Here is a 72089-nt window from a genome sequence, read left to right on the forward strand (position 1 = left end):
TGAAAGAGAAAGAAAGCATTCAATCAGTGTGGAACAAAATAAAGTGAACAAAAACACTATTCTTATTGATTTTAAGCAATTTGAGTAAGAGATTTCAATTGGGTATTGTAATAGAAAGGATATTATTCATCTTAGAACTTCAATTTTCGATACCCAGCTATGGATCATGTAGTAGGTATTGAATTTCTTTATTTTATGATGATTAGCTAAAACCCAAGTCTTGGGGGTTTGACAATGTGATTAATTGCTGAATTTGGCTTGATGTGTGTTAGTTATTATCAATTTTAGTGCTAATTCAAAGTGGGTCTTACTTATCGTTGTGGTTTAACTACTCTATTTCACATTTATTTCAATATAATTTAGTATTTTATGCTTGCTTGAGAAAGAAGTGTAAACCTAAAGTGATAAGGTGGCATTCATAGTTAGTGGGTCTTACTTATCATTATGGTTTAACTACTCTATTTCACATTTATTTCAATATAATTTAGTTTTTTATGCTTGCTTGAGAAAGAAGTGTAAACCTAAAGTGATAAAGTGGCACTCATAGTTAGTGGGTTACGATGGATTCAGCTCGAGAGAGTGAACCTGTCACGACCCGGGATCACCCCCTAGTCGTAACCGGCGTACTCGACCTCGAAGAGGTCTAATACAAGTCTCTTAGCATTCATTCATCGCATAGACACTAAAACCATAAGGAATTAAAAACTTTATTTACCAAGAAAACATTTCATTAAAAAAAAAATAGCAAGCGGAAGACTTTCTAGACTTTATACATGATGTCTCAAAACCATCTAATACTTTAGAGTACAAAATTCGGGACCAATCCCATACACAACTTAAACAATACTAAAAAGACATAAAAGAACATATGGGGTATTGTCCTCGAATAAATGAGGACTCACCAAGTCTTCATCTTCAACACTTAGAAACCTATCAAATAGCCATGACATGTCACCATCTCCAAATCCCTACACTTTAGTAAAAAAGGGAAAGAAAGGGGTTAGCACAATTAAGTACTAAGTATGGAAGCCATGCAAAAACATGCTAAAAGGGACGTTTATTGGAGAAACATGCTTTTATGCCATTTGGTAAAACTTCATGAAAAAAAATACAAGTATAAGAGTCACAATATCCAACCATAACCAACATACAAGTCATTAACCACTTTAGCACATACTCCACACATAACCCATTCATTCACCTTAAACCATCCACCTCAAGTAACCCTTGGACAACACTTTGTGCAATGTATGGATAGCGTCCCATACCACCATCCACACTAAAGCATCATCCTAAGGCCACCAAATGTGAATTTACCACTTATCATGCTTCATATCACAAGCCATCATGCACAACTAGTACCAATGTACAACACATGAACATAATTGACAAGTAAGCCTTTTCATCATTTCTTGACCTCTATCTCAAGTTACCCAAAGTCACACTTAAGTGAAACATGAAGTGACCGCCCATACAATCTCTTCATATACACCTAAGTGTTCCTAAGAGTTACCATAGATAAGGAAATTTACCATTACAACATAACATCAATAGACCAACATTCTTTAAGAAACCATTTTTGGAGACATTCAAGCACATAAGGGGACTTTCACATAATAGTCGTTAGACTTAGGGAACTCACTTTAGTATCTTCAAAGCCTACCCGTGCCATGTGTAGATAGCATCCCATACTACTACCTACACATTGTAGAACCTATCCAATAACTAGAGTGCGCATCCCACATGATGGGAATAGGCATAACCGACATAGACCATACTAGCTAGGTATGGAATCCGGAGTCCATCCTACTCCGTGGAGGTTGTTCTACTTGCCAAAGGTAGAACTAGTAAGCAACCCATGTAGGCACATGGTTTAGGGGATGTCCAAGGAAGTTCATTGTGCCTAATCTCATACTCAACTAGGCCACCTTCCTAACCACATCCACTCGGTGCTAGCCTTGTTTCCCATAGAGTATTCAATCACATATGTACTTAGAGAAGGTTCCTTTTCTAGTTCAACCAACTCATAGTACCTCTTCCCAAGAAAGGCCCCATTTCTTAGTCATGGCTAATCAAGGTTCATAAGGATAGCTCATTAAATCCCCTTGGAAGGGTGCCTTAGGCCTACCGATTTTTCATTAAGGGTGCCTTAAGCCTGCCGGTCCAAGGTTCATCATTTCACACATGAGAAGGGCTACCACCATTAGGTCTACCGATTTCATGGTTTTACATTTACTTAGGAAAGCTAGACTTATGAAAGGGCACCATTTCTTAGTTTTGCCGATTCAAGTCTTGGCCTAGAATTCCTCTTTTAGCATTTATAGAAAGGGCACCATTTCTTAGTTCTGCCCATTTCACACATTCATGCATTCAAGACTTTAAGTAACAAGGAGGGACACTTTAGTCTACCAACCAAGTCACAACATTTTCATTTAAGGATACTTCATAATCTAACATCATTTCATATATACATCATGAGAAATCATACTTTAACTCACAATGCTATCCACTTTACATAGGATCATCACAAGATCACATAAAACTCATTCACATCATACCTTCACATATAACTTCATATAAAACTCATTCACATGATACCTTCACATATAGCTTCACATAAAACTTTACATATAGCTTCATATAGGACTTTACATATAGCCTCATTCATATATAATAATATAACAATACAATAACACTCATATAATGCCCTTCATGGCCTCAATTCACAATAATACAATATTCCAACATTATGAAACAACTTCCCCAATGCCTTCATGGCTACAATTCACAATAATACCACACAAGAACAAGATATAACACTTCCACCAAAGATGGATTCAACCTACTAACAACAATTAATTCAATAAAGAGAGTTCAAGTTTTCTTACCATAATTCAAAGCCATAGCCAAAATCACCAAAAATCCAAGCAATCACCAATACTTCACTCATAAGTCTTACCACCCTTAATTCACCCATTATCAACAATTAATCATGAATAAACATTAAACAACACAAGAGATATCAATACAATTCACTTTACACATAATTCCATCAACTTTGAATTTATAGAAATAGACTCACTTCATAAACACATTTTGGGGTTTTGTAGAATACAAGGATTCATGGAGTTTTTCATCTTAAAACATCAAATAAACATCAATAATATCATAACTTATCATTTGAAATCGTTTCATGCAAGAACCCATGAGTTTAAGTAGAAATTAGGCTTTTTCACAAACTTTGGAAAAGTTGAAAACCATTTGAAATTGGCTCTAGGGTGATAGCTTGCCCTAGATAAAGAACTCCCATACCTTTACTAAGATTCCCCAAGAAATTTGATGAAGAAAACGTGTTGCATCCACAACCCTAGCTCCCACTTCTTCTTGTTCTCTTCTTTCTCTCTTCTTCTCTTCTTCACTCAAGAACCCTAACTCTTACTCTTTTAAAATGGAACAAAAATTATACACAATCAGCCTAACACAACAATATAACCTCAAAAGAAATGATTTGTGAAAAGACCAAAATGCCCTTAAATTTCCGGACGGACTCCCTGCCAACTGCCCAACTTTCAAAGGGCATAACTCGCTCATACAAACTCGGAATCGAGCAAAATCAATGGCGTTGGAAAGATCGTTCCAAGGGCTTTCCAAACCTAACTGGAACTACTCCTGGATCATCCTGAGCTAGGATTTATGACTACTCAAAGTTGGCCAAAAACTCACTGATTTCCACACTTGGCCGAATTTCCAGATTCTGAATTTTTTTCCAAAAATGACTACTTTCAATTTCAAGCTTCTTCATATTCATTTTAAATTGTCGGATGTTACAAAACCCTAAGACTCATGCTATGTATTCATCTCAAGAGAGTGGATGTTGTGAGGTTATGGACTGGCTTTATGTTTAAATCATTGAGGTTTGAGAGAACTCAATTGAAGCGAGGTAGTTGTTCGAGAGAAAAGTGCCTCACCTAAAGTTCATCTTACCCATGAAGAGTTAAAACTTTTGGTTAGCAATTTGCACCCATTGAGTTGAATTTAGCAATTGGTTGGTCAATCCCCCAAGTATTTTTCTCCTATGTGGTTGTTCCCAGTTACTTGTTGAGGTTGTTTTCTGATCTAAAAAACCCTTCACCTTGACATTGTTGTCACCCTTCAGATTTCATTAATAGTTTCCGAAAATCACTAGTCCTTTAGCTTCAAAAATCACTATTGTAACTTCATATTTGAATTCAAAATATAACTACTCTCTGTGGGATCAACCCCAACTCTTCTGTTGGGTTTATACTGCTTAACGATCGTCTACACCTAGTATCGGATAAGGTGTAGTTGATACGTTAATCAAAATGGCACCGCTGCGGGGGAGTGGTGTTGTTTAGAATTCTCTTATCGAAGATTGATTTGTGATTTTGTTGGCTGAAGCAGAACGATTTTATTTGTTTTGTGTTTGTGTAGGTTGTGTTGAACAGAAGAGGAAATGAGTGAGGTAGAGATTAACGGTAGCCAAGTGGGCCACTAAGGTGATATTGACGATCTCAATAGTGTGCAAAACCGAATCCAATTGAGTGGAATTGGTGCAATCTGTCTTCCATCAACCAACGAGAATGTTATATTCCATGTCACTAGCACAACTCTCCAACTCCTGCAAATGAAGGGACTCGACGGAGGGTTGACTCACGAAGACTCACATGAGCATATGTAGAATTTTATAGAGGTTTGTGGTCCGTTCTCATTCAGGAATGTATCACAAGAATTAGTTTGTCTCAGATTATTCCCATTATCTCTGATGGGGTAAGCTAGCATATGGCTGGCTGAGTTACCAAAGAATTCCATCACATATTAGGATGAGCTTACCACGGTATTCAGTGTGAGGCTCTTTCCCCCATCGAGGATGATGAAACTCAGAGACAACATTCAAGGTTTCAGGCGATTGGAAGGTGAACCTATCCATGAAATGTGGTTGAGGTTCAAGAAGCTACTACTTCAAATCCCAACTCACGAACTTCCAAACAATGTGTTGCTCCAATACTTCTACCAAAGTCTTAATTCGATAAATAAAAGAGTAGCTGATTAATTGGTTCGAGGTGGAATAATGTTGTCAAGCATGGTACACTCAAGAAGATCAAGTTTCGCCTTTTTTCTTTAGAATGACTCAAGAGCAACTTGATAAAGAAAGAAAAAGGGATGAGAACATCAACAAGATGTTATCCCAAATGGAGCGGCTACAAGCACAAGTGTTAGAAAATGTGGAAAAGCCCAAAGGAGCAAGGGGAGTGTTCAGAGTTGAGGAGGGTTCTTCTTCGGGCTGTTTAAAGTCGGGGAAGAACCAAGGTTAGAACTCTCACATATATGAGGAGGGTTTCCACCCACGCTACTTGCACCGGGGTGGGAATCAAAGTTGGAACTCTCACAGAGAAGAAGAGCGGAGAAGATACTATCAAGAATGGGCTAAGCAAAGTGATCCTTGGAAAAGAGAGGATGATCATGAAGAGGATCACACTCAATCGAGTGATAGCCCAAAGTCAAAGGGGAGTGCAACTAGTCTCCGAGTGGACGATTTCTTTTCTCGCATCCTTGACAAAGTTGAGGGCTCGGATGACTTACTAAAAGGGATGAAAACCATTTTCTCGTTATTAAACAATAAAGTGAACTCTCACGTTGATGCAATCAAGCTACTTGAAGATCATTTGAGTCAACTTTCGGCACAATTGGAACCAAAAATAATGGGGGACAGCGAGACCATACACACAACAACTTTGGTGGAGGATGGTGATAGAGATCTATCTGTGGTTACTCATAGTGGAAAGGTAGCGATAAGTGATATGAAGAGTGATGATGAAGCACAAGCTCATGAAGAAGACAAAGGTATTGAGGAAGAAGAGATACCCATCCAACAAAGTGTTGCCAAAGAATTACAAAAAATGCAGGAAAAAACACTTCAATCTCAAAATTGGTGCAACCTCTTCCTAAAATACCTCATCCGTTTCCCCAATGTCTGAAGAAGAAAAATGAGGATGAAAAGGTCAAGAATTTCTTATCAGTGTTCAAGACATTATCGATTAATCTCCTTCTAGTGGAGGCATTATTGGAGATGTCGGGTTATGCCAAGTTTATGAAGGAGTTAGTCACAAAGAAAAGAAGCTTGGACTTCAAAACAATTGAAGTCTCTCATAGTTGTAGTGCAATTATGACTAATGAGATGGTTAAAAAGAAAAAAGATCTCAGAGCCTTCACCATTCCTTGCACTATCGGTATGCTCCAATTTGCCAAGGCCCTATGTGATTTAGGAGCAAGTATAAATCTAATACCATACGCAATCTATAAACAACTTGGGTTGGGTGAGCCGAAATCCACAACAATAGGCTTTTGATGGTAGACCGATCGATCAAGCACCCCGTGGGGATACTCTATGATATATTGGTAAAGGTTGACTGTTTCATCTTTTCGGCTGATTTTGTCATTCTTGATTGCGAGATTGATGCTGAAATCCCCATTATCTTGGCAAGACCATTCTTAGCAACCAGGAGAGCGTTGGTGGATGTTGAAAGTGGAGTATTAAAGTTCTGGGTGAACGAAGATAAAGTCACATTTAATGTATGTAAGTCAATGAAGCACCCAAGCGATATTCATGTGGTTTCGACTATTGATGTAATTTATGAAGCAGTGACCAGTGTGAACCATTTGATGTGCATGAGTGAACCCCTTGAGGTTGTGCTTGCAAACTATGATGAGTACGAAATCCAAAGTTATGATGAGGTAGTAGCTGCCCTTTCGGGTTTGGGAAAATATTCAAAGACTCCATTAAAGCTGGATATTGATCTAAACAATCGAGAAAATCCTCCCGCAAAGCCATCAATGAAGGAGCCACCAAAGCTTGAGTTGAAAGTGCTCCCCTCCCATCTTCGATATATATTCTTGGGAGAAAATAACACCTTACCCATAATCATTGTAGCTGACTTGATTGAATGGAAAGTAAAGTTTCTCCTTGAAGTGTTGAGAAGATACATCAAAGCTATTGGATGGACTATCGTTGACATTGTGGGAATTCCACCCGGCATTTGCACTCACAAAATTCAGCTTGATAGCGAGTGTAAACCGAGTGTTGAGCATCGAAGGAGATTGAACCCACCGATGCAAGAGGTGGTGAAAAAGGAGATAATAAAGTGGTTGGATGCAGGGATGATCTACCCTATTGCAGATAGCAAATGACTTAGTCCGGCACAATGTGTACCAAAAAAAAAGAGGTATCATGGTAGTCCCAAATGAAAAAGGAGAGCTTGTTTATATGAGACTGGTAACCGGATAGCAAGTATCCATGGATTACCGGAAGTTAAACTCGTGGATCGAAAAAAATCACTTTCCCATGCCTTTTATGGATCAAATGCCTGATCGGCTTTCAGAAAGAGGACGGTATTTCTTTTTGGATGGGTACTCCGAATATAATAAAATCTCTATAGCTCCGGAAGATCAACAGAAAACCACTTTCACTTGTCCATATGGGACGTTTGCTTTCAAAAGAATGTCGATTGGGTTCTGTAATGCTCCAGCAACATTTCAACGTTGCATGCTATCTATTTTTGCTGATATGGTAGAAGATTCGATGGAAGTCTTCATGGATGAATTCTCAATTGTGGGTGATACTTTTGAAGCATGTGTTGGCACACTTGGGATAGGTTCTTCAAAGATGTGTGGTGACAAAATTGGTCCTAAATTGGAAGAAATGCCACTTCATGGTTAGCGAAGGTATAGTTCTTGGTCACAAAGTGTCACAAAAAGGGCTGGAAGTTGATAAAGCAAAGATCGAAGTAATTGAGAAGCTACCACCACCAATCTCGGTAAAAGGTATTCGTAGTTTTTTGGGGCGTGCCAGCTTTAACCGGAGGTTCATCAAAAACTTTTCAAAAATTGCACACCTTTTGTGCAAGCTCTTGGAAAAGGAAGTAAAATTCAACTTTGATGACGCATGTATGGCAGCCTTTAAGTGTTTGAAAGAGAAATTAATTTTCACCCCAGTTATGATTAGTCTCGATTGGTCAGCACCCTTCGAAGTGATGTGTGATATAAGTGGTACGGCATTAGGTGTCGTGTTGGGGAAAAATGCAAAAAGCTATTCCATCTCATTTACTATGCAAGCAAAACTCTGAATGGTGTCGAGCGTAACTATACAGTTACGGAGAAAGAATTAATTGCGGTGATATATGTATTTGAGAAATTTTGGGCATACTTGCTAGGCATCAAAGTGGTTGTACACACCGATCATGCTGCTCTACATTTTTTTATGGCAAAGAAAGATGCCAAGCCAAAATTGATAAGGTGGGTGCTATTGTTGCAAGAATTTGACTTTGAAGTCAAAGACAGAAGAGGTTGTGAAAATCAGATAGCTGACCACCTATCAAGATTAGAAGGAAAGGAAAATGATGAGATGGAGGTGAACAAAAATGATGCCTTTCCCGATTAATAGGTATTCACGGTAATTGTACAACAAACTCCTTGGTATGTTGATTTTGCTAACTATGTAGTATGTGGATTGATACCGGAAGAACTGAATTTCTATCAACAAAAGAGGTTATTATTCGATGTCAAGAAATACTTTTGGGATGAACCATACTTATTCAGAGAGTGCGCTGACCATATCATTAGGAGATGTGTGCCGGAAGAGGAATTCAATGAAATTATCCATGCCTGTCATGCTTCACCGATCGGTGGTCAACATGGTAAAGTGCGTACAACTTCTAAAATCCTTCAAAGTGGTTACTACTAGCCATCTCTTTACAAAGATTCTCATGAATTTGTTAAGAAATGTGCACAATGTCAAAAACAAGGTGGAGTGTCCATAAGACATGAGCTGCATCTCAAACCTATTCTGGAAGTTGAGTTATTTGATATTTGGGGAATAGAATTCATGGGTCTATTTGTGAGTTCGTTTGGTAATAAGTACATTTTGGTGGCAGTTGATTATGTTTCTAAATGGGTAGAAGATGTAGCACTACCAAACAATGAAGGGAAAAGTGTTGTTCAGTTCCTAAAACACTACATCTTTGCTAGGTTCGGCACTCCTCGGGCTATTATTAGTGATGGTGGATCCCATTTTTGCAATAGGCTTTTTCCATCTGCATTGAGCAAATACGGGGTGAGAAATAAAGTAGCAACGCCGTATCATCCTCAAACAAGTGGCCAAGTGGAAGTTTCGAATCGGGAAATCAAAAGTATCTTGGCTAAGACTGTAATTGCAAACATGAATGATTGGTCTCAAAAGCTAGATGATGATATATGGGTATATCGCACTTCCTACAAGACACGAATTGGTATGTCTCCATATTAACTAGTTTTTGGGAAATCGTATCATTTACCGGTTGAACTGGAACATAAAACATTATGGGCATTAAAGGCTCTAAATCTAGACTGAGCCAAGACTTCAAAAGAAAGAGTAGATCAACTAAATGAATTGGATGAATTCAGGTTTAGGGCATATGAAATTTCAACCCTCTACAAGAAAAAAATGAATAAGTGGCATGATTCTAAAATACTTTGGAGAGAGTTCTGAATTGAAGATTGGGTGTTGCTATATAATTCTCGACTGAGACTCTTTTCAGGAAAGCTCAAATCCAAATGGTCAGGCCCATTTAGAGTAATGCGGGTGTTCACAAATGGAGTCATTGAAGTAGAAGGTAAAGAAGGCCCTGACTTCAAAGTAAATGGGAAACGCTTGAAGTTATATTTTGGAGAATGCCAAGAAATTTCTGTGATTGAATTGTTGTACTCGGAAAATGCTTGAAAGCATTTCCACGTCGTGCCACGACGTTAAATAATGTGTGTTGAATGTGCAGGTTTAGGTGATTTTGCGAGACTAAGATTCCTTCGGCGGTTCGCTGAGTAAGTTCGGCGATCACGAAGTTGATTTCCCTCATAGCGTCAACAGTTGACTGAGATTTTGGAACATTCGATTGAATACATGCACCACTCGGTGATTCGCTGAGGTGATTGGGAGACCCAACTTTCACCATCTTTTTGCACTAGCCCTGATAGCCTAGAGTCTTGGATCTTTCAGTGAAGTTTCACATTCATTAGGTGATGCACTGATGTTATTCAGCGAACTCACTTTTGTCCGTCTTCCTGCCCCAAAATGGAATGGTTGCATACTGGAAAATTTTGCGAACTCCATCCAATTTGGTGAATCAATGAATGGTTCGGCGATTGCAGCAAGCTTTCGCCAAATGGGGGCCTAGTGAAGATTCCTTGTCTCCCTACTTTGTTTGTTTGAGTGCCAGTATTTTATCTTTATTTTTGTTAATGTTTGTTCTCTACTCACATTGGGGATAATGTTGGATGCTTTTGGTGGGGGTGGTAGGAGTCTGGTTGTTAAGTCTTCTATTCACTCAAAAGTTATTCGAGTATCAGTTATGATCAATACCGATGACTTGAATAGTTCTCTTAATTGAACGAAACGAATGTGCGGCTACGATGAGGCCAAAAGAATTTGCATAGACAATGTATGGACTTTTTGCATCTCGTTGTGATTAGCCGATTATCGAATGAGACTCTTGTGATGAACATTGCACACTAGCTAGAAAGTGTGAAGTCTTGTTTGATTTTGGTGTCAATGTCGTGTGTGATGAGACTACTTTGAACATTGCGTGTGAGGACATATAGAATTTGTTCCGTTGGTCCGGTTGACTAAGTGATGCAAGCTCTTGAAATGATCTTAGGCAACAATTTTGGAGAGTGCAACAAATTGACATTATACATCCTTTGTGGCCAACCTTGTGAGATATGTGAACCTTGCTTGAACCCCCTTGAGCCTTACCCTTTTATTGGAAGAAACTTGAACCATTATGACCCCTTTTTATCCTTTCACCCCTAACTCTCATGAAGGGTGGTTGGTTTGAATAGCCAACTTAGGCCAAAATCCTAAGTTGGGGTGTGGTGATAAGAGAAGGAAAATCAAGAAGTGTGAGAAATTCCCCTTTGAGCAATGATTTTTATAAAAGATGGAACCCCTCCATGTAGAAAAAAATAGAGAAAAGATGAAAAGAAAAAGAAAAAGAATGAAAACGTTGTGAAATAAGGTAGTTGAAGTTGCAAAAGAAATGGGGTATCCGGTAGTCCATTTGAAAGTAAATAATGGGGTGAATTATAAGCATGATCAAAATGATGAAGAAAGTGATCTTCAAACCACACTTCATGAGGGTAGCAACCACTAAAGCTAAATGACCATACCCTTACACTCAACCCCATTACAAGCCTTGAAAAAATCTTTGTGATCTTGAGTAAGCTGAAGAGAATGTTGATTGAAAAATAAGGGCAAACATATGAGTGAAGTCATGCATGTGTTCATCCTTGTGAGGGTGAGAGTCGTATGTGATTCCGAAACTATAAATTGTTGAAGAACTTGGTGTGAATAGGGAATCATCTTTGTTGTGAGGACATTTAAGTACCTTTGTTGAGCTTGAACTTGCATTTGAAGCAAGTATTGTGAACTTAAGCATTTTTTATAATTGTGAGTCACAAGTTGAATCTTTGAGTGCACAATTGATCATTGCATGAGTAAGTTGAATCTTATTGTGTTCATTCATGTCGAGTCTTATGCAGCACTGTTTGAGACATCCTTTTTGAACTGCTGAACTTGAGTTTTACTTGAGGACAAGCAAAAGATTAAGTTGGGGGTGTTGATGAGTCCGAGATTTGAACTCATTTGGGGATTTGTTTATATAGATTTAATGTCCTCAAATGCCTAATTGGTTCCACAAACTGATGTTAAATCCTTCATTTTTAGGTATATTGATTGAGGAACAAAGCAAGGACACTAATGGACAAAAAAGAACATCACAAACTGAAAAAGGGGAGAAAAGCAAGCCTGACGATCGCCAAGAGAACTCGCCGAGTTACCCCCAGACCGCCTAATTTTACAGAACACTGAGCCTGAAATGGGAAAAACTTAGGCGAATTGTATTTTCTATCGACGAGTCGCCGACTGCATCGACAAAGGAAGATTGTACCGCCGAATGCACTGATCAAGACCAAGATGAGATTGAATTGGCGAGCTAAAGGACGAAAGGGTGCATCACGAAAGTGATTAGCGATCCTGATCTAGATCGCCTAAAGTTATAGTGTCTGAATGAGGAAAATGTGAAGAATAAAGGGGCGTTGACAAGAACGGTCGGCAAGTCGCCGAAGCCCAACTTTCCTCACCGATCAATCCCAAAAATCCATATCTCATATCAACATAAATTGACTTTTGGAAGAGAAAGAAAGCATTCAATCAGTGTGGAACGAAATAGAGAGGACAAAAACACTATTCTTGTTAATTTTAAGCAATTTGAGCAAGAGATTTCAATTGGGTATTGTAATAGAAAATATATTATTCATCTTAGAACTTTGATTTTCGATACCCCTCTATGGAGCATGTAGTAGGTACTAAATTTCTTTCTTTTATGATGATTAGCTAAAACCCCAATCTTGGGGGTTTGACAATGTGATTAATTGCTGAATTTGGCTTGATAGGTGTTGGTTATTATCAATTTTAGTGCTAATTCAAAGTGGGTCTTACTTATCGTTGTGGTTTAACTACTCTATTTAACATTTATTTCAATATAATTTAGTGTTTTATGCTTGCTTGAGAAAGAAGTGTAAACCTAAAGTGATAAGTTGGCACTCATAGTTAGTGGGTTACGATGGATTCAGCTTGAGAGAGTGAATACTAAGACTCATGCTATGCATTCCGCTCGAGAAAGTGGATGTGTTGAGGTTGTGGACTGGTCTTTATGTTTAAACATTGAGGTTCGAGAGAACTTAATTGAAACAAGGTAGTTATTCGAGAGAAAAGTGCCTCACCTAAAGTTCATCCTACCCATGAAGAATTAGAACTTTTGGTTAGAAATTTGCACCCATTGAGTTGAATTTAGCAATTGGTTAGTCAATCCTCCAAGTACCTTTCTCGTATTTGGTTGTTCCCAGTTACTTGTTGAGGCTATTTTCTAATCTAAAAATACCCTTCACCTCGACATTACTGTCACCCTTCAGATTTCATTAATAGTTTCCGAAAATCACTAGTCCTCTAGCTACAAAAATCACTATTGTAACTTCATATTTGATTTCAAAATATAACTACTCTCTGTGGGATCGACCCCAACTCTTCTGTTGGGTTTATACTTCTTAACGATCATCTACACCAGAGTATTGGATGAGGTGTAGTTGATACGTTAATCACTTCCCACGATCTCGCATGCAGCATGATTCGATTTGGGTGATTATAGATTGGATGACTAAATTAGCCATTTCTTACCGGTAAAGACTACATATTCAGCAGAAGATTATGACAGATTATACATTAAAGAGATACTTCGACTTCATGGAGTTCTTCTGTTTGTCATTTCAGATAGGGGTGCACAATTCACCGCTTATTTTAGGAAGTCTTTCCAAAAAGGTTTGGGTTCGAAGGTAAATTTGAGTACTGTTTTTCATCCTCAGACGGATGGACAAGCAGAGCGCACAATTCATACCCTAGAGGATATGTCGAGGGCATGTGTCAAAGATTTAAAGGGTAATTGGGATGACCACTTGCCTCTCATAGAGTTTGCTTACAATTACAGTTATCACTCCAGTATTCAAATAGCTCTCTATGAAGCTCTTTATGGGCGAAGATGTAGATAAGTTATTGGTTAGTTTGAGGTTGGTGAAGCTGATTTAATAGGGACAGACTTGGTTTATCAAGCCATGGAAAAAGCGAAGACTATAAAGGAGAGGCTGAAAACAGCGCAAAGTTGTCAGAAATCCTATAAAGATGTTAGGAAAAGAGACTTGGAATTTGAGGTTGATGATTGGGTCTATTTGAAGATTTCACATATGAAGGGTGTTATGAGATTTGGTAAGAAGGAAAAACTCAGTCCCTAATACGTTGGTCCTTACAAAATATCCAAGAGGGTTGACAACGTAGCTTATGAGTTGAAACTACCGTTAGAGTTAGCAGGAGTCCATTTGGTATTTCATATCTCTATGCCAAAGAAATATTTGGGAGATCCTTAACTTATTGTACCTACCGAAAATATTGGTATCAAGGACAACCTATCTGATGAGGAGATGCCCGTTCAGATTCTTGATCGCCAGGTTTGCAAATTGAGAACCAAAGAGGTTGATCAGTTAAGGTCTGGAAGAATCAATTTGTTGAGGAAGCTACTTGGGAGGCCAAGGAGGATATGAAGGAGATACCCTCATCTCTTTACCTTTGAACCAGTTCCAAACCAAGGCACTAGATTTTTGTAAAGTACTCATTAAGTTTATATGTTGAGCTTATATTAAATGTGTGTTGTGTGCTTCAGTTGAGTTGTTAGACACTTCGCACTCCTGTTCTACTTACTTTGATCTTATTCGAGGACAAATGTTCCCAAGGAGGAGATATTGTAACACCTCGGACTTTGAAAGAGCTAAATAGAGGTTCGTACAAGTCACACATCAGTTTTTAGTTTTTTGTCAACTTCAAACAACCATATCTTTTAACACAAAGAATTAGGTGGCCCATGAATTATCAAATCGAAGGTCTTTGAGTCCTCATTCCAACACCACCAAGTTTTCTTCATTGCGAGCTCTGAGTAAAAGGTTATGTGTGTTTGAGTGAAGCCTCTCTATTTAATGCATCTCATTCATTTTTTTAGATGGGTATTTTAGAATATTTTTTTTCCTAATAAGCCTAGCCACGTTTTTCCTCACCCAATTAAGGTCCTAATCATATTCTAAATAACTCTTTCACATTACTAAACACTTAGAATAATAAGAGAAGAGTTCAAGAGGAGAAAGAACTAGGTTTTGCGCGTTCGTCAAGATTCCATCGATTTTCACCCAGAACATTGTTCTTTCCAGGTATGTAAGGCTTCTCACAATGTTGGACCTATGTGTCCTCAGGTCATACATCTAGTTATCCATGAAATCATTGTATCTAAAGGCTTCTTGAGTAGTTCTTGATATTTGTTTAATTCCTTAACAATTGAGATTGTGAATTCTTGTGTGTTGTGGATATTTAGTAAAAGTTGTGTTTCCCAAGGAATTGTGTTGAATTCCTCATTTATTCATATTGGGTTTGAGAATCGAGAAGTGGTTAGGAGAATTTCCCTTATTCTAAACGAGTTAAGACCCTAAATTGAGTATAAAGGTTCGTCGCATTTCTGGGTATGGGGATGGGGTGGTGCGTCACCAAGGCGTCATGATTATTGCCCAGTAGTATGGGGACTGGTGCCCCACGCAAGTAGTGCGCCCCAAACTTTGGTCAGTAGTTTGAGGCCTGGCGCCCCACGCTAGCAGAGTGCCAGGGTCGCCTAGTTTTTTTCTTTCTATGCTTCATTCCGAACATGTTCCTTTGAATCGTGACTACGTTCCCTTCTTCATATTAGCTCCTAAAGGTTCTATTCATCCTTGAGAGATCATACATGTCCTAATCACATTTCTTAATTTACATTCCAAACTAAAGTGAGTTTAAGAGGAGAAGTTCAAGAGGTCTTTTGAGTCATTTTGAGGATTTTTTTGTAATTAACAATGATTTTGAACTAAGTTTTGAGAAAGTAAATATGAGTAATGCGAAGAGTTGTATTCATTATTGAAAAAAAAGGTATAAGGGAACTAAGTATTCCCAAATGTAACACTTTTTTTCATTTAAAGAGAGAAACGTTATTTTCTAAATCAATTTATGAGTTTAGAGATATTTCAGAGTATTACCTCTTTCAAGAGGATTTTATGAGTAATAATCTCAAATTGAGAAATAGTATGTTTTATACATTTGAGCACGAGTTTATATATTATTGGGAGCAGTATTGAGCACTGATATGGGGATGAGTTCAAACAACTCACATTCCTCATAAACCATGTAGCCAACATGGGTAAAAGGTTGTACTTTTTAGACGATTATTTATCATTTTTAAGCATAGCTTAGTGGATCCACTTTGTTGAGGTGTTCTATACCCAACAGGGTATAGGACAGTTCTGGCAGCGTGGGTGAGACGATGTATCATCACATAGCTCATAGTGATGATTGTTGGTTAGAGAATCTCCCAAATAAGGGTAAAAAATAACTTATTGTATTTTTATGAATCTTGAGTTAATATTTTTGTTTTATAAAGCTTTAAATAATGCATCTCTTATTATTGCTTTTGTATTGGAGTTGAGTTGAGGTGAGTATGTCTTCCAGTCTTATCAGCTCAGTTGTTTATGTTTTCAATTTCCCCTTGCATGCTCATGATGTCATTCGACCTACATCTTATTTACGATGCAGATACAAGTGTTTAGGGTCATCAAAAGGTGCTTTGTTGATACCATTTGCACTCTAGCTAACTTTGGTGAGCCTCCTTGCTTTCTGGAGGGCGCTTCACAGTTATTTCCTATTTTGTTAAGTTGTCGAGGGTCCTGTCCCGACAACTTTCTTAGCATTTAGAGGCTTCATAGATAGTTAGAATTGAGGAGTCTCTCCTTACTTTCCCTTTTGTTAGATGTTTTGAGATTGTTTTACAGAGTATTACTATTTCTGAGCTTAAGTATTTTCAGACAGTTGAATTGAGAAATTGTTGAGCTTAAACGTTTATAATTCTATTTTTAAGCTTGTTTTGCTTGAGTAGGTCTTTCGCTAAGTAGCCAGCCAGACCAATGGTTCACTTGGAGAGCAGCGGTGGTTCTCAATTGTCGGTCAAGTCCAGGGTGTAGGCCCAAAGCGTGACAATTGCATTGAGTTTTCTCGAATACCAACTACAATCTATGGTTACCTTATGGTTCTATATAGAAACTTCATCCTTTAAATATATTTCAGGTACCCATTTAACCCACAAAGACTCCTTATGCACTATGATCTACCATAACAATTGTCTAACTGAAGCTAGATTCCAGGTCCTATTGCCCTTGATGTTCAGTTAACCTTGTTGTTTAGGATAGCAAACATTATCCCAAAAGACCAAAGCAGCCTTTTTCTTTTCATCAAAGTTCCCCCACAAATACACCCTGCAAATCTTATATATTTCCTTTACTATGCTTTGGGGGAGAATAAATACTGCCTCCCAGAAGCTATGAATGGAAAATAGTACAATATTTATCACTTGCAATCTGTCAGCATATGAGAGAGTTTTGGAATATGTCACTTCAATCCTCTGAGTATTCTTGGCAATCAAGGACCAACAATCTATTTTCTTTCATTTCTTTGGTGATAGGGGAAGTCCAAGATACCTTATAGGGATCACTAAGTGAAAAATCAGTTCTTGCAAGAATCTGAGTCTTTATTTCCTCATCCACCCCAGCTAGGAATACACTGGATTTTTTCATATTTGCCTCCAATCTTGTGGCAACACTAAAGTCTGCTTATGCCTCTATTCACAGAGGCCATATTACCTTTGCAGAATATCATCAGATCAATAGCAAATATCAGGTGACTAAGCTTCACCTACTTGCACATTGGATGGTAATCTGGAAGCATGCTCTTATTTTGGAGTGTTCTTGACAAGTATTTCATTACTAATACAAATAGCAAAGGAAAGAGAATCTCCTTGCCTAAGCCCTCTCCTCCCAGCAAAAAAAACCATGGTTCTCCCCATTAACTTTCGCTGAGAACATGGTTGTAGATACACACATCATGATCCATTTAATAAACATTTTAGGGAATCCAAAACTAGTTAGTACTTATTCTAGAAAATCCCAACTTATCATATCATAAGATTTTTTTAGGTCTATTTTCATTAGGCACCTAGGAGATACATTCTTCTTATTGTAGTGTCCCAAGAGGTCATGACATATCAAAACATTATGCATCATTGATCTCCCCCTGCACAAAGGCAGATTGATTCTGCTACAATGCAACTAATTGCTTTTCAGTCTACTACAAATAATTTAGATATGCACTTATAAAGGACATTACAATACATTTAATTTTATAACTTTTAATTAAATAAAAGTTTTTCAAATATGTAATGCATTATCAATTTTTAATTAAAAAATAATAATATGGTATCCACTCATGCTGAGACACTAGTTCACAAGAAAAAAGTAATTGGTTAAATGAGCATCCGAATATTTTGTAAAATTTTACACGAACTTGACACAATCCTTTATTCTCGTATAATAAGCATTTAATTAGCCACAAAATAAAATTCACAAATTTGAGTTTCTTCTACTCATCTAATATCTCCAAACTCAACATGGCAGGAACAAGTGAGGCTATGGCTACAGAGCGTTTAGAAGTGATAGGTCCACAATTTTGTGCTCCATACGCGGTTGATCTGAGTATTGTTAAGCAGGTCATGACCTTAAAAGATGGTTCTTTTCAAGTCCTTGATGTCAATGAAAATGTCGTTTTTTCTATCAAAGGAAAGGTCTTTAGCCTACGTGAACGTCGAGTTTTGGTAGATGGTGCTGGAAATCCTCTTATCACGTTTCAACAAAAGGTCATCTTTAATTTATTTGTTATTTAAAATTGTATTTATTGATAGTGTTATGATTTTAGGATAAGGTAAATATAAATAGGGGAAGGATATGAAATTGGAATCATAACTAGAGATTTAAGATAGCAAACACTCAAATTCTCAAGTTATAATTCTCAATGGATTGTCATAATCATGCATTTGAATAAAAATTTTAATGTTTTTATGTTAGATTTTGATTTCTTTCAATTTTTGATAATGTATCTTTTTTTAGCCTTTTATCTTTTATCGAGCAAATAATATGAAATGATTAAATCTTTTTATAGCTGAAATACTTTTTTTCCTTATTTTTTCTTTTTTAATGTTAAAGGCAATTACAATAATATATTTAACTTGATTTTTATTTAGACAATCTTATTACAACAATTCATTTGTTCAAAAGTGACTTCGCTTGCAAAATATTTCGCATATGTTACTTGTTGAATTAATATATGATTTTTACAACCTACCTCCAATTTGTTTATGATTGAGTTAGAGTTAATTAATTGATTTTTATTTCGCATCATACTTGACCAATATCTTCGACAAACTTTAGAGTTAATTTCTCAAATAGTCACCCATTAATAATTATTTTCTTAGAAAGTCAAATTTTTTATTCAAGAAAACATTAAAATCAAGAGGAAAACAAAACTGACTTTCTGATATAATAACTATTAGTTAAGTGACCATATGAGAACCTGCGAACTTGGATATATATGCTCATGTGTTGCCTTGTTTTATTTGAAAGCACAGCTATTGACTGCTCATAATAGATGGCAAGCATTCAGAGGAGAGAGTACAGACCCTAAACAATTGCTTTTTAGTGTTAAGAAGTCTGGACTTCTTCAATTCTTGAAGACCAAGTTAGATGTCTTCTTGGCTACTAACACTAAAGAAGAAGTTAGTGACTTCAAAATTGAAGGCAGTTGGATGGAAAAATCGTGTGTCATTTATGCTTCTAATTCTACAGAAGTTGCCAAGGTAAATAGAAAAACGTTTCATTTTTCTTTCTTCCAAATTACAAGTGTTTATATTAAGTATAATTTACATAAATCTCCGGATAAAAGGCAAATTAAAAACAATGAAATAAACAGTCTAGCTGGATTCGAACCAAAGTCTCGTGGGTGTATCCACTAGCTTGTACCAATAGCACAATGAGACTTTTATGCTCTTGATGGGTACACTGTTAATTATATCATAATTTCTGTTAGTTTCTCAAAATACATATATATATATATATATATATATATATATATATATATATGATTTTTTCTGAAATTAACGGGTGCAAGTGCATCCCCACCTAGAGGGGTAGGTCCGCCTCTATCAGCAGACCTCTAGATACATAGTGGAGGGATGTATCTGAAAGGGGATATGACATCCGGATACATAGGAGAGATGTATCAAAGAGGGGAGGAATGTATCCAAGAGGGAAGGGATGTATCAGAGAGGGGAGAGATGTATCCGAGAGAGAGATATGGATGTATAAGCAAGAGTGGAGTAGTGTATCTGAGAGGAAACTTTTGAAATATTTTTAAATGATAGGAAATTTTAGAGATTATGATAATATAAAATGTGTATTTAGGTAATTTTTCCTTATATTAATATATACTTGTAATTGCAGATGCACAAGAAGCGCACCGCTGAAAGTCTTCTTCTTGGCAAAGATAATTTTGGTGTAACTGTGAGTGCAAACGTTGATTTTGCTTTCATAGTTGCTCTTATTGTGATCCTTGATGAGATTAACGAAGACGAATGAGAATTGAGATTATAAAACATTTAACAAAGTCACTTATTTGTGTCAAATATTTTTTTATTTTTGTATTTGATAGTCACATTCAAATATTTCGTCTAGTATACTCATCTAAATTTTTAATTTACGTTTTATTAGTTTTTGGGAATAAAGGTCAAATGATGATAGGTACTTTCTATATATTGCTACATGATTTGATCTAATGCTCAAACTTGCCATGCCCAATGGCAAAGATTTTTTAATTTTATAGCAAGAGCTAAATTTAGGATTTTTAGTCAATGATTGATATTGTAGATGATGTATTTTATAGGGAATATATATGTTTCTCAAAATGTAATCTTATTTCCAGGTCTTTATAAAGTAATGCATATTTGCTCATTCTTCAACTAAATTAAAGTATAACTCATTTGCAAAATGTAGAAATGTGTTTCTTATTGTTAAAGTTTCGTTCCTGAAAAATAATAATCAAGAAAAAAAAAGTGTAGCTGATGATATTTATATTCAATAATTTTCGGGGTAACAATTTTATAATTATTCATATAAAAACAAGATGTAATCTGACGACTGTCAGTTTGAGTATGTTGTTAGGCATTGAAAGCTTTATCACAGTATTCTTTCCTTAAGGGCGTTACTCTAATTATTTCTCTTATATTTTCTATCATGTATTCTATGTATTGTATATCTTGGGTTCTTTGATATATTTCTATATTTTCTTTTATTAGATCTCCTAGTAAAGTTATTTCTTCAGTAGTTTCTTGCCAATATTGGAAGTATTCGTAATTTATCATTAGTCTAAGTATTCTAATTTTAAATCATTAATATTAATTCATTCTAGATCTTAAATTTCATCTATTTCGTCTATTTCATACCAGGTTTGAGTTACTAGTTCTAATTCTTCTAAGTCAAATATTTTTCCCATATCATTCTTCTTAATTCAATTATTTTTATATTTTTTAGAATATACTCCCTCCGTCCCATTTTATGTGATGTAGTTTGCCTTGGCACGGAGTTTAAGAAAGAAAGGAAGACTTTTAAAACTTGTGGTCCAAAATGAATGATAGAAATTTGTGTAGCTGTAAATCATTTCATTAAGGGTAAAATAGACATTTTATAGTTAAATTGTTACTAAATATAGAAATGTGTCATTCTTTTTGGGACTGACTAAAAAGGAAAGTGAGTCATATAAATTGGGACAGAGGGAGTATAAAATCAGTGTTTCATAAGCTAATATCATTTCATCATGTAGATAAGTAGTCATATTAATGTTCTGTTGTTTAATCAATAATTCCCTTATATCATATGCATAATAAATATTATTCATATTAGATTACTATAAACTAGATTATTTTCAACCATGTTCTCCTGTCACTATTAACATCGTACTTTCAGAGGTACTCCCTTCCTAACAGCACCTCAACTCTGTTTACTCCCCTCACGGCTTCCTTGCCTATGGTTTCAACTTTAGGATGACATAGTCTGAAAGTTTTTCCTTTTTTTCCCATGTTAACAAACTAGAAAACATTCTTCAAATAATTCTAGTATATAATAACTAGTATGAACTTATTTAATCATGCTATGATATTCAGGAATTAATAGATTTAGCTATGCATAATCATAAATAGATATACCTGTTTTTCTATGAGATCTGGTATAGTTTGCTCCATAGCTTAGATTAAAATTTGATATTTATTTATTTGAGAGTATTTTACAAAGAGGCTTGCTTTCCGTCGAGAAAGTCTTCGCTTAGATGTGCCTAATGGCTCTCTATTTATACAAGTAGAGATGCTTCTACTTACTTTACATCTGTCTTATACTATTTTTAATTTACATCTGTCCTACTACTTTAATAATGCATACTACTTTACACATGTCTATCCACTAATTTACATACTTTAATTATTCCTACTCTACTAACCAACTTTTACAATAAGACGAACAACTTTAATTTTTCTTTTATCTTGTTTTTTTATTTTGTCAATCTTGCTTTTTTATCTTGTCTGGTTGCTCTTTATTCTAGTTGGACAGCTGGAATTACATTATCTTCCCCATAGCACTTCGAGCATTGATGATCTGGGTATTTGTGTCCAATAGTTTTGCAATAGTTTGTCATTATCTCTGGTGAAATAAAATTCTTTCGTATTGCTTTTGTAGTTGGTTGTTGTTCTGGTTTTAATAAGCTTAATATCCATTGTCGTATTTCTTCCATATCTGCTTCTCTGATTTCTCTGGAATTTGAATATACCATAGTTTGTTCTCTTGCATAGTAGCTCCATTCTGAATTTCCATTTAAATAATTGGTTTTTAACTCGTTCAAAATAGTAGCTATTCCACTAATCCATTTTCTTGCATAAAATTTCGGTATTTCTATCTTTTGTATCTCGTCTTGTTGTTCTATTTTTTCTGGTATTATCATTTCTCTGGTTAATCCGATTTTTATGACTTGGATGATAGGTTTAATTTCATCATACAATATTTCTGCTGGTGCTGAATAGAACTTTATATAAAAAAGTGTTCCTTTAGTTATCCTTTTGTAGTGCATAAATTCTTTATGTAACTCTGGTATCGTAGATATTTCGTCTCCTGTTTGGGTATATACGGTACTTAACAATCCATAGTTGTAGCAAGTTCCTACTAGATTTGTACTTGTTGCTGGTTGTGCAATCAGCTTATTATATCCCGGTAGGTTTTGTGTAATGTAATCTTCATGGAGTTTTTTGTATTTTTGGATCTTGAATTTTGGATTAGAAAGGTCTGTATTTTGCGGATGTTCTCTATGTAGGCTCTGGTTATATGGTTATAAGTCTTTTTGTTTTGTCCTAGGGTTTCTTTATATGTGTTTAGCTGAGGTGGTATGAATAACGGATCTTTTTGGTTCTTTGGCATAACTGGTTTTTCAAATATTTTATTCATATTAGTGTTAACATATCTGGTTTTATTTTCTTCTTTTGCTGCAGATATGCTCCCTGTAGCTGCATGTAACAAATCATTATGGGTTTTTAGGTGTTTTCCAACGTCACCTTGTAGCTCTGGAATTTTTAAGTCTTCTGATCGACTTAGCTCCGCATTTTTATAGTCATGCTACTGACTTTTTATTTGTTGTAGCTCTTTGTCAATATTTTCTACTTTTGTGCAAAGTAGAGTCATTGCTTTAAGTATTTCTTCTATAGTATTTTCTTTTGCAGTGTGTGTAGCTTTGTCTTGAGATGTAATCTGCAATAACATTTTTGTTAGTACATATCACTTCTATTGTAAATGTAAAATTTAATATATTTAATACTAGTCTTCGTATCTCTTTGGTCGTTACTGAATCTTGTACATTTGTTGTTATCCACCATTTTACCTGCGTATTATCTGTTCTTACAATAAATTTGTTATATACGATGTATGGTTCAAAGGCTAATAAACATTTATATATTGAATATAATTCTTTTCTATTTATTTCCCATTTTATTTCGGGGTTTGTAAATGTTCCTAAATAATATCTGCAATGATGTTTCACTTTTTCTTTATTATATTTATATTTTAATACTCCTCTGTAGTTTATTTCACTTGCATCTGATTTTACTATATATGTAAATTCTTTATTTTCATCTGGAAAACATAATTTAGGTAAATTTTTAAATAATAATTTTATTTTTCGTATTTGTTCTTGGTCCTTATTGTCAAAATGATACTCTACATCTTTCTTTAATTTCTTATGCAAAGGTTTTAAGTTTTCTGCTAAATTAGGTATATATTCTCTCACTTGATTTACTAATCCTAGAAACGATTGTAATTTCATTTTCGTATCTATTTGTTCTTCAGAATTTATTATCTTTTGTACTATGTGTGTTTGCATTTTTATACCATTTTTATCTATTTGTATTCCTAGAAATTCTATTTGTGTTTTCATTATTTCTGCCTTTTTCTTACTTAGATTTATTCCTGAGTATGTTATGATATGTATAAATTTTTCTAGCAATTTTATATGTTCATCTTGAGTTCTTGAATATAATAATATATCATCTATGTATATTATGTAATTTTCTAATTGGTTAAAGTAATTATCCATAAAATGTTGGTATCTTCCTGGTGCATTTTTATATCCAAAAGGTAATACATTCCATTCATAAAATTCTTGTGGTACTGTGAAAGCTGTTAACTGTTTAGATTCTTCTTCTAATTTTAGATGGTAAAATCCTGACTTACAATCAAACTTGCTGAAGTAATTGTATCCTTGGATTTGTCTTATTTTTAATACTTTGTTTGGTATTGGATAATTATATGTTTTTGTTTTTGCATTTAGATCTCTATAGTCAATAACCATCCTACTTTTTCCTCTTTTTTGTTCACTATGCTTATTTACTATAAATGCTAGACTTGTATGTTTACTATTACTTTCTTGTATATAATTATTTTCTAGTAACTCTTTTATGTGCATTTTGAATTCTGTTAAATCATTAAAATTATATTTTAATCGTTTTTGGGTTATTATGGCATTATCATCAATCAATTCGATTTTTATTTTTGTTTTATGTTTTTCCCATCCTTTCAAGGGATTTTCACTATATAGTGATTCTAGTTTTTCTTGAATTAGTTTTAGTTTATCTATAGAAAATACAATTAGTTCGATATTATGGTTAATTTCTTTGATATTTTCTAATTTTTGGGTAATCTTCTCACTTCCTTTGATCCATGGTGTGGTTTTTCTATTTTTGTTGTTTACTCTTTTTGCTCCTACCTTTTGTTTACATGGTGTAGTAAACCACCAATCTGTTTTTGTTATCACATGGGGATATACTTTTTCTAAGAATGGCATTCCTAAAAGCATATCCTTATTTATGAATTCGTAACTATATATATCTTCTATAGTTAATATTTTATCCCATATTTGTAATTTTATATTCTTAGCTTTATATGTTATCATACTTCCTTCATTATTGAATCATGTTACTACTATGGGTGTTTTTAGCTTTTCCCATTTTTCTTCTGATAGACAATTGTGTTTGCACATATTAGCTTCTGCTCCTGTATCTAACATAGGGGTATAATATCTATTGTAGTGATTTTCTATTATTATTTTTGCAAGTACGTATATTTTCATATTGTTCTTTTTATTATGACTTTCTTGTTTTTATATGTTATGGTTAATTGTGTATTTTCTAAATTATATGGTTTCATTTGTTCTAACCATTTTATTCCTAATATTATGTTATCTCCTTGATAAATTTTGAATTTTATTAATATTACTATTCCTCCAATAATTATTTCTTTTTCTGTTGTTTCCTCATAATTTATTAACTCTTTTGGTAATTTTGGGCACGTTCGTTCCTTAGAGGTTATTTCATCTTCTGTTACTAACTCTCTTGTTATGTAATTTTCTTCTTGACTAGTGTTTATTATTATAATATACTTTCTTTGTTCCATTATTCCAGTTATATAGTAATGGTATGGTTCTATATCTTTTATCATTTGATATTCTATTGATTTTCTTGAAGGTTGAGGTGTTTCATTATTGTAGTTTATTCCTTTTATTCTTTTTTATGTGCTTATTATGTCACTTACTATTTCTAAATCTTCTTCTATATCTATTTCTTTGTAACTGTAATCATTATTATCTATTACTGTAACTATTTGTTCAAAAGGATTTTCCATTTTTATTCTATTTATCTTATTTTTTGCTGTTATTTTATGTTTTATTGTTAATACATATAAATTTTTACATCTTGCTGTAAATATCATACTTTCTGGAGTTAACTCTATTCCTGACATCTTCCAATATAATACTAAGGATTTATCTATGTTTCTATCATTTACTGCTACTGAATAATTGGCGCTTATTATAAATTTGAATTTTTGGTATATTAGATTTCCTTTTACTGCACTTATTATACTTTTTTCTATAAGTTCTACTATTTTGTCATCTGCTAGATATATTTCTAGTGGTGTATCTATTCCTTCTCTGAAACATGTTTTTATTAATATTTTTGTTCCTCCTAGGTGTACATATTTTAATGGGTTTTTAGCTTTGATTTCTTGTATTTCTTTGTTTATTATTCTTTTATTTATTATTGGTATTTTTGCTTTTCCTTTGGTATATTTACAATTTATTATGTGTTCTTTTTGGCTTACCACGTAATATTCTTCCTTTTGTCTTTTAAATAATTTTTTTATTATTGGTACTCTAAATATTTTTTCTACACTTAGGTCTAGTTCTTTTCCTTTTATTTGTTCAAATATATTAATATCAAATATTACTTTTTGTTCCGTAGATTCTTCAGTTATATGATCCTCTTGGGTTATTATCAGTATGTCTTTTTCACTCATCTATATTATTATATAAATTATCTTCTTCTTCGTTTTCTTCATTTTCGGATAGTTCATATATACTATCATCACTTTCTAACTGATAATCTATATATTCTATTTGTGTATATTCTTCTTCATTATCTATTATTACTTCGAATATTTATTTTTTCTTAGGATTTTGGGGTAATTTACAATCTTTAGCTATATGTCCTAGTTTTTCACAATTATAACAGGTACATTCAGTTATTTTTTTCTTTTGTCTAAATGGTCTTTTGTTATTATGATTTTTTATGTAGTATCTTCTTCGAGGTCTTTTGTACTTATACTGGGTTTTATATTTTCTATATTTACCCGATTTCCTATATTTCTTTTTATAATAATTATCATTACATCCAAATTGGGGTGTTATCTTATCTTTACAACATGCTAAGTTTTTTATTATGGTATTTTCCATTTTCATTTCTTCTCTATATTTTTCACATATTTCTGAATACCATTTTTGTAAATATCTTATTCTTGCTCCTAAAGTATCTTGTAGTCCTACTTCATTCCAATCTTTTATTTTTTTGAGCTAAAGGGTTCTGGTAATTTTGTAAAGTATAACCTTCGTATTTCTTTTCCTTCTTCTGTACTATATGTTCCTTTATAATAATATTCTCTAAATACACATGTATATTCTTCTATATAACACATATTGCTAATTCTAACATTAAATTTCTGTTTAGCTGTTTTTCCTTATTTTGTTCTTCTATTTTTATAGTCGTACTACTAAATTCATTCCGTATAGCTATTTCATATTTATTTAATATGTCAATTGGGGTTGTTGCTATTTCACCATCTATCCTTTTATTATTTTTTAATGTTTTTATACTTTCGTCTGTTAGATTTTGTAACCATAGTTTTACTGTTCCTATAAGTGTCCTTTCTATATATTCTGGTACTTCTGTCATTTCTATTTTACTATCTATTAGTTGTTTTGATATATATCCTACCCATAATTGAATTGTTTTATTTATATCTGTTACGCAGTTTAGATCTATAAAATTATTTTGTGTAGTAACTGGAGTTGGTGTCCATTTTCTGTTTAATCTTTTTATTCTGTATACTATCATACCTATCAGATTGTTCATAATTAACCGTATAATAATTGGGATTTACTTCTCTGGGGTTTTTAACTCCTGATGTACTTGCTTTTGTATCCTTAATATCTCTTGTATTTATTTCTTCAGATTTTTTATCTTCTAGATTTGCTAACTTCTCTGTATATGTTTCGCTTATATCTGAACCTTGGTCTTCATTTATATGATTTATATCATCTATTCTTATATCTGGTTCTTCCTTTTCTTCTATTTGTAATTTTTCATTGAATTTTTCTATTTCATTTTTTAACTTTGTTTCAAGTTCTCTTTCTTTCTGTTTAGTTGCATATAGTTCTTTTAGTGTGGCTAATTCTTTTTCTAAAGCAATTATTTTATCATTTTTTGTTTCTTCTATTTGTTGTATTTCTAGTTTTGCTTGTTGTTTAATAATTTCTATCTCCTTTTTCCTGTCTATTTCTTTATTTTCTTTAGTTATTCGTATCATGGCTGTTAGACTATCTTCTAGTTTCACTGTTTCTTTCTCTATCATTAGATATAAATTTTCACTTATTTTTTTATATCTCCTTCCTAAGCTTGAAAATATTATTTTTATTTTTAATCTGTCTTGGTTTTCATAATTTTTCTTCATCTATAGCAAATTCTTCTTTATTTATTATAGATTGTTCTTCAGTTTATATTCTATTTGTTGTATTTGTAGTTGTATTTCAAATATTGTTCTTCTTTGAGCTAGTAGAGATTTTTGGCATCCTGCGTATATATTATATTTAAGTCTTTCTTGTTTATGTTTTAACTCATACCGTTTCTCTATAATCATCCTGATTAATTCATATTTGTGTTGTTCTTTACTATCCATACTACTCATATCCATAGCTCGGATATCAATTTTGTGAGTATGTTGTTAGGCATTGAAAGATTTATCATAATATTATTTCCTTAAGGGTATTAGTCTAATTATTTCTCTTATATTTTCTAGAATGTATTCTATGTATTGTATATCTGGGTTCTTTGATATATTTCTATATTTTCTTTTATTAGATCTCCTACTAAAGTTATTTCTTCAGTAGTTTCTTGCCAATATTGTAAATATTCGTAAGTTATCATTAGTCTGAGTATTCTAATTCTAAATCATTAATATTAATTCGTTCTAGATCATATATTTCATCTATTTTGTCTATTTCATACCAGGTTTGAGTTACTAGTTCTAATTCTTCTAAGTCAAATATTTTTCCATATCATTCTTCTTAATTCAATTATTTTTATATTTTTTTGAATATATAAAAATCAGTGTTTCATAAGCTAATATCATTTCATCATGTAGATAAGTAGTCATATTAATGTTCTGTTGTTTAATCAATAATTCCCTTATATCATATGCATAATAAATATTATTCATATTAGATTACTATAAACTAAATTATTTTCAACCATGTTCTCCTGTCACTATTAACATCGTACTTTCAAAGGTACTCCCTTCCTAACAGCGCCTCAACTCTGTTTACTCCCCTCACGGCTTCCTTGCCTATGGTTTCAACTTTAGGATGACATAGCCTTGAAGTTTTTTCTTTTTTCCCCATGTTAACAAACTAGAAAACTTGCTTCAAATAATTCTATAACATAATAACTAGTATGAACTTATTTAATCATACTATGATATTCAGGAATTAATAGATTTAGCTATGCATAATCATAAATAGATATACCTGTTTTTCTATGAGATCTGGTATATTTTGCTCCATAGCTTAGATTAAATTTGATATTTATTTATTTGAGAGTATTTTACAAAGAGGCTTGCTTTCCGTCGAGAAAGTCTTCGCTTAGAAGTGCCTAATGGCTCTCAATTTATACGAGTAGATATGCTTCTACTTACTTTACATCTGTCAAATACTATTTTTAATTTACATATGTCCTACTACTTTAGTAATGCATTCTACTTTACACATGTATATCCACTACTTTAATAATGCATACTACTTTACACATGTCTATCCACTAATTTACACACTTTAATTATTTCTACTCTACTAACCTACTTTTACAATAAGACGAACAACTTTAATTTTGCTTTTTATCTTCTTATTAAGCTTTCAATGCCTAACAACATACTCACAAAATTGGTATCAGAGCTATGGATATGAGTAGTATGGATAGTATGGATAGTAAAGAACAACACAAATATGAATTAATCAGGATGATTATAGAGAAACGGTATGAGTTAAAACATAAACAAGAAAGACTTAAATATAATATATACGCAGGAGTATGCCAAAAATCTCTACTAGCTCAAAGAAGAACAATATTTGAAATACAACTACAAATACAACAAATAGAATATAAACTAAAGAACAATCTATAATGAATAAAGAAGAATTTGCTATAGATGAAAAAAACTAATGAAAACCAAGACAGATTAAAAACAAAAATAATATTTTCAAGCTTAGGAAGGAGATATAAAAAAATAGGTGAAAATTTATATCTAATGATAGAGAAAGAAACAATGAAACTAGAAGATAGTCTAACAACCATGGTACGAATAAATAAAGAAAATAAAGAAATAGATAGGAAAAAGGAGATAGAAATTATTAAACAACAAGCAAAACTAGAAATACAACAAATAGAAGAAACAAAAAATGATAAAATAATTCTCTAGAAAAAGAATTAGCCACACTAAAAGAACTATATGCAACTAAACAGAAAGAAAGAGAACTTGAAACAAAGTTAAAAAATGAAATAGAAAAATTCAATGAAAAATTACAAATAGAAGAAAAGGAAGAACCAGATATAAGAATAGATGATATAAATCATATAAATGAAGACCAAGGTTCAGATATAAGTGAAACATATACAGAGATGTTAGCAAATCTAGAAGATAAAAAATCTACAGAAATAAATACAGGAGATATTAAGGATACAAAAGCAAGTACATCAGGAGTTAAAAACCCCAGAGAGGTAAATTCCAATTATTATACGGTTAATTATAAACAATCTGATAGGTATGATAGTATACGAAATAAAAGATTAAACAGATAATGGACACCAACTCCAATTACAACACAAAATAATTTTTAAGATCTAGACTGCGTAACAAATATAAATAAAACAATTCAATTATGGGTAGGATATATATCAAAACAACCAATAGATAATAAAATAGAAATGACAGAAATACCAGGATATATAGAAAGGACACTTATAGAAACAGTAAAACTATGGTTACAAAATCTAACAGACGAAAGTATAAAAACATTAAAAAATAATAAAAGGATAGATGGTGAAATAGCAACAACCCCAATTGACATATTAAATAAATATGAAATAGTTATACGGAATGAATTTAGTAGTACGACTACAGAAATAGAAGAACAAAATAAGAAAAAACAACTAAACAGAAATTTAATGTTAAAATTAGCAATATGTGTTATATAGAAGAATATACATGTGTATTTAGAGAATATTATTATAAAGGAACATATAGTACAGAAGATGGAAAAGAAATACGAAGGTTATACATTACAAAATTACCAGAGCCCTTTAGCTCAAAAATAATAAAAGATTGAAATGAAGCCGGACTACAAGATACTTTAGGAGCAAGAATAAGTTACTTACAAAAATGGTATTCAGAAATATGTGAAAAATATAGAGAAGAAATAAAAATGGAAAAAAACATAATAAAAAACTTAGCATGTTATAAAGATAAGATAGCACCCCAATTTGGATGTAATGATAATTATTATAAAAAGAAATATAGGAAACCGGGTAAATATAGAAAATATAAAACCCAGTATAAGTACAAAAGACCTCGAAGAAAATACTACATAAAAAATCATAATAACAAAAGACCATTTAGACAAAAGAAAAAAATAACTGAATGTACCTGTTATAATTGTGGAAAACTAGGACATATAGCTAAAGATTGTAAATTACCCCAAAATCCTAAGAAAAAACAAATATTCGAAAGTAATAATAGATAATGAAGAAGAATATACACAAATAGAATATATAGATTATGAGTTAGAAAGTGATGTATATATGAACTATCCGAAAATGAAGAAAACGAAGAAGAAGATAATTTATATAATAATATAGATGACTGAAAAAGACGTACAGATAATAACCCAAGAGGATCATATAACTGAAGAATCTACGGAACAAAAAGTAATATTTGATATTAATATATTTGAACAAATAAAAGGAAAAGAACTAGACCTAAGTGTAGAAAAAATATTTAGAGTACCAATAATAAAAAATTTATTTAAAAGACAAAAGGAAGAATATTACGTGCTAAGCCAAAGAGAACACATAATAGATTGTAACTATACCAAAGGGAAAGCAGAAATACCAATAATAAATAAAAGAACAATAAACAAAGAAATACAAGAAATCAAAGCTAAAGACCCAATAAAATATGTACACCTAGGAGGAACAAAAATATTAATAAAAGCATGTTTCAGAGAAGGAATAGATACACCACTAGAAATATATCTAGCAGATGACAAAATAGTAGAACTATAGAAAAAAGTATAATAAGTGCAGTAAAAGGAAATCTAATATACCAAAAATTCAAATTTATAATAAGCGCCAATTATTCAGTAGCAGTAAACGATAGAAACATAGATAAATCCTTAGTATTATATTGGAAGATGTAAGGAATAGAGTTAGCTCCAAAAAGTAAGATAGTTACAGCAAGATGTAAAAATTTATATGTATTAACAATAAAACATAAAATAACAGCAAAAAATAAGATAACTAGAATAAAAATGGAAAATCCTTTTGAACAAATAGTTACAGTAATAGATAATAATGATTACAGTTACAAAGAAATAGATATAGAAGAAGATTTTGAAATAGTAAGTGACATAATAAGCACATCAAAAAGAAAAAGGAATAAACTACAGTAATGAAACACCTCAACCTTCAAGAAAATCAATAGAATATCAAATGATAAAAGATATAGAACCATACCATTACTATATAACTGGAATAATGGAACAAAGAAAGTATATTATAATAATAAACACTGGTCAAGAAGAAAATTACATAACAAGAGAGTTAGTAACAGAAGATGAAATAACCTCTAAGGAACGAACGTGCCCAAAATTACCAAAAGAGTTAATAAATTATGAGGAAACAGCAGAAAATGAAATAATTATTGGAGGAATAGTAATATTATAAAATTCAAAATTTATCAAGGAGATAACATAATATTAGGAATAAAATGGTTAGAACAAATGAAACCATATAATTTAGAAAATACACAATTAACCATAACATATAAAAACAAGAAAGTCATAATAAAAAGAACAATATGAAAATATACATACTTGCAAAAATAATAATAGAAAAGTACTACAATAGATATTATACCCCTATGTTAGATACAGGAGGAGAAGCTAATATGTGCAAACACAATTGCCTACCAGAAGAAAAATGGAAAAAGCTAAAAACACCCATAGTAGTAACATGATTCAATAATGAAGGAAGTATGATAACATATAAAGCAAAGAATATAAAATTACAAATATGGATAAAATATTAACTATAGAAGACATATATAGTTACAAATTCATAAATAAGGATATGCTTTTAGGAATGTTAGTCTTAGAAAAAGTATATCCCCATGTGATAACAAAAACACACTGGTAATTTACTACACCATGTAAACAAAAGGTAGGAGCAAAAAGAGTGAACAACAAATATAGAAAAACCACACCATGAATCAAAGGAAGTGAGAAGATTATCCAAAAACTAGAAAATATCAAAGAAATTAACCATAATATCGAACTAATTGTATTTTCTATAGATAAACTAAAACTAATTCAAGAAAAACTAGAATCACTATCACAAGGATTTTATGAATGGAATGTATTACCTTTTGGATATAAAAATGCACTAGGAAGATACCAACATTTTATGGATAATTACTTTAACCAATTAGAAAATTGCATAATATACATAGATGATATATTATTATATTCAAGAACTCAAGATGAACATATAAAATTGCTAGAAAAATTTATACATATCACAACATACTCAGGAATAAGTCTAAGTAAGAAAAAGGTAGAAATAATGAAAACATAAATAGAATTTCTAGGAATACAAATAGATAAAAATGGTATAAAAATGCAAACACACATAGTACAAAAGATAATAAATTCTGAAGAACAAATAGATACGAAAAAGAAATTGCAATCGTTTCTAGGATTAGTAAATCAAGTGAGAGAATATATACCTAATTTAGCAGAAAACTTAAAACCTTTGCATAAGAAATTAAAGAAAGATGTAGAGTATCATTTTGACAATAAAGACCAAGAACAAATACGAAAAATAAAATTATTATGTAAAAATTTACTAAATTATGTTTTCCAGATGAAAATAAAGAATTTACATATATAGTAGAATCAGATGCAAGTGAAATAAGCTACGGAGGAGTATTAAAATATAAATATAATAAAGAAAAAGTGGAACATCATTGCAGATATTATTCAGGAACATTTACAAACCCCGAAATAAAATGGAAAATAAATAGAAAAAAATTATATTCAATATATAAATGTTTATTAGCCTTTGAACCATACATCGTATATAACAAATTTATTGTAAGAACAGATAATACACAGGTAAAATGGTGAATAACAAGAAAGGTACAAGATTCAGTAACGACCAAAGAGATACGAAGACTAGTATTAAATATATTAAATTTTACATTGATAATAGAACTGATATGTACTAACAAAAATGTTATTGCAGATTACATCTCAAGACAAAGCTACACAGACTGAAAAAGAAAATACTATAGAAGAAATACTTAAAGCTATGACTCTACTTTGCACAAAAGTAGAAAATATTGACAAAGAGCTACAACAAATAGAAAGTCAGCAGCATGACTATAAAAATGCGGAGCTAAGTCGATCAGAAGACTTAAAAATTCCAGAGCTACAAGGTGACGTTGGGAAACACCTAAAAACCTATAATGATTTGTTACATGCAGCTACAGGGAGCACATCTGCAACAAAAGAAGAAAATAAAACCAGATATGTTAACACTAATATGAATAAAATATTTGAAAAATCATTTATGCCAAAGAACCAAAAAGATCTGTTATCCATACCACCTCAGCTAAACACATATAAAGAAACCCTAGGACAAAACAAAAAGACTTATAACCAAATAACCAGAGCCTACATAGAGAATATCCACAAAATACAGACCTTTCTAAACCAAAATCCAAGATCCAAAAATACAAAAAAAAACCCATGAAGATTACATTACACAAAACCTACAGGGATATAATAAGCTGATTGCACAACCAGCAACAAGTACAAATCTAGTAGAACTTGCTACAACCATGAATTGTTAAGTACCGTATATACCCAAACAGAAGACGAAATATCTATGATACCAGAGTTACATAAAGCATTTATCCACTACAAAAGGATAACTAAAGGAACACTTTTTTATATAAAGATCTATTCAGCACCAGCATAAATTTTGTATGATGAAATTAAACCTATCATCCAAGTCATAAAAATCGGATTAACCAGAGAAATGATATTACCAGAAAAAATAAAACAACAAGACGAGATACAAAAGATAGAAATAGATACTATTTTGAACGAGTTAACAACCAATTATTCAAATGGAAATTCAGTATGGAGCTACTATGCAAGAGAACAAACTATGATATATTCAAATTCCAGAGAAATCAGAGAAGCAAATATGGAAGAAATACGACAATGGATATTAAGCTTATTAAAACCAGAACAACAACCAACTACAAGAGCAATACAAAGGAATTTTATTTCACCAGAGATAATGACAAACTATTGCAGAACTATTGGACACAGATACCCAGATCATCAATGCTCGAAGTGCTATGGGGAAGATAATGTAATTCCAGCTGTCCAGCTAGAATAAAGAGCCACCAGACAAGATAAAAAGCACTTCAATTGATGAAATACTTGCTGAAATTTCAGCACGAATGTGAAGCAAAGCATTAATCATAATTGTGAAGGTATGAAAACTTGGGGCTCACCACTTAGGCATTTTTGTATGCAGAATAGTTGCGGATCACCCCTAAAGACTAAAGCTTATCTATTTATTTTCTCCTTTTGACCTTCTAAAAGACCCATTTATATAGGTGTGAGCTAGAAATTGGGGGTATTTGTTCTCCAAGTAATTTTGGTGAACCTTAAGCTTGAAGAATATTGGTTGGGCCCGCCTTGTTATTTAATAGACTAGTCCAAATGTAATTGGACTCCATTTAAGTCCAAATGTATATGAGACATCCTATGACCTTTCTAAACTTTGTGCTCTGAATACCAAGTTTGTCACGACCCAAGGTACCCCTAGACGTGACATGGGGTATAGGACCTCCGAGAGGCCCTACACAAGCCATTTAGCATGCATAAACAAGATAATAGAAATTAAAAGTTTAAAAGAGACATTTTAAATCATAAAGATTTTGACAAAAATGAAGCGAAATTCTACATAGTCTCAAGGCCATTTATTACATTAATAGTGATTGGGACGTAACCCATGCATCACATACAATATGTGGAAAGTAATGACGGAAAGCAATAAAAGGTTAGGTCCTCGGAACATGAGGACTCACCACTACCCAAACTACCAAAGTGATCTCTAGCCACAGGGATGCGGAATCAGAGCGTCGGACCATACATTTTTAGAAGAATGTAGGCAAGAGTATATGTTAGGACAATAATGTACCAAGTATGATAGCAATGTATAAAGGTTATCAAATCATGATAAAATGAGATTTTTATGACATGCAAAGACCAAGTTAAAAACATAAGATAAGAGATTAGAAGTATATTCAAGATCATGGTCAATGCAAGTAAAATCATCTTTGAACACATGTGAGATACTTTTAAAAGTAACCTTAATTCATCATTATTGTTATGGAAAATTTACCTTAACCGACATAGAGACCATGTGAGATATAACATGAAATTTGGTGTCTACCCCACACCGAAAAGAGGTGTCCTTACTTGCCAATGTAAGGACCATAACTTCTAGTTTAAGTGGATCCACTAGCTAATGCCTATCTAAGACAACCTAGGTGGCACATAATTTATGGGACACAGGTAATTACCACTTGTCCACTCGGTACTAAACATAATTTCCACGAAATAGTCGTCAATCATATTCATCTTATCTTTAAGGGAAATGGGTAATCACCTTTTGTCTTATTGTTATGGGGACATGGGTAATCACCTCTTATCTTACCATTAGAATAGCTCCTAAAACTTGATTCATAGTTTAGTTCAGAAAACCTTTCAACTCTAAGAATCATTTATGTGAGAAAACCTTTCACATTCATGTATTGAGTATTATGTGAGAAATCATTTCACAACAATCAACAAAAACAACAACACTTGTGCTTTACTCTCAAAGCAACTTATATCATTTTCAGCAATTTCGTAAGAACATGCATATATTCATAAATTCGTCTTTCATAGTTCAAAACCCACCTTCAATCATCATAGTCTAGAAAACATGGGTTAAGAATGGGTTCATGGGATTCATCTTTAAAACATGAAAATACCTCAATTCATGCATAATAGTTCATAAAACAATCAATTGGATCAACATTGAAAAGAACCCATGACATGGAAGAAAAAGAAAACCCTAACTTCAATTGAAGATTTCTAACTTGTAAATTGGAGAATTCGGGATCCCTATGGAAGAAAGAGCTCTATAGGTGAAAAAAATCATACCTTGATGCCAAAAGCTTGAAATCAATGGAGGATTAGGAGACTTGATCTTGAAACCCTAGCTTCATTTTTCTTCCTTAGAGAGAGAAATATTTGAGAGGAAGACTTGTTCAACTTTGAGGAATTTAGGAGAATGAATTGAATTGAGTCTTTTGGGGGTTAAAAATCATTATATAGGGCTTTGGGTAAAGGGTAAACCGACATAGTATTAGGTTGCAATAATTAGGAAAATACCCAAAAGCCCCTTTTAAAATAATTATCGGACCCCGTCGACGGCTGATCCATGGTCCATATGTTTAACCACGGACCGTCCTGGTCAACCATCGATGGGTTCAGAAACTTGTTTTCTAGGCCTTCGAAATGGCGGGACCCATGTACGATCCGTTGGTCAACCTATGGTCCGTACATGGCCACCGTAAGACCCACTTTTGGCCATCAAAATTCCACTAAGTATATGACTCACCTACGGACCTACCTACAGCCTGTGCATTGACAACGGACCGTCCTGGTGAACCGTATAAAATTAAAATACAGAAACCTTGACATTTTGGAAAATTTAGACTAGCCAACCACGGTCCCACTTGCAATCCGTGGTCCAACCTACGGACTGTTGGTTGCTTCGTCAGTGCTGGCACCAGAGTTTTTTGAAAAACTAAAATTTTCATCTTGTTGAATTTGAGGTGTTACAATATCTCCACCTTGGGAACATACGTCATCGAATGAGAATCAAGACATCATGTGAAGGGTAGGAACTTAAACCTAATAGCCAAATCATGAATGCAATCATATAAATGAACATATTCGAGAAGGAAAACTCAACTCCAAGCTAAAGCATGCTTAAAATATCATTTCATAAGGTCTATATGCAACTCATACTCAAATGCACATAAACATGAAGAAATAAATCAAGTTAACTCATTTTCTCAATCATGGGAATATCCAAGACACGTGACACCAATAGAATAACCCATGAGGAACTGAATACCTCAAGCTAGAGTAGGGACGAAGGGAAAGAGACGATGGTGACGCGATATCATATCAGTCTGGATCTCCCAAGTAACACCCTCAATTAATTGATTTTTTCAAAGAACCTTCACCGAAGCAATTTCTTTATTTCTCAACTTTTAAACTTGTCAGTCTAAAATCTCAACCAGAAATTCTTCATAAGAAAGGTTATCATTTATGCCAAGACTCTCCAATAGCACTATAGATGTAGGATCACCAAAACATTTCTTTAACAAGAAGATGTCACGACCCGAGAGCACCCCTAGTCGTAACACAGCGTACTCGACCCTGAAAGGGTCTAATACAAGCCTCATAGCATTCTTGAACATAAGAACATAGGAAAATAGAGAAGAATTAAAAACATTCCTTTACAATCGAAAAGACTTTCATTAAAAAGCAAGCTGAAGACTTTCTAGACTTTATACATTATGTCTCAAACCATCTAATACTTTGAATACAACATTGGGACTTAGCCTATACAAAAGCTTTAATAAAACTAAAGACATAAAAGGAAACACAATGGGTTTTGTCCTCGAAACTATGAGAACTCACCAAGTCTTCATCTTCAACCACTTTAGAAACCCATCATTCATGCATAGAACACCAACATCTCCAAAGCCTACACTTTGGTAAAAAGGGAAAAGAATGGGGTTAGCACATTAGATGTACTAAGTATGATGACCATTCAAAAACATTCTTGAAAAGGACATTTGAGTTGAAAGTCATACTTTTATGTCATTTTTGTAAAACTTCATGATCATTGATACAAGAGGCATAATATAAGTTACAACCAAAATACAAAGTCACATAATTCACATTAGAGCAAAATCACATATAACTCTTTACCTTTCACCTTTAGCCTCCACCTCAAGTAACCCTCAAGCTATACCTTGTGCAATGTATAGGTAGCGTCTCATACCACCACCCAAACTAAGGCACCACCTTAAGGTCACCAAAAGTGAACATACCATTCATCTTTTGCACCTTTACACAATAAAACATTTAAGAGACATAGATATTACATGAATCACATTACCACAATAAGACAATCATTTAAGACAACTCTAAGTCATACTTGTGCAATGTGCAAGTAGTATCCCATACTACTACTCATACTAAGTACTCCTTTGAAGTCACCATAGACAAGGCAGATTCACATACAATAGACATGACAAAAAAGTAGCTCATAATACAATCCAAGTATAGCATGTATCTTTACATTTAAGCATTTAAGCAAAAATTCTTCATTAACTTCATTTAGGACACCTTCATGCACAGAGAGGACTTTCATTCATCAGACATTAGACCAATATTCTCCTTAACTTCTTCCTAGGAGGACATTCAAACAATAGTCATTAAGACTTAGAAAACTCACTATGATCCTCTCAAAGCCTACTTGTGCAATGCATGGATAGCATCCCATACTACTACCCACACTTTGTAGAACTCCTCAAGAAACCACAATGCACATCTCACATGATGGGAATAAGCATTTAACCGACATAAACCAGGTAAGCTAGACATGGAATCCGGTGTCAAGTAACCCCACACCATAAGAGGTGTTCCACTTGCCTAAGGTAGAACGATAGCATTAGCTCAGATGGAATCCGCTGGCTAATATCCTATTTGGCAACATAGTTATGGGATAGGAAGATGGTCATTGGAACTCTAGCCTAACATTGGGAGAGTTTCCATCTTACCATATCCACTCGGTGCTTAGCCTACATTCCCATAGATTATTTCATTCACATTACATTAATGTATCATGGGAGGAATGCCATAAGCCTATCGACACATGATACATTATTACACAAGGAAGGAATGTTATAAGCCTATCGATCCAAGGTACATTTAAGGATAGCTCTAGAGTCCCATGAAAGGAATGCCATAAGCCTATCAATTCATGGTCCCTCATAACATTCTTATACTCATGAAAGGAATGCCACTAGCCTATCGATTCATGGTACATTTACTCGTTAAGAAAGGAATGCCGCTAGCCTATCGATTCTAGAGTCTTCATTACATTAGATCATTTATGAAAAGAATGCATAAGTCCTATCAATCCATAACCATCAAGTCAAGACACATTCATCACTCATATATGAAAGGAATGTCATCGCTATCGATTCATATTCTTCAAGTCAAAGACACATTCATTATTCTAGAAAATGATGCATAAGCCTACCAATTCTGGATTCAACATTCACATTGTAGAAACCCTTCACATTCATCATTATCATTCATGAGTGCTAATAGAGAGATAACAAATAATCAATCCTAACACAATTAGCTTCTAAACATGATCATCATTCTATCATTGAAATCACATGGAAATCCTACACATTATACATTCACATATACAATATCATGAAAATACTTCAATTCATCAAACTATGCCATCAAGGACATGATCACAATGTACATAGTAAGTAAACACCTCCACCTTTCAAGTGGATCAACAATTCAAACACAATTCTACGTTAACAGGAAATTAAGTCAAACTTGCCCTTTCAAGGCTATGATCACAATTCCTCAATTCACCAAAAATTCACAAAAATTAGACATAGATAATGATACAAATCAATAATCTAAATCAATCTACACATGAATCCATCATCATTCATTCATAATCAACAACCCACTTCATAAGGCCAAACTTAGGAATTGAGAGAAATCATAGGTTCATATTTTTTTTTCATCTTAAATCATCCATTAAACATCAATATAATCATAGTTTATCATTTGAAAACGTTTGATGCAAGAACTCATGAGATTGAGTAAAACTTAGGGTTTTTGTGTAACTTGAAAACTTTTAAAACTTCTTTGAAATTGTCTCTAGGGTGAAAGCTAACCCTATATGAAGGATCACCATACCTTATACTTGAAGAATCCCACGAAATTGAAGAAGAAACACCTTGAAATCCCAACCCTAGCTTGAACTTGACATTGATCTCCAATGGAGTTTCTAGAGAGAACTTTTTAGGAGGGAAGGGTTTTGATTTTGCGAGATGAAGTCTAAATGAGGGTTTCAATGTTTTAATACTCTTAAAATACCTTTAAAAAATTAAAATAATCATCCATATATAAATTAGGACTTGGGGTGAATTTACCAATTCACCCCTAGCTTGGTCGAGACTGCACCAGAAAAACAGTGTTCATTCACGCCCTGGACTCACGGACCGTGAGTCCATTAACGGACCATGTTGCTGGTCCGTCGTCTGGGGCTGCAAGTTGGTTTTAGGCCTCTTGACCTACAAAGGCCATCCACGGGGCCTGGATAGATCTACGGGGCGTGAACCCCATCAGTAGGTCACCAAGTTTTGGCCAACTTGATGGTTTCCTTGGGGTCTTGGGGTTTAGACTTAGGGTCCTCCTCAAGGACCCTTAGGGTGGTCCTTAGGGAGTCGTACCTTGACGTCTAACCCCTAAACACCTCAACCATGGCTCGAGACAACATTAAACCACATCAAAACTCATGACAAACACAAGCGAACACACGTTAGGCTCTAGTTTCACTAGCTCATTTTTAGGGTCGTTACATTATCCCCACTTAGGAACATTTGTCCTTGAATGACAGTTTAAACACATTAAAGGGTAACGACTCAAGACTAGCAGTCCATACTCATACATGCAACATCAATATAAATGCATAAACATAGGAGGAAACATCAACTACATCTACAAACTCATTATGTATCAAAACTTCACATTCTTCATTTCATTAGAGGAACTTCCTTCTCCAAATCACATCATGCTCATCACAACATCATTAAGCACCTTTAAGCAATTTTCTCATAAAAGCACAATATGGAACTTCTTCATAAATACACATTTAGGCATGTTCAACATTTAACCTCATGATGCATATAGGCAACTCGAACTAAATGCAATTCAACATGAGGAACATAAATCATGAAAACTCATTTTCTCATTCAAATAAGAATTCATCAAGAACATGCATAACATAAGGAGAACATGAAAACTTAATGTCACACATGACTCCAAATCATGAAACAATCCAAAAAGAAACTCTTGATCTAAGGCATAAATAGGCATATAAAAAAAGAGGTAAGGATATTGGTACTCTCAACAACCTTACTACTCAACATACTATCCCCCACTTAAGAGTAAACCCAACTAAGGTCAACATGAACATAACAAAGGAATCTCAATCAAGACATTCACAACTTACAAGACACCATCAACATATCGGAGATTTACACTAGGAAGGTCCTCATTAAGCACTCTTGCTCACAATCAACCTTACCACATCACTCAAGGTCTCATATGAGTCCACCACACCGGGTCTAAACTCCTCACACTCACTACACCACATAAGGTGAGAAATTCAATCAAGCCTAACTCATGAACATCAAGGACACCCAAAGACCTTACCATCTAGGCACATTATCCCCACATGGGAGTAAGCCTATACCAACTCTTCTAAGCTTCACTTCTTTTAATTCTAAGGTCGGAGCAAGACATCACTAAACCTTCATACTCATCACACCTAAGCATTTCTAAAACACCACATTTCAACAACTCTTTCAACATACCTCAAAACTCAACATTACCTTTTACCAACATCACACATAACCATAAAGCAACCCATTCACACTAAGGTCAACATCACTGTCTATCACCTCCCATCTAACAAGTCGCAAAGCCATAGTTGGCATCATAGCCAACCCTTTATCCCTCACACTTCCTAACATACTTCTTTCAAGTGGTCACATACTAAACACCATCGGATAAGGAGAAAGAGAGAGACATTATAGAGATAAACTCTGGCACGGCTTGAAGAATGAAGAAGTGAAACTTTTTTAACACCCAATAACCTCATATTCATAATGTGGCGCGCTTCACATTATGAACAAGACTCTACTAGATGTGGTTTAAGACAACTTAAGACCATTCCAAAATCTTGTGCTCTGATACCATGTTTGTCACGACTCGAGAGCACCCCCTAGTCGTCACACGGTGTACTCATAGCATTCTTGAACATAAGAACATAGGAAAATAGAGAAGAATTAACAACTTTCCTTTACAATCGAAAAGACTTTCATTAAGAATCAAGTGGAAGACTTTCCAGACTTTATACACTATGTCTCAAACCATCTAATACTTTGAATACAACATTAGGACTTAGCCCATATAAAAGCTTTAATAAAACTAAAGACATAAAAGGAAACACAATGGGTTTTGTCCTCGAAACTATGAGAACTCACCAAGTCTTCATCTTCAACCACTTTAAAAACCCATCTTTCATGCATAGAACACCAATATCTCCAAAGCCTACACTTTGGTAAAAAGGGAAAAGAATGGGGTTAGCACATTAGATGTACTAAGTATGATGACCATGCAAAAACATGCTTGAAAAGGACATTTGAGTGGAAAGTTATGCTTTTATGCCATTTTTGTAAAAAACTTCATGATCATTGATACAAGAGGCATAATATAAGTTACAACCAAAATACAAAGTCACATAATTCACATTAGAGCAAAATCACATATAACTCTTTACCTTTCACCTTTAGCCTTCACCTCAAGTAACCCTCAAGTTATACCTTGTGTAATGTATGGGTAGAGTCCCATACCACCACTTTAACGTCACCAAAAGTGAACTTACCATTCATCATTTGCTCCTTTACACAATAAAACATTTAAGAGACATAAACATTACATGAATCACATTATCACATCAAGACCGTAATCTAAGACAACTCTAAGTAATACTTGTGCAATGTGCAACTAGCATCCCATATTACTACTAATACTAAGTACTCCTTTGAAGTCACCATAGACAAGGCACATTCACATACAATAGATATGACAAAAAAGTAACTCATAATCCAATCCAAGTATAGCATGCATCTTTACATTTAAGCATCTAAGCCAACATTTTTCATTAACTTCATTCAGGACACCTTCATGCATAGAGAGAACTTTCATTCATTAGACATTATACCAACATTCTCCTTAACTTCTTCCAAGGAGGACATTCAAACAATAATCATTAAGACTTAGAGAACTCACTATGATCCTCTCAAAGCCTACTCGTGCATTGCATGGATAGCATCTCATACAACTACCCACACTTTGTAGAACTCCTCAAGAAACCATAATGCACATCTCACATAATGGGAATAAGCATTTAACCGACATAGACCATGCATACTAGACATGGAATTCGGTGTCATGTAACCCTACACTATAAGAGGTGTTCCACTTGCCTAAGGTAGAACGATAACATTAGCTCGGATGGAATCCGCTGGCTAATATCCTATGTGGGCACATAGTTATGGGATAGGAAGATGGTCATTGGAACTCTAGCCTAACATTGGGAGAGTTTCCATCTTACCATATCCACTCGGTGCTTAGCCTACATTCCCATAGATTATTTCATTCACATTACATTAATGTATCATGGGAGGAATGCCATAAGCCTATCGACACATGATACATTATTACACAAGGAAGGAATGTTATAAGCCTATCGATCCAAGGTACATTTAAGGATAGCTCTAGAGTCCCATGAAAGGAATGCCATAAGCCTATCAATTCATGGTCCCTCATAACATTCTTATACTCATGAAAGGAATGCCAATAACCTATCGATTCATGGTACATTAACTCGTTAAGAAAGGAATGCCACTAGCCTATCGATTCTAGAGTCTTCATTACATTAGATCATTTATGAAAAGAATGCATAAATCCTATCAATTCATAACCATCAAGTCAAGACACATTCATCACTCATATATGAAAGGAATGTCATAGCCTATCGATTCATATACATCAAGTCAAGACACATTCATTATTCTAGAAAAGGATGCATAAGCCTACCAATTTTAGATTCAACATTCACATTGTAGAAACCCTTCACATTCATTATTATCATTCATGAGTGCTAATAGAGAGATAACATTCAATCCTAACACAATTAGCTTCTAAACATGATCATCATTCTATCATTAAAATCACATAGAAATCCTACACATTATACATTCACATATACAATATCATGAAAATACTTCAATTCATCAAAATATATCTTCAAGGCCATGATCACAATGTACATAGTAAGTAAACACCTCCACCTTTCAAGTGGATCAACAATTCAAGCACAATTCTACATTAACACGAAATTAGGTCAAACTTACCCTTTCAAGGCTATGATCACAATTCCTTAATTCACCAACAATTCACCATAATTATACATAGATAATGATACAAATCAATAATCTAAACCAATCTACACATCAATCCATCATCATTCATTCATAATCAACAACCCACTTCGTAAGGCCAAATTTAGGAATTTAGAGAAATCATGGGTTCATAGAATTTTTCATCTTAAATCATCCATTAAATATCAATATAATCATAGTTTATCATTTGAAAACGTTTGATGCAATAACCCATGAGATTGAGTAAAACTTAGGGGTTTTGTGTAACTTGAAAACTTTTAAAACTTCTTTAAAATTGACTCTAGGGTGAAAGCTAACCCTAGATAAAGGATCACCATACCTTATACTTGAATAATACCACGAAATTGAAGAAGAAACACCTTGAAATCCCAACCCTAGCTTGAACTTGACCTTGATCTCTAATGGAGTTTCCAAAGAGAACTCTTTAGGAGGGAAGGGTTTTGATTATGAGAGATGAAGTCTAAATGAGGGTTTCAATGCTTTTATACTCTTAAAATACCTTAAAACACTCAAAATAATCGTCCATATATTAATTAGGACTTGGGGTAAATTTACCATTTCAACCCTAGCTTGGCCGAGACTGCACCAGAAAAATAGTGCCCAATCACGCCCTGGACTCACGGACCGTGAGTCCATTCACGGACCATGCTGCTAGTCCGTAGTCTGGGGCTGCAAGTTGGTTTTATGTCTTTTGACCTATGAAGGATATCCATGAGGCGTGGCTGGACCTACGGGGCTTGAACCCCATCCGTAGGTCACCAAGTTTTGGCCAACTTGATGATTTCCTTGGGGTCTTGGGGTTTAGACTTAGGGTCCTCCTCAAGGACCCTTAGGATGGTCCTTGGGGAGTCGTACATTGACGTCTAACCCCTAAACACCTGAACCATGGCTCGGGACAACATTAAACCACATCAAAACTCATGACGAACACACGTTAGGCTCTAGTTTCACTAGCTCATTTTTAGGGTCGTTATAGAAGACATGTAAAACTGGATGTACCGATGCCAAGTTATTTGGCAAATTAAGTTCATAAACAACTTTACCAATACGCCTCGAATTCTGATATGAGCCTACATAACGAGGACTAAGCTTCCCTTTATTTTAAAATCTCATCATACCCTTCATGGGTGAGATTTTCAAGTAAACCCAATCATTCACATCAAACTCAAGATCCCTTCTTCTAACATCGGCATAGGACTTTTGTCGACTTTGAGTCGTTTTCAACCATTCCCTAATAAGCCTAACTTTCTCTATAGCCTCATGTACCAACTCGGGACCTATCAAAGAACCTTTACACACTTCAAACCAGCCTATAGGAGGTCTACACCTCCTACCATATAATGCCTCAGATAGAGCCATACCAATACTTGAGTGATAGCTATTATTATATACAAATTCAATCAAAGGCAAGTGATCATCCCAATTACCCTTGAATGCGATCACATGCGTTTTTATCATATCTTCCAAATTTTGGATGGTACGCTCCGCTTGCCCATTGATTAACTATCAACCACACCTCATCCAACACTAGGTGTGGGCGATTGTAATCTAGTATAAAACTCAACAAGTGAGTTGGGGTCGAACCCACATGGAGTGGTACAAGTTTGAATTCAATTATGAAGTTATAAATGCAAATTAATCGGTTATAGGAATGAAAATTATCGAAAGCACTTAAATAAATTGATGGGGTGACATGAATGTCAGATGGGGGATTTGGTTGGAAATTAGCAAGTAAAGCAATCACAAACAACAAAGGAGAAACAAGTAATTAAAAGATACTCAGGGGTATGACCGACTAACTACCAATTTTGCTAAATGGGTGCTCGGTAATTACTAACGGTTTCTAAATCATAGCGGGTAGGCTGGACCTTAGAATAGCTTTATCTCTAACAACTATTACGCTTCAGGTGAGTTCTCTCGAACCTCAACAAGCTTCTTACAATAAACAGCCCAAAACCTCACTTCACCTACTCTCTCGAGCTAGATAGGTAGCATTGAGCTTAGAATTCACTCTCTCGAGCTGAACCCACAACAACCCAAAGACTACAAATGCTATTTATAACCTTAGGTTTACACCTCTCTCTCAAGCAAGCATAAGATACTAATAATATCGAAATACACATTCCAATATATCAATTTAACAACAGCTATAAATCAAACCCACTTCAAAAGAGAATTATGATTAATAATCCCTAATACCCATTAGCTAAATTAGACAATTAGTCACATAGTCATACCCCCAAGTATGGGGGTTTTAGCTACTCATCATAAAGAGTAAGACTTCAATACCTATTACATTTGCCATGGCTGGGTATTGCTTTTCCAGCTGTTAAAATGATTCAATGGAGCTTTAATTACAAAACCCAATTTGAAATTTTCTTAAAATCTACTTGAAAGTCTCAAAAACTCAACAAGAACAATGTTTTTCGTTATGGGTAGGAGTTTCTCATAGTTTTGATCCTTTCTCTCTCTTCAAAATATCAATTTATACTGATCCAAAATTTGACCTTTTAAGGCAAATCTGCGAGGAAAGTCGAGCTTCGCAGATCGGTCAGTGACTTACCAATCACCCATGTCCATCACCTTCTTGGTTCGTGTTTTCATCTAAAAGGGAACTGTAACTTTAGGCGGTCTATGTTGAGATCGGTGATAGATTCCGTGATACGCCCTTTGTTCCTTTGGATCGCTCGTTTGCTTGCATCTTCACTGATTATTCTGTAACTTTCGTCGATCTAACCTTCCTTCGCCGATCAAATCGGTGCATCGCCGATAGGGTTTATGCCTCGTCTAATTTCTCTCGTCCCCAAGGCTGGCATGTTGGAACTTTGGGCGGAGTGATGAGACACTCAACGAACCGCCGAATGGTCTTGGCGATAAGCAGGATCGCTTTTGTTCACTTTTTCAGCTTGTTAGCTCCTCTTTGCCCATTTGGGTCCTTGCCTTGCTCCTTAGCCTTCATAGCTACAAATCAACACTTTAACATTAGTTAAAAGCATAGATTAGGCATTTGAGGACACTTAAACTAATAAAACAAAGCCCAAAATGAGTCGAAATCTCAGACTCATCAAGACCCCCAACTTAAAATTTTGCTTGTCCTCAAGCAAACTCAAGATCACTCGGTTCAATAAGGATGTCTACAAATAGTGTTACATAAGACTCAACATAAATACACAAAACAAGGTTCAAACTACACATACAATGTTCAATTGTGCACTCAAAGATTCAAATTGTGACTCACCATTATCAAGTGTACTCAAGCTCACAATGCTTGCTTCAAATACAAGTTCAAGCTCAACAAAGGTACTCAAATTCCCACACAACAAAGATGATTCCATAATCACACAAAATTTCTCAAAAATTGAAAGTCCCGGAATAAAATACAACTCTCACACTCACAAAGATGAACACATGCATGACTCCACCCGTAGGCTTGCCCTTATTTTCCAATCAACATTCATTTCAGCTCACTAAAGATCACAAAGGTCTTTTTAAGGCTTGTAATGGGTTGAGTGTAAAGGTATGGTCATTTAGGCTTAGTGGCATCTACCTTCATGAAGTATGGCCTGAAAATCACTCTTTCTCCTTCTCTTTCACATTCAAACATGTTCAAACTTCCCCCCATTATTCAACTCAACATGCATCACTGGATACCCCATCATTTTTCATTCTTTTCACACAATTTATTTCACCACTTTTTCTCTTTTTCTGTCTTTTTCTTTTCTTTCTTCTCATTCTCTTCTTTGTTCCTTTTTTTATATGGAGGGGTTCCATCTTTTTCAAAACAATCCATAAAAGGGGGAATCTTTACACTTCTTGATTTTCCTTCTTTTTTACCACACCTCCAACTTAGGCTTTTGGCCTAAGTTGGCTATTCAAACATACCAATACTTCATGAAGCTTATTGGTGATGGGATAAAGAGGTCAAAGTTTTTCAAGTTTCTTCCAAGAAAAGGATAGGCTCAAAAGGTGTCAATCAAGGTTCACACATCTCACAAGGTTGGCCACAAAGAGGTATATTGTCAAAATGGCTCACTCTTCAAATTTCTTGCCTAAGATCATTTTAATTGCTTGTTTCACTCAATCAATTGAACCAACGGGGTAAATTCTAAGTGTCATCAAGCACAATGTTCAAGACAACCTCACCACACAAGGCATTGGTACAATTATCAAACAAGACTCTACATTTTCTAACTAGCGTGAGATGTTCATCACAAGACACTCATTCGACAACCGGCTAGTCACAGCGAGATGCTAAAAGATCACATATTGCCTATGTAACTTAGTTTGCCTCATCGTAGCCGTACATTCATGTCGTTCAATTAAGTACACTATTCAAGTCATTGGTATTGACCCTAATCGATACTCAAAAATGCAAGTGAACAACTTCATTCAAACGCATCTAAAGGTGGTATTCCTAACAAGTTTCTACCCCACCAAAAACATCCAACATTGTTCGCAATGCAAAAGAAATAAACGGGCAAGGAATAAAGATAGAAATGTAATAGCACTGAATGGCAAGATTAGAGGTAGGAGAATTCTTCACTGGGTGGCTATTCGGTGAAGTAATGTGGGAAGCGCCGAAAGATTCGGCGAACTGCATAATTGTATGCAGTTCACCGAAATATTCAGAATATTGGCTTTTCAATTGAGACCAAAAGGCAGTGAAAGTCAAGCTCGCCGAACAACATCGGCACATCGCCAAGTGTCCAAAGTTCGTCGCCCAAATTTCCAGAACACCAGTCTTTCAGGGTAGGTCAAAAGGTGGTGAAAGTCGGGCTCACCTAACCTCTTTAGCGCTTGGCCAAATATTCCAGACTACAGCCCCCTCCCTGAGGGAAAGAAGGTGAGCCAAGTCGCGATCATCGTTCCGTTCGGCAACGCACCAAAATGGCCATCCCCTCACAAAATCGCTCATACCCGCACAAACAACAAATATTATTCAAAACAACTAAAGCTTGGGTTGCCTCCCAAGAAGCGCCTTATTTAACATTATGGAACGACGTGGAAGTGCTCTCAAGTATCTTCCAAATATACCACTTCAATGACTTCAATTTCATGACACTCACCGAAATAAAGCTTTAGACGCTTCCTATTCACTTTGAAAGTTGGACCCTCCTTACCTTCGACTTTAATGGCCACATTCCTGAACACTAGTGTCACTTTAAATGGACCGAACCACTTCGACTTGAGCTTTCCCGGGAAGAGTCTCAATCGAGAATTGTACAGCAACACAAAATCTCCAACTTGAAATTCTCTCCTAAGGATTTTAGAATCGTGCCATTTCTTCATCTTCATTTTGTAGAGATCTGAACTTTCACCTGAATTCCTCCATTTCGTTCAGTTGATCTACTTTTCCTTTTGAAGCATTTACCCAATCCAGATTTAATGCCTTTAATGCCCATAGTGCTTTATGTTCAAGTTCAATCGATAGGTGACAAGATTTCCCAAAAAAACAGCTGATATGGAGACATACCAATTGGTGTCTTGTAAGCAGTGTGATACGCCCAAAGATCGTCATCTAGCTTTCGAGACCAATCATTTCTCTTGGCATTCACGGTCTTAGCCAAGATACTCTTAATCTCCCGATTCAAAACCTCAACTTGGCCACTCATTCTTGGATGATATGGCGTTGCCAATTTATGTTTCACTTTGTATTTACTCAATGCGGATGCAAAAATTCGGTTGCAAAAATGTGAACTTCCATCACTAATAATAGCCCGTGGGGGTGCCAAATCTTGCAAAGATGTAGCGTTTTAAGAATTGAACAGCACTTTTCCCTTCATCGTTAGGTAGTGCCACGGCTTCCACCCATTTATAAACATAATCCATACGCACCAAAATATACTTATTATCAAACGAGTTCACAAATGGCCCCATGAAATCTATTCCCCAGACATCAAACAACTCAACTTCCATAATAGTATTAAGAGGCAGCGCATACCTTCTAGACACCCCCCCCCCCCTTGTTTTTGGCATTGTATGCATTTCTTGACAAATTCATAAGCATCTTTGTAGAGAGATGGCCAGCAGTAACCACTTTGAAGAATTTTAGCAACTATACGCATACCGCTATGATGATCCCCAACCGGTGAAGCATGACAAGCATTGAGAATTTTATTGACTTCCTCTTTCAGAACACATCGCCGAATAATATGGTCTGCACATTCTCTGAATAGATAATGGTTCATCCCAGAAATATCTTTTAACATCAAACAAGAACCATTTTTGCTGATAGAAGTTCAGGTCTTCCGATATTAGCCCACATACCACATAGTTAGCAAAATTAGCATACCAAGGAGTCTGCATAAGAGTGGCTATGAATACCTACTCATCTGGGAATGAGTCATTTATGTCTAACTCAAGCTCAACTTTCTTTTTGCCCTCTAACCTAGATAGGTGATCGGCTACCTGGTTTTCGCAACCTCTTCTATCCTTGACTTCAAAGTTGATTTTTTGCAGTAACAGCACCCATCTTATCAACCTTGATTTAGTATCTTTCTTTGCCATTAAGTACCGCAGGGCTGCATGATCAGTGTGAACTACCTCTTTGGTGCCTAGTAAGTATGCCCAGAATTTCTCAAATGCATATACCACCGCAAGTAATTCTTGCTCCGTAACAGTGTAGTTATATTGAGCACCATTCAATGTTTTGCTTGCGTCGTAGATTGGATGGAATAGTTTGTTGCACTTTTTCCCTAACACAACATCTAACGTTGTACCACTTGTATCACACATCACTTCAAAAGGTGCCGACCAATCAAGGCTAATAATCACCAGGGTAGAGATCAACTTTTCTTTCAAACACTTGTAGGCTGCCATACATGTGTCATCAAAGTTAAATTTCACCTCCTTCTCCAAAAGCTTGCACAATGGGCGTGCGATTTTTAAGAGGTCTTTGATGAACCGCCGGTAGAAATGGGCATGCCCCAATAAACTACGAATTTCTTTTACCGAGAATGGTGGTAGTAGCTTCTCAATTACCTCAATCTTTGCCTTGTCAACCTCCAGCCCCTTTTGAGATACATTGTGACCCAAAATTATACCTTCTCTAACCATAAAGTGGCATTTCTCCCAATTTAGGACTAGATTGGTTTCCACACATCTTTGAAGGGCCTGCCCAAGGTGTGCTAAGAATGCTTCAAAAGTATCACCCACAATGGAGAAGTCATCCATGAAGACTTCCTTTGAATCTGCCACCATGTCAGCAAAAATAGACAGCATGCAATGTTGAAATGTCGTCGGGGCATTACACAACCCGAAAGGTATCCTTTTGAAAGCAAAAGTCCCATAGGGACAAGTGAAAGTTGTTTTCTCTTGATCTTCCGGTGCAATAGAGATTTGGTTATACCCAGAATAACCATCCAAGAAATAATATCATCCGCGCTCCGAAAGTCGATCAAGCATTTGATCCATAAAAGGCATGGAAAAGTGATCTTTTTAGTCCAAGAATTTAACTTTAGATAGTCCATGCATACCCTTCATCTGGTTACCGGTCTCAAAGAAACAAGTTCCCCCTTTTCATTTGGGACTACAGTGATGCCATCTTTTTTGGGTACACATTGCACCGGACTAACCCATTTACTATTCGCAATAGGGTAAATCATACCCGCATCCAACCACTTGATTATCTCCTTTTTTACCACCTTTTACATTGGTGGGTGCAATCTCATTTGATGTTCTACACTCAATTTGCACTCACTATCAAGTTGAATCTTGTGAGTGCAAATGTCGAGTGGAATACCCACAATGTCAGTGATAGTCCACCCTATAGCCTTGATGTACCTTCTCAACACCTCAAGAAGCAATTTTACTTGCCACTTAAGCAAGTCAGCTGCAATGATCATGGGCAAGGTGTTATTTGCCCCCAAAAATGCATATCGAAGATGAGCGAGGAGAACTTTCAATTCGAGCTTTGGTGGTTCCTCCGTGGATGGTTTGGTGGGAGGATTTTCTCGATTCTTTAGATCAATGTCTATATTCAATGGGTTCCTTGAATATTCACCCAACCCCAATAGAGAAGCTACCACTTCATCATACCCTTGAACTTCGGTCTTATCATAATTCAAAAAAATAGCCTCAAGAGGTTCACTCATACACATCAATTCGCTTACACTGGCCGGCCACCACTTCATCTATTACATTAATCGTGGAAACCACATGAATATCACTCGGGTGTTTCACTGATTTGCACACATTAAAGGTGACCTCATCTTCGTTCACTTGGAACTTCAACTCCCCGCTTTTAACATCCACTTGTGCTCTCTTGGTTGCTAAAAATGGTCTTCCTAAAATAATGGGAATTTCAGCATTAATCTCATAATCAAGAATAACAAAATCAGCCAGAAAGATAAATCGATCAACATTCACCAATATGTCATAGAATATTCCAATGGGGTGTTTGATAGACCGTTCCACCATAAGAAACCTCATTGTTGTGGATTTTGGTTAACCCAGCCCAAGTTGTTTAAAGATTGCATAAGGAATCAAATTTATACTTGCTCCCAAATCACACAAAGCTTTCGCAAATTGAAGCATACCAATGGTGCATGGTATAGTAAATGCCCCCGGATCCTCCTTTTTTGTAATCATCTCACTAGTCATAATGGCACTACAATTGTGAGAAACTTCGATTGTTTCGAAGTCCATGTTCCTCTTCTTAGTGACCAGCTCATTCATGAATTTTGCATATCCTGGCATCTCTAATAACGCTTCCACTAAAGGAAGATTTATAGAAAGTGTCTTAAACACGGATAGGAACTTCTTGAATTTTTCATCCTGATTTTTCTTTTTGAGACTTTTAGGAAATAGATGAGCTATTTTGGGAAGAGGTTGCACTATCTTTGGAGTTGAGGTAGCTTTTTCTTTAGAGTTTTGCAACTCTACGGTGGGGGTTTGCTTAGGACTTTCCTCCTTTTCTTTGAGCATATCATTTTTCGGTGCTTGCACGGGCTTCTCTTCCTTATCGACATCTTGCCCTTCTTCATGAGTGTTCATCCCGTCAGTACCCTTTACAACACCAACCGTTATTCACCACCGCCAAGTCTTTGTCATAGTCGGCCCTCAAATTTGTTGCACAGTCGGTTCACCCCTTTCAAATACCTTGGGTTCCAATTGCTCCGAAAGTAAGCTCAATTGACCCTCAAGTTGTTTGATTGCATCCGTGTGAGAATTAACTCTATTATTCAATGAGGAGAAATCAGTCTTCATCTCCTTAAGCATGTCATCGTATCTTTCAACCTTATCTAGGATACGCGACAACAATTCATCCACTCTTAAGTTACTTGAACTACCCTTTGATCTTGGATTGTCACTTGATTTCGTGTGGTATTCTTCGTGACTCTCTTCTGTCTTCAAAGGATCATTTTGTTCAACCCAATCTTGATAGTGTTGTCTCCGCTCCTCTTCTTTATGTGCGTTCCAACTTTGATTCCCACCCTCGTTGAAGTAACTCGGGTGAGAACCCCTCTCAATTCTAAATACCCTTTTAACCTCTTTGGGTTCACCAACCTTTTCTAGGACTTGTTTTTGTAGCAACTCCATTTGAGACATCATTTTGCTAATATTCTCGTCCCTCTCTTTCTCCTTGTCAAGTTGCTCTTTTGCCATCTTGAAGGTTAAGGGAGAAACTTGGTCCTCTTGAGTGTACCACACCTGATTGATCTTAGTCATCTTATCAATGAGGGACGAGGCCACCTTAAATGGATGTAACATTATCCCTCCTCGTGCCAGCTGGTCCGCTACTCTTTTGGTCAATAAGTCTAGACTCCAGTAACAATATTGAAGTATCACATCACCCGGAAGCCCATAAGTAGGACATAGTAATAACAACTTTTGAAATCTCCGCTAAGTTTCATGAATTGGCTCCCCTTCTACCCGCTTGAAATTTTGGATGTTGTCCCGCAATTTTACCATCTTTGAAGGTGGAAAGAACCTCATGTAAAATTCCTCGGTCAGCTCTTCCCATGATCAAATAGAGTCTCGTGTTAGCCCGGCTAACCACTTGGTTGCCTCCCCCATTAAAGAAAAAGGGAACAACCTAAGCCGCACTGATTCTTCTGAAATACCCTTGAGTGAGTAAGGACTACATATCTCCACAAAGTTCTGAATGTGTTCATGGGGATTTTCATGATCTAGTCCCTCGAATATGCCTCAAGCTTGCAAGAATTGTAGCATTTTATTGGTCACATGGAAGGCAAACTGATTTTCACCTAGAGGTAGGCGAATAGCACCTACGCCCCCCAATAGAGCTTCATTGGTGTGAAAGAAATCATCACCATCATTTTGGCGATCAAGTTGGTTCATAGTGCTTTCATTTGCACTTATCCTGTCACCTAATCACAACAGCTCACAAAACAAAGTCAAGTCAATTCAACTACAACATAAAGAACTTTCAATTCAAATTTCAATAGAAGAATTCTAAACACCACTCCCCGGCAGTGGCGCCATTTTGATTAACGCTCAACCACACCTCATCTAATACTAGGTGTGGGCGATCATAATCTAGTATAAAACCCAACAAGTGAGTTGGGATCGAACCTACAAGGAGCGGAACAAGTTTGAATTCAATTATGAAGTTATAAATGCAAATCAATCGGTTGTAAGAATGAAAATTATCGAAAGCACTTAAATAAATTGATGGGGTGACATGAATGTTAGATGGGGGATTTGGTTGGCAATTAGCAACTAAAGCAATCACAAACAACAAAGGAGAAACAAGTAATTAAGAGATACTCAGGGGTATGACAGACTAACTACCAATTTCACTAAATGGGTGCTCGGTAATTACTAACAATTTCTAAATTGTAGCGGGTAAGCTGGACCTTATATGCAATAGCTTTCTCTCGAACAACTATTACGCTTTAAGTGAATTCTCTCGAGCCTCAACAAGTTTCTTACAATAAACAACCCAAAACCTCACTTCACCTACTCTCTCAAGCTAGATAGGTAGCATTGAGCTCTCGATCTTAACCCACAACAACCCAAAGACTACAAATGCTAATTTATAACCTTAGCTTTACACCTCTCTCTCAAGCAAGCATATAACACTAACAATATCGAAATACACATTCCAATATATCAATTAAGCAACAGCTATAAATCAAACCCACTTCAAAATAACATTACGATTAATATTCCCTAACGCTCATCAGATCAGACAATTAGTCACATAGTCACACCCCCAAGTATGGGTGTTTTAGCTACTCATCATGAAGAGTAAGAATTCTATACCTATTGCATTTTCCATGGATAGGTATTGATTTTCCAGCTCTTAAAATGATTCAATGGAGCTTTAATTACAAAACCCAATTTGAAATTTACTTGAAAGTTTCAAAAACTCAACAAGAACAGTATTTTTCGTTATGGGTAGGTGTTTCTCAATGTTTTGATCCTTTCTCTCTCTTCAAAATATCAATTTATACTGATCCAAAATTTGACCTTTTAGGGCCAATCGGCGAGGAAAGTCGAACTTCGTGGATCGGTTGGTGACTCGCCAATCGCCCATGTCCATCACCTTCTTGGTTCGTGTTTTCATCTAAAAGGGGATTGTAACTTTAACCTGTCTATATCGGGATCGCCAACGGATTCCGCGATACGCCATTTGTTCTTTTGGATCGCCGATTTTCTTGTATCTTCACTGCTCATTTTGTAACTTTCGACGGTCTAACCTTCCTTCGCCAATAGAGTTTATGCCTCACCTAATTTCTCTCATCCCCAGGGCTGGCATGCTAGAACTTTGGGTAGAGTGACGAACCACTCGATGAACCGCTAAATGGTCTTGGCGATCACCAGGATCGCTTTTGTTCACTTCTTCAGCTTGTTAGCTATTTTTTGCCAATTAGGGTCCTTGCATTGCTCCTTAATCTTCATAGCTGCAAATCAACACTTTAACATTAGTTTAGAGCATAGATTAGGCATTTGAGGACACTTAAACTATCAAAATAAAGCCCTAAATGAGTCAAAATCTTAGACTCATCACACATCGGCTTACGAATGAAAGGTCGCAATAAGCTTAACATGAGTACCAAGCCTTTTTTGGAAAGACTTCCAAAACTCAGAAGTGAATTGTGTTCCACGATCAGAGATAATGGATAAGGACACTCCGTGCAACCTAACTATTTCCCTCAAATACAACTTAGCATAATCCTCTACCACATAAGAAACATTGACAGAAATGAAATGAGCCGATTTCGTCATTCGATCCACTATAACCCAAATCGAGTCATGTTGCCGTCGGGTGCAAGGTAACCCAACAATGATTTTATATTCAAATCTTCCCACTTCCAAGTAGGAATACCGATATCTTGAGACAAACCTCCCAGCTTCTAATGTTCCACTTTCACTTGTTGACAATTAGGGCACTTAGCCACAAATTTCGCAATATCCTTTTTCACTTCATTCCACCAATAGATCTCCTACAAGTCATGGTACATCTTGGAGGCTTCTGTGATAATGGAATATCGAGAACTATGGGCTTTCGATAAGTTCTGCTCTCTCAAATCATCTACATTGGGAACACACAAACGACCATAATAGTGCAGCACATCATCAATCCCTTGGGAGAAAGCCTACTTTGTAAGCACCGCTTCCTTCAATTCCACCAAAGTCGGAACAAGAATTTAATTTGCTTTAACTTCTAACACAAAGGATGATTTTGAACCATTATGGACCATAACACCACATTTACTAGAGTCAACCAACCGAACACCCATTTGGGCCAATCTATGAACATATGTATCCAACTCCTTCTTATTATCCTCTATATGAGAAAGATTAACCACTGTCAACCGACAAAGAGCATTTGCAACCATATTTCCTTTATCGGGGTGACAGAGAACACTTATATCATAATCCTTTAGTAACTCAAGCCACCTTCTTTGGAGAAGATTTAGATCTTTCTGGTTAAGAACATATTGCAAACTTTTGTGGTCGGTAAAGACATCGACATGAACACCATATAATTAATGCCTCCAAATTTTCAAAGCAAACACAACTGCTGCTAGTTCCAAATCATGGATAGGATAGTTCTTTCATGCACCTTAAGTTACCTTGAGGCATAGACAATGACTTTTCTATTCTGCATAAGGACACATCTTAACCCAATTCTTGAAGTATCACAATAAACAACAAAATCATCAGTTCCAGCCAGTAAAGTCAACACTGGAGCGGAAGTAAGTCTATCTTTTAATTCTTGAAAACTCTTTTCACAGGCTCTCGACCATAAGAATTTTTCTTTCTTTTGGGTAAATGTCGTCAATGGAGAGGCAATCGACGAAAACCCTTCTACAAACCTTCTATAGTAACCAGCTAAACCCAAGAAACTTCTAATATGCGAAGGGGATGGAGGTCTAGGCCAACTCTTTACCGTATATTTCTTCTTAGGTACTACCTCAATGCCCTTTACGGAAATAATCTGCCCAAGAAAAGCCATGGACCTTAACCAAAACTCACATTTACTAAACTTTCAAAAGAGCTATTGGTCCTTGAGCACTTGCAACACAATCTTCAAATGATCAGTATGCTCATTTCCACTTCTTGAGTAGATCAAGATGCCATCGGTAAATATAATCACTAACATATCTAGGTATTGTCTAAACACCATGTTCATCAAATCCATAAATGTAGCTGAGGCATTAGTCAAGCCAAAGGACATCACCAAAAACTCAAAATGATCATACCGAGTTCGAAAAGCCATTTTCGAAATATCATCTTCATTTACCTTCAATTGGTGATAACCCTACCGGAGTTCAATCTTAGAGAAGTAACTTGATCCTTGCAGTTGATCAAACAAATCATCTATCCTTGGAAGAGGATAGTTGTTTGTAATGGTAACCTTGTTCAACTGATGGTAGTCAATACATATACAAAGTGAACCATCTTTCTTTCGAACAAATAAAACTGGAGCACCCCATGGAGAGATACTTGGTCGAATGAAACCCTTATCCAACAAAATCTTTCAATTGTTCTTTTAATTTCTTAAGTTCCGCATGAGCCATTCGATAAGGAGGAATAGAGATATGTTGTGTATCTAGGAGAATGTCAATATTGAAGTCTATTTCCCTATCGGGAGGAATATCAGGTAGATCATCAGGAAACACTTTCAAAAACTCATTTACAATGGGGACCGACTTAAGAGTAGGAGTTTCGGAGTCCATATCCCTCACCCTAACTAGATAGTATAAGCAACCCTTAGAAATCATCTTTCTAACTTTAAGACAAGAAACAAATTGACCCTTAGGCATAGAACTTCCTCCTTTCCACTCTAAGATAGGCTCATTTGAAAACTGAAACTTGACCACTCGGGTTTAACAATCAATAGAAACATAACAAGAATGCAACCAATCCATACCAAGAATGACATCAAACTCTAACATATCAAGATCTACAAGATCAACATTAGTGACTCTATGGGGTAAGGAGACATGACAATTTCTATAAACTCTCTTAGACACATTAGACTCACTGATAGGAGTAGAGATAGAAAAGGGATCAATCAACACATCTGTAAGAATATCAAACCTCCTAGCCACATATGGCATCACAAAAGACAAGGTAGTATCGGGATTAAGCAAACAATAAAATCAAGATGAAAGACTTTCAATGTACCAATAACCACATCGAGAGAACCCTCTTGCTTACAACGAGTCTGAAGTGCATAGAATCCGTTTTGCTTTTGACTCCCACTAGAACCGGATGAAGGATTAGGTTGAGCCAGCCGATGATTATCTTCTTCATTCTTAGAAACTGAGGGACAATCCCTTATATTGTGACCCATCTTACCACAACCAAAGCATGCATTAGAACCGGCTAGACATCTACCATCATGCTTCTTTCCACACTTAGCACAAGTAGGAAATGAAGATTCACTACCGTTTCCTCCTTGTGGCTTAGGGTTAGACACCCAATCTTTGTTAAACTTAGGAGGAGCATTAGAGAAACCTTGATAGAAAAACTTTTGTCGGAACTTAGAACGACCATGTACATCGGACCTTGAATGTGAAAAGTGGCCATCACTGGTCCTTGTCTTCTTCACCCCCCCGCCCTAGATATTTCCTTAAGTTTCTCCTTTTATAATTGTTGAGCATGAACCATAAGACAATAAATGTCCATTTCATTGATAAGCATGGCGGTACGACATTCCTTAACCATCATCTCAGACACACCCAATATAAACTTACTCATCCTTGCCCTAGGATCGGCAACCATAGTAGGAGCATACCTAGACAATTGTGTGAACTTCAAAGCATATTATTTCACACGCATGTTTCCTTGATGAAGGTTGATGAATTTAAGTACATTTGTCTCCCTCATCTCAAAGAGAAAGAGCCTATCAAGGAAAGCAACCATAAATTTTTCCCAATCGAGAGGACCCACATCAACCGCCCTCCCTCCCTTCCATTGGTGGGACAAAACTTGAGCAAACACCCTTAAGTTGGTAAGCGGCCAATTCCGCCTTTTCCACCGGCATCACTCCCATGATCATCAACATTTTATACACTTCATCAATGAATTCTTGAGGATCTTTCTCAACCATAAAATCGTGAAATTTTGAGGGATTCATTCTAGTGAAGTCTCTTATCCTAGTTGTCGTTGTACCCACATATGGGTTCAAGGGGACCACAACCTCCCTATTGGCTTGAGTTGTCATGTCTTGAGTCGTCATGATGGAAGCAACACTTGAAAAGCAGTCATAAACTCCACAAAAGTCACTTACTCGGCCGAAGGGTCGATCGAAACTTGAGGAGCTTCAGGAGGGGCTTCTTATTCCACATTCTCATTCATGTTCCTCCTAACTTATGATCTCCAAGAGGCCATTTCCTAAAAATCATTGGATCGGGATTAGGAGAAAGGACATATAGAGTTACACTCTATTGCACGACTTAGAGTAATGAAAAAAATGAAGTTTCCTAATCATCTTATAGCTTCTTATTCATAAATGTGGCGCGCTTCATACTTATGAACAAGATTCCACTCGACGTGGTTTATGATATACCCTAGGACCTTTCTAAACCTTGTGCTCTGAATACTAAGCTTTTCACAACCCAAAATACCCCTAGACGTGGCATGGCGTATACGATCCTGAGAGGCCCTACATAAGTCATTTAGCATGCATAAACAAGATAATAGAGATTAAGAGTTTAAAAGAGACATTTTAAATCATAAAGAGTTTGACAAAAATGAAGCGGAAGTCTACATAGTCTCAAGGCCATTTATTACATCAAGAGTGATAAGGACGTAACCATGAATCACATGCAATATCTGGAGAGTAATGATGGAAAACAATAAAAGGTTCGGTCCTCGGAACATGAGGACTCACCACTACTCAAGACTACCAAAGTGATCTCTAGCCACGGAAATGCGGAATTGAAGCATCGGACTCTACATTTTTAGGAGAATGTAGGCAAGAGTATGCGTTAGTACAATAATGTACCAAGTATGATAGCAATGCATAAAGGTTATCAAATCAGGCTAAAAGGACATTTTTATGACATGCAAAGACCTAGTTAAAACATAAGATAAGAGAGTAGAAGTATAATCATGATCATGGTCAATGCAAGTAAAATCATCTTTGAACACATGTGAGATACTTTTAGAAGTAACCTTAGTTCATCATTATTGTTGTGGGAAATTTGTCTGAATCGACATAGAGACCATGTGAGCTATAACATGGAATTTGATATCTACCCCACACCGAAAAGAGGTGTCCTTACTTGCCAAGGTAAGAACCATAACTTCTAGCTTAAGAGGATCCACTAGCTAATGCATATCTAAGACAACCTATAGTGGCACATAGTTTATGGGACACGGGTAATTGCCACTTGTCCACAAGATACTAAGCATAATTCCCACGGAATAGTCGTCAATCATATTCATCTTATATTTAACGGATATGGGTAATCACCTCATGTCTTATAATTATGGGGACATGGGTAATCACCTCTTGTCATACCATTAGAATAGTTCTTGATTCATAGTTTAGTTGAGAAAACCTTTTAACTCTAAGAATCCTTTATGTGAGAAAACATTTCACATTTATGTATTGAGTATTATGTGAGAAATACTTTCACAACAATCAACAACAACAACACTTATGCTTTACTCTCAAAGCAACTTAGATCATTTTCATCGATTTAGTATGAACATGCATAAATTCATAAATTAGTCTTTCATAGTTCAAAACTTACATTCAATCATCATAGTCTAGAAAACATGGGTTAAGCATGGGTTCGTGGGGATTCATCTTAAAAACATGGAACTATATAAATTCATGCATAATAGTTCATAAAACAATCAATTAGATCAACATTGAAAAGAACCCATGACATGGAAGAAAACCCTAACTTCAAATGGAGATTTCTAACTTGTAAATTGGAGAATTTAGAAACCCTATGGAGGAAAGAGCTCCATAGGTAAAAACTATCATACCTTGATGCCAAAATCTTGAAATCAATGGGGGATTAGGAGACTTGATCTTGAAACCCTAGCTTCATTCTTCTTCCTTAGGGAGAGAAATATTTGAGAGGGAGACTTGTTAAACTTTGGGGAATTTAGGAGAATGAATTGAATTGGGTGTTTTGGGGATTAAAAATTATTATATATGGCTTTGAGTAAAGGGTAAAACGACATAGTATTAGGTTGGAGTAATTAGGAAAAGACCCAAAAGCCCCTTTTAAAATAACTGTCAGACCCCATCGACAGTTGGACCCACGCTCTGTAGGTCCAACCACGAACCGTCCTGGTCAACTATCGATGGGTTCAGAAACACTTTTTTGGGTCTTCGAACGACGGGACCCATGTACGGTCTGTCGATCAACCTACAGTCCGTACATGGACACCGTCTTTCCCAACTTTGGCCCTCAAAATTTTACTAAGTCTGTGACTCACCTACGAGACCTACGTACAGCTTGTGCATTGGACAATGAACCGTCCTGGTGAACCGTATGAAAATACTGAAACCTTGATTTTTTGAAAATTTGGACTAACCAACCACGGTCCCACCTACAGTCTGTGGTCCGACCTACGGACCATTGGTGGCTCTATCTTTGCTAGCACCAGAGTTTTTTGGAAAAACTGAAATTTTCATCTTTTTGAATTCGAGGTGTTACATATTTAATTGCCAAAAAATTAACATACATTATTTACAAATAAATAAGTAACAATTTTTTATGGGAAAATGCAAATATGCTATCGAACTTTGAGAAAAGGCTCATCTATGGCAGTTGTTAAAAGTTTAGCTCATCTATACCATTTCCATTTGGAAAAAAGCTCATCCATGTCATTATTTATTAAAAGGCATAATACATAAGTATTCCCTGTAACTTGGCTTCAGTTGACATCTACACCCTCCAATTTTGAGTGTGCACAAGTAGACACTTAACTTGTATAAAATTGAATAAATAGACACATTTGCCCTACGTGGCATCCTACATGACAATTTTGTGTCCTATATGGCGTCCTACATGTATTATGTCACGTATGACATGTGTGTCTACTTGTTCAATGTTTTACAAGCTTAAGTGTCTACTTGTACACATACAAAGCTTGAGGGCACAAATGTCAGTGAAAGTCAAGTTAAAGGGTATATTTATGTATTATGTCTTTATTAAATGAAATAAATAAGCTTTTTTCTCAAAAATCATTTTACTGCTCCAATTTGTAATGTGTATTTGGGCCGTCACTATCGGTCTAGATCGTCTAGTCGCTGTCTTCATCCGCACTATATTTTGCGGTCAATGGTGACTGATTGTATGTCCATTGACATAAATGACTCATGCAGCTACTGTTTGCTGCTAGTCAATGATTCTTTCTTAACTTATGTTGATTTCGCCAATGGTTGTGTTATGTATGTGTTTTTGTTAGAGCTCGTCACATCAAATCTATCTAAAGCAATCTACATTATTGATGTAATTTGAAATTATTGTACAAAAATGTACTCCATCTGTTTTAATTACTTGTTCATTTTTTAATTGACACGTCTATTAAGAAATAATGATTGATATAGTGAGTTTATTATTTTATCCCCTATTAATTATGAAGTAGGTGAATTGAAAATATAAAATTTTCTAGAAGTTCTACATTTTTCAAATTAATTAATTGAGGGTATAATAGGTATAAAAAAATTGTTCTTTCTTGATTTGTCAAAATAGACAAGTACTTAGGGACAACTAAAAAGTGGACAAGTAATTAGAGATAGAGGAAATATTTATTTGGTGCGCATTTAAAAGATAATAATTGTTGGTAAATCAAATACTAATTATTTTTTACACTTTCAACACATCAATATTCCCTCCCGTTATGTTGCATTTGCTATTTTTAGCTTCCGCACCCCCTTTAAAAATATTTACTCAAAAAAACTAAGAAGATTGTTGGTTAAATATTAATTAAAGTTCCATCTTTCTAAACAAATTTTAATTTTTTTGATAAATTCCATCTTTTTAGACTCGAGCATTGAGAACTGTGGTGCATATCTAGATTTTAGTGTAAATTTAAAAAATAAAATTGATATGTTTTTAACCATATAAAATATTATTTATATTGAATTAAAAAAATACATAATATGAACTAGAGTCTAGGAGGGATTATCTTATAACCTCACTCTAGAATGCCTGATAGAGTCAACATATCCCTCCGTGGAACATGCAAGGCTCAAAAATCAAGTTTACTTTAATAAAGAAAATAATTCTTAAAAAAAAATAAAATTGGAGAGTATATATAGAAAGAAAATAATAAATACTAATTAAGACAACTGTCAAGATTACTGAAAATACTTCCTTCCATTCAAAAAGGATAGTGAAGTTGATAATTATATACATTAATTTTCCTCATTGATTTGTTAATTTCTTAAATATAACTTTTATATATAGAAAATACATCAAGTTTATTAAGAACCACATTTTACTGTTAAAATATTTTTAAATCTCTGGAAATTTTTTTCAAAGAAAAACTATATAATTTCTTAAAGAGATAATTACATCATAGTGCAGCCCACAATGTTACTTTACATAATTAGTCACGATTTTGAATGTTACCTGAATTGGTCCAAATGAGAAGCTTAAAACCCTAGAGGGCTACTATAGTGCCACAACCCCTTTCCGGCCTCCAAAAACTCTAAATTCATAGCCTAATGATAGATCCTAGAGAGATGAATCCAACACGACAAGAATCATTTTAAAATTTTATCCACAACTTCGAAAAATTACAAATTACAAATGCCATTATTATAGCAAATTTAAGAGGAAATTGCTAATAATTTCAAAATATTTTCTACTCAAATTTTGTAGTGATTTATGATGCCTCACTTATTGGGAATGATAGGCCATCACTAGATCTACCTCTCCGCGAATTCAAAAGATTTTATCTTGTCATTTGAGAGAAGTCAACTATCGAAGTTTGATAAAATTTTGATTTTGTACAATAGTATATATAATTGTTTATTATTGTATATGAGTGTATAAAAAATATTAGAAATTTTGTATATTATTATATACCGAATGTATATTATATCAGACTGTATTTTGAGTTAAAATTTTATAATGTAAATTTTGGACTATTTTTTTTTTTTAACGGTAAGTTGGATAAATGTAATTTTATACATTTTTCCCTTCTTTAAATACTATCGTCTAAAAATGAAAGATATTCTACTTTCATATTCATTACTCATTAGGTAATATTTTTTCTATGCTAATTATTCTAGGTAGATAAGGTCGTATCTATCTTATAAAGCAGTAGAAGAATGTATCATAATTTGATATATAAATATTAGAGAACAACAAAAGTACAAAACATTACATCATGGATAACTTAAACAATGGCAAAATTACGTATATCGTATTAAAACAAGCAAGACTTGGATAAAATCAGTTTTAATTGATTATTAATTAGCTTTTGGCCACGTAAAAAGCTTTTGACTTTTAAGAAGAAGGAAAAATAGACACGTAGAATTTAATTTCCAACTACAAAATGATATGCTATATTATATTACTCAACCATTTTTTTTTTAAAAAGAATGGTTTAATTTGAATTAATACGAAATTTTAAAAAATAATTCTAATTTTATGATTTCAAATTAAAATTATATCAAATGAATCAAAATATTTTTTAATTTTGTGTCCTTAAATATGCTATATATAAAACTGAAATCAAAGTATATAAAAAAAAAATAGCCATTCTTTTATTTTATTCCAAAGTCTGGTATCAGGATTGCAAATTGGACAAGGACACCCACTGAGTTGCCAATATAAGCAATTTAACCACACAAAGACTCCTCAAAATATGCACTTTTATTCATTATCACAACAGAAGGTTTTCCATTGAAACTATATGCTAGATGACAAATGCTATTATGAGTGGATGAGGCACAGAAACACCTCCCATCAATTTTTCTCTAAATAATATGATTGATTTGATTCATCATAAATCGATTAATTTTATATTAGTTTTTAACTCACCACAATCCTTGTGACGATTCAAAAATGGGCATGATGACACTTATCTATTTCCGCCAAAACAAGTCAGCCTCAACCAACGAAAATGAAAGAAAAGCGGAATTACAGTAAAAATAAGAACAAGATAAAGCAGAAAACTTATTCTTCTATTTAAACCCCCAAAATCTGGTTGTCACGTGTACAAGTCACTAAATACATAAGTGCGGAATTAAGAAATAAAAACAAGAGGGTCCGTCGGATGACAAGCAGCTACATCTTCAAGTCCTTAACAAGCCTCGAGATAAAAAGAAGGAGAAAGAGATCGCACGGATCCGTGCTCGGAGCCTACACAAGTGTAGAAGCAAGGAGTAAGTACCAAAAACATGATACCCAACAAGCAACCTACTAAACAAAGCAACTAGCTAGAAAACAAACACCCCTAACTCTCCAACTGAACTTTCTCAAATCCCAACCTGCACAGAAATCAGTCCAACCTAGCAATTTCACAATACACGGATCACAAGGCCCAATATTCACAGTTAAATCTTCACAATTCAATAGTCAAATAAGTCAATCTCAAAGTCAATTAGTTCAGTCACACGCAATAAGTATATCAATCTCAAGTATCAAGCAAGTCACGCATAAGCATCAAAGGTACCAATCTCTCGTCGGAACCATTTTTCATCGGCACAATATCACTAGCCAGAACCATTTTTCATCGGCTTTTATATCAAATCACTAGCCGGAACCATTTTCCATCGACTTTATATCATTAGCCGTAACCATTTCCCATCGATTTTTATATCACAAATCATCACATGTCTCATCACGGTGTTCACAATCAATGCACACAAGAAATATCACACCACACAGAAAAGGAAACAATTCATACAATTCAAATCCATACTCATGCTTTCAAGCGTTTTATCAATCAATCAACAAAGGTTACAACAAGGCAATTCACATCATCATGTTCATCACACAACCTTTTTCATTTCACCCTTTTTATTCATTTAGATGTACTGGTAGACAATTTAACCCTTCACCTTATCCTCATTACTTCCAACACACAAGCAACAAAGGAAGGAATTCAACTAGAAGCCACCTACCTTAAATCAATCAACAATCACTCCAAGAGTTGAGTTTTCCCCTTCTGAATCACTTCCAAAGTCATACAATCTAAAATAATCAAGTATTTATAATCACTCATCGAAAACAATTTCTCACATCAATTATGTAAAGAAATAGGTCAATCAACTGAAAACCCAATATCAAAATGGAGGTTTGAATCGGCAAAATAATACTTGAAAATGATGCTTAAGGCTTTCGAAACTCATTTGTGAAAAAACATTTCAAACAAGGGATCAAAATCACCATTTTACTAAACCCTTGGATTCTTGAAAAACCTTGCCATTAACCACAAAAATCCCACATTTTGATGTGAAAACTCATAATTAATCAATGGAAAAAGAAGGTTCAAGATCAAGAAAACTTACCCAACTGATCTAGCACAAAAAATCCTTTCAAAAATCGCCACCAAGGATCCCCAAAGCTCAAAATTGGAAAAATGGACTTTAACCCTGAAATGGAAGGTCAAAAATCCTCCCAAGTCTCGCAAAAGCGACATGGGGTTCGCTTAAGTGAGCCCTGCTAAAAACTCGGGCATCGTAGAAGTAAACGAGTATTTGCTTATGCAAAGCTCGCAATCGCGAAGGTCAAGGGAAGCTGAGCCTTCGCGAAAGCGAGCTCTTCCTTGCAATCGCGAGAGACACTAGATTCAGGCACCAGAAAAATTAGTCAACTCTCAAAACATTGAAAGGACCCTCAGGATTTGTTTGGAACCCCGTACATACAAACCACATATGTAAATCAATTATACTCGACGTTCTGGACTCAATGAAATCGTCAAAACACGAATCTGAGGACCCCTTGACTCGACATCCGTGACAACCACAAGAAACTAACTCACACCTAAAAATGCTAAAAACAAGCTCGTGACTTCTCAAAAATCAACCAAGACCTCTGCTAGACCTAAAATCATCCTCCGAATTCAATGGAACTCTCAAAATTCTGATCCGAGCATTCGAACTCCATTTGTTGACCAAAGTCAACCCAAAGGTTAAATTTCTACAATTTCACAACTTAGGATCTCAAATCCTCAAAAAGACTCGGAAACTGAAACCGACATCTCTCACCACTCAGATTTCAATATTTCAGGACTGATGGAATCTACGGAATCCCATTCCGACACTTGAAACTCCAAAAGACCCCAAAAACCACTTCCTTAACATCTTAACCTTTAAAACTCACAAACTTACCAAAATCTTAACTTTAAACTCGAAGTTCAAAACCAACTTTTTAAACTCAATCATAAAAAACTCGAGATCGATATCGAAGGGACAAATGGTCAATTCACAAAATTTTCCAAAAATGACCGACCGAATCATTACAATTCTCCTCCTTTGTTGAACTTTGGGACAAAATGAAAGCTCACATATGTGAATTTACATGAAAAGAAGATTCATAGCAAATTAAAATCCAAATTATTTTAGAAATAAAGCATATATATTGTTATTATTATTACAATTTATTCTAAATATATGCACCCTCTCTCAAAAAAAGAAAGTGCACGCGAGATATAACAATCGTATTAATTGTATGGGTAAAAATATGTTGAGAGCAAAAACTATTTGATCAAATATGTACCCGGCATAGAGGAGACCATAGTCCATAGTCAACTGATTATTACATACGACTCTACTACTTATTATTTTTTTAAATTACTATTCTTCGAAGATTCTCGTCATGTGAGCCAAGAGAATCAATAAAAAAACCCTTCTTTTTAACTTTACTAGTATACGTGCCCGCACGTTGCGCGGATAAGATAAAGAATTATTAATCATATATATAATAATGACCTATTTCAATATATATCATTTCTCATTTTTTTAATCAAAAACTTTTTTGTTATCTATTTCTTAAACGCAATATAATTAAATCTCCATGAAATTGAAGAAGAAATCACGTGATCATTTGATAACTTGTACAATATACTTGCTTTTGTTTATTACTACATTATTAACTACTTAATATCATGACATTATCGACTAAATTTTAATTATACATATATTCCTCCTAAAATATTAACAACTAATTTTTCTTTAATTAAATCTGTTATTTAAAAAAAATAAAAAACACAAATCTCCTGTAATTTTTTTAACTGTCATTGTTAAAAATTCGTTTTTTGTTTTCTTTACATTACATTTACATCACCCTATTTTTTAAAATTATTATATACTTTTTAAAAATAATGAAATAGATGTCAATCAATAAAGATAAGTATTCTAATTATGATAAAAATAAGAATTCAAAATAACATAAACATTAGCCACATGTATAATCATTTAGATTTTAAAAAATGAAAAAAAGTTAAATTAATTGTGGTAACTATATTTAAAAAGATGATGTTAAATAAAATACTTAATACTATTGTAAATCCTATTAAATTTTTAAAAAATAAGTATAAAGAACCAAAACTAAATCCTATTGTATATTTTCGTGATTTTTCTAGTGGATTATATTAGGATTTTTTTGATTTTTTTAATCTTTTAATTAATCTATTTATTTTCCATTTTCCCATTATCTTTAGTATGTAGTTTACAGGAATATCCATCTTCATTTTTATAATTTATTTAAGACTAAATAAAGAATATTAGTTTCTAATGTTTGTTATTTGGAGCGAAGATAAATGAATCATTGTGTTCCTATGATTTAGTAGAAGAGATTGCCCACATATTTAAAATTTACCTTAATAATCTGAAAAATCAATTGCAGTAACAAATGGAGATAAATTAATTAATTTATAATCATAAGAGATAAAAATAAAAAAATCATACAATTTTCATCCATTTTAAATATTTAATTAAATGATTTTCAAACTAAAAATTCAAGAACAATTGTAGCGGGAACATGTGACTATATATATATATATATATATATTATTTATTGGATTTCAAAATGAAAATCGATGATCAAAATAAAATTATACTCTTTAAAAACATTTTTATAGTTATTATTTTTATTCAATAATAGAGTGACACTTTAAATATGTGTAAATAATAAATTTTGTTGATTTTTTTATGCAAGTATTTTCACCTATTTTTATAGTATTGCTGGGATTAAAATAAAATAAAATGTGCAATATATAAATATCATTTTTTTGAAACTTTTTTGAATTACACCAAGGAGCATCAAATGTTGTCAATTTTTTTTTTTAAAACTCCATACTCTAAAATGCAACAAACTTCAAAATTTAGTATCTTCACTCATATTTTGCATATTTTTTCTGATCTAATTTTCTTATACACAAAATACATTATAAATAAGATATAAATATAGATAAACAAATAAAGTAGATATTTAAATGCTTATGAGACAAAAATAGATAATAAGATGTAATAAATAAACAATACATACCAGAGTACAAATTGAATTATATTTGAGAGAGAAAGTAAGTGATTTATTTCTAATTTTTATTTTTAATATCACAACTTCAATATATTTGTGAATATTTCCTCAATCGATGTGTTTTATCATCTTCATATGAGATTTAAAGAGAAAGTTAAAAGATGAAGAAGTAAAAAAAAGAAGAAAAAAACTTGTATTAGATAGATTAGCATAAAATCATAATTGTTAAGTTACTTTTCCTCATAAAATACCTTTCCTCATAAAATAATTCATCCTTGATTCTGAATATCTACTATATCATGCAAAAAATATTCGAAAAAATTTAACATTGAAGAGCACAATTTATTATATTTTGAAAGTAATTGTATTATGATAATGATGAAAATGATAAACTTTAACACTGAAAAATTAGTTATAGGTTTAAAGTTTTGTGTTTTATCATTATTGGATAAATGTTTATGCCGTCTAGTCCACTGTGATTCAAGCAAGTCTCCATCCTCAGTATATCTTCAATATTTATTGCATACAGAATGACCTCAAATATTCATACAATATATCTAGAATCTAACAAAAAAGTAACAAAATTTCTGATTATAACTGAATTGTCCTCAATTGAGATTGTAACTAAATCATACTTATCAAAAAGGATCTCTTCACATGAGTAGAGCGACACATATATGCATGCCCAAAACACTG

At 34.5% G+C, this 72089-nt stretch overlaps 1 protein-coding gene across 1 annotated transcript; it reads left to right on the top strand.

Annotated features, from left to right (window-relative positions):
* The first annotated feature begins 18168 nt into the window (after positions 1-18168).
* On the top strand, positions 18169-20224 carry LOC125817038 (protein LURP-one-related 15-like). The gene is made up of 3 exons (XM_049496627.1): positions 18169-18401; positions 19170-19397; positions 20041-20224. Exons 1-3 carry the CDS (start codon positions 18177-18179, stop codon positions 20173-20175), a joined length of 588 nt encoding a protein of 195 aa, XP_049352584.1. The 5' UTR covers positions 18169-18176; the 3' UTR covers positions 20176-20224.
* Positions 20225-72089: the final 51865 nt, after the last annotated feature.

This window comes from Solanum verrucosum, unplaced genomic scaffold, assembly GCF_900185275.1.
Source record: "Solanum verrucosum unplaced genomic scaffold, falcon-dt-bn FXZP01000094.1, whole genome shotgun sequence".
NCBI lineage: Eukaryota > Viridiplantae > Streptophyta > Magnoliopsida > Solanales > Solanaceae > Solanum > Solanum verrucosum.

What these genes read in the sequence shown, in the direction of transcription:
- LOC125817038 (XM_049496627.1), top strand. Translation starts at nt 18,177, where the DNA reads ATGGCTACAGAGCGTTTAGAAGTGATAGGTCCACAATTTTGTGCTCCA. An exon ending in TTATCACGTTTCAACAAAAG is followed by an intron (nt 18,402 to 19,169) that starts GTCATCTTTAAT and finishes TTGAAAGCACAG; the next exon opens with CTATTGACTGCTCATAATAG. An exon ending in ATTCTACAGAAGTTGCCAAG is followed by an intron (nt 19,398 to 20,040) that starts GTAAATAGAAAA and finishes TTGTAATTGCAG; the next exon opens with ATGCACAAGAAGCGCACCGC.